Genomic DNA, 69941 nt, shown 5'->3' on the forward strand with positions numbered 1-69941 from the left:
AAGATACGTGCTGTGTAGTTTCTGTAATAACGTGGTGTCATTTCTCAGGATGTTTTATGGGGAAAGAGACCCTGAGCGTGTGTGTGGCTGGAGTGTGGAGGGGTAAGGAAGCAGGAAGATGTCAAGGGCGAGGCATTTGGGGTTGATCCTGAGGTTGGATCTGTAATGCAATTAGGAAGGACATTTGGGTCAGGAATTCCACCTGCAAACACCATATACTTTTTTTTTTTTAACATTGGGAGATAATCCAATAATGCTGGGATGATGGGATGTATTCCTTCAACACCGTGTGGCAAAGGGACCTTTCTAAGTTGGCTGCACACCCCGTGAAGTGGGGCTCCCCCCACCCATGACATCAGCAATCTCTGCGGTCAGCCGAACTTCACCCCACTCATCCATGGGAAGCAGGTCCAAACTCATCCTTCAGGGAATCTTTCTGAATTCTGAAACCTCCCTGGGACTCTCTCTGTTTTTCAATACAAGGAAGGAGGAGTTGTGTATCCTTTTATGTCATCAAAGTGAAATACAAGGGTATCTATATTAATTTACTATAATAAAGCCAGGAGGGAAGATCTATGGTGTTACATTAGACGTTGCATAACTAGTTTTTAAAATTTTTTATAGGGGTATAATTCATTTACAATGTTGTGTTAGTTTCAGGTGTACAGCAAAGTGAATCTGTTATAAAAAAACATATATCCACTCCTTTTTAGATTCTTTAAAAAAATAAAATAGAACTTGTATAACTAACGCAACATTGTCAATCAACTATACTCCAATATAAAATAAAAACAAAAACATAAAAGCATAAAAAAAGAAGCTGTATAAAGTTTGTGGTATTTTCCAAGTACGTGGGGCAACAAGTGGAAAAAATGATTCTTTCTAGTTATAGTTGCCATTTTCTAAGACTTTCACATCAGTTGTGCTTTTCCAAAGTTGTTTTCTTCCCCTGTTGTGGGCTTCACCTTTATTGCCTTGTTGCTGCCTCTGCTTCAGTTTTTCTTAATCACTTTTCTTCTAATTGTAAAAAGAACGCCCGCTGGAGAAAATTGGCGGTAGGAATGGAGATAAACTTCCCTGGTGGCGCAGTAGTTGAGAGTCCGCCTGCCGATGCAGGGGACACGGGTTCGTGCCCCGGTCCGGGAAGATCCCACATGCCGCGGAGCGGCTGGGCCCGTGAGCCATGGCCGCTGAGCCTGCGCGTCCGGAGCCTGTGCTCCACAACGGGAGAGGCCACAACAGTGAGAGGCCCGCGTACCGCAAAAACAAAAAACAAAACAAAAAACAAAACAAACAAACAAAAAAAAACAGTCTGGGCTCCTAGAATGGAACATCTTTGCATTTACTGTTAAAAGTATTATTACTTTGCCTCATGCCCTCTATTTCTCATGCTACACGTGCTTGAATTATTTTCAGGAATTATTATTTCAGTGTTTTGCAAATATCAACCTTTCCCTGCTGACAGTTGCATTTGCAGTGAGAAGTAACTGTATGGAATCCTGTTTTTAAAAAAATTATTATTATCATGAAAATCGGACCCCAGTCCACTCTGGACCCCAGTCTGTGGGATGAGAATACAGTCGGGTATTCCAGAGCTAGATCCTATATTTCTTGAAACATTTTACATCTTTTATTTCAAAGTCAGTGTTTTCTATATTGTACTTTAAAAATACATTGTGTTCTAAATTAGGAGTTTGGGATTAACAGATACACACTACTATATATACTATATATAAGATAGACAACGAGGACCTACTGTATAGCACAGGGAACTATATTTTATATATATATATATATAAAATATATATATATATAATATATATAAATATATATATAAAATATGTATATATATTTATATATATATATAAACTGAATGACTTTACTGTACACCAGAAATGAACACAGCATTGTAAATTAACTATACTTCAAATTTAAAAAGGTTAAAAATATATAATGTTCATATTAGTTCATAACAACTAATATGTATAATATTACTCCATTACCATTAATTATTAATTACAATGTAATTATGCCAACACATTGTGTATTTTTATATATTACACATTTAAAATGTTTTTTATTAAACTCTTTATTTTTTATGGCAAACTGCCAATTATTTTGTACCAGAGCTTTTCCACTCTAAAATTTTAGATTTCACTTCCTCTCTTCTTTGGCCAGAGTTAGTTTTATGAGATTTTTTTTTTTTTTTCCAAAAAGGGAACATGAGGAGCATGTTTTGAATCATGCCTGCAATTTTATGCTTCCAAGATGACACCTTTTCCAGCATAGGATTTTGGGGTGGAAAACCTTTCCCTGTCAAAACTAGATAGACAGGGGCTTCCCTGGTGGCGCAGTGGTTGGGAGTCCGCCTGCCGATGCAGGGGACGCGGGCTCGTGCCCCGGTCCGGGAAGATCCCACATGCCGCGGAGCGGCTGGGCCCGTGAGCCATGGCCGCTGAGCCTGCGCGTCCGGAGCCTGTGCTCCGCAACGGGAGAGGCCGCAACAGTGGGAGGCCCTACCGCAAAAAAAAAAAAAAAAAAAAAAAAAAAACTAGATAGACAGGCCCTGCCCCCGGCCCCCCCCCCATAAAAAACTGGAGAAACCTGGTGCTTCAGATGTTTGGGTATTTGGTTCTGGGGATGACTGAGGATTTGTTTCTGTAAAGAATCTGTTTATTTTTCTTGGGTTCTAGACGATGTTCTTTATCTTCAGTATTTAAGAAAAATTACCAAGAGGAATTTCTGGGTCTCTTTTCCCTTGGGGGAGGGGTGCTTTGCTTTGCACAGCTGTATTCAGTACAGGGATATTTTTGTTTATTTTTTTTTGATTATTGTTTCTGCTTTATTGGTTTTCTTCATGGAATTTATGTTGCAAATATACTATGTGTAGAGATATGAAACAATAAATATGACATGCACATATATAATGTAATCTATGTATACACCATATGTGTGTATATACACAAACACCATATATATATTATATTCATATACTTTATATATATTCCTGTAACTCATACATATGTTATATCACATTCATGTAATAATATATTCAGTATTAAATTATCTTTTAATCCTTTTACCTCACTATTCCGCCGGAGTTTGACCCTTCCTGATGGATTTAATGATGGATGACCTCCCATCTTTACTGCCCTGGCTCTTGACTTTAATTTGCCTGTTAAGAATTCTCCATGCTGTCCTTCCTACTCATAACTTTTCTGATCACTCCAGTCCCAAGGACACCCTTCCCCTGGCACTTAGATAAGAGGCGGGGATCTCTGACCACCTGTCCCCCATCTTTGTGCTGGACCTACCGAAGGAGCAGCTGCTGTGGGGTCTACCGTGTTTCTGAACAATCAGCAGTCGTCCTGAAGGGCTTCCCCGGTTCTCTGGGTTCCCTGTGTGTCTGCATCTTTCAGGAAGGGTCTCTGCTCACAAGCAGGTAGGGGGTGGGATTAGGGTGTGGGGGGCAAGCAGAGGATGCTGCCCTGCTCACCGGGGTGACACCAAGGATTGGCCCCCACCTCCCAGATCAGGAACAGTCAGGGCTGTCCTGTCATCTCCCGACAGTGCTTTCCAGGATCCTGCCCCTGGAAAGGGGGCAGGACCTCTGGCTAGACCTACCGATGGCATCAGGGCAGACGCTGAAGTGAGACACGTGACTTGACCTGGGCCAATCAGATGTATAGGTATGGAGAGAGATTCATTTTAAGGAATTGGCTCACGCAATTGTCGGGGTGCAAGTCTCAGATATTCAGGCTGAAGACCCCAGGGAAGAGCTGAGGTTGCAGTTGAAGCCCAGAGACCATCCGCTGGCAGAATTCCTTTTTGGCTCAGGGAAGATGGGTTTTCATTCGCTTGAGGGCTTCAACTGATTAGATGAGGCCCGCCCACACTGGGGAGGGCAGTCTGCTTCACTCAAAGTCCACTGATGTAAATGTTCATCTCACTCACAAAATAGCTTCGGAGAAACATCCAGGATAATATATGGCCCCATATCTGGGCACTGTGGCCCAGCCACGTGGGTACATAACAGTAACCGTCACAAATAGATAACCTTGTATGCTGAGAGGTGGAGGGATTGCCTCTTTGCTCCACATGGAGAATGGAGAATACCTGTCTGCAGGGAGCAGATCACAGCAGGACCCTAGAGAAAAGCAGAGATGCAAAGCAAAGCACAAACGCTATCTGGTCCCTAAAATTTCCCCAGCTCCCATCCCTAAGCAGGGCCCTTTCTCTTTTGGGTGGTTAGAGGGATAGCTCTGAAACCCGTGGTAGTCCCCAGTGATAGTTAACGCACTGGGCAGGTTTCTACACCTGGAAAGATTGGACCATCCTGCCCCACAGGTCCACGGGCCCATGCTAGTTGAAAGTGTGTAGGCAGATGCTCTCTGCTCTGACCTGTTCCCAGAACATCTACTGAAAACAAACCCAGTTTAAAAAACCAGCAGAATGCCCTGCTGCTCTCTTTAGAGTACAAATAACTGGCTTTCTTTCCTTGGGGTGAAAACTCAGCCATGAAAAGGACTGAAGCTCTGACACAGGCTACAACATGGATGAAATTTGAACACAGGATGCTGCGTGAGAGAAGCAGACACAGAAGGACACACAGTGTGGGATTCCACTGTTAAGAAGTTTCTAGAACAGGCAAACCCACAGAGTTGGAAAGTGGGTTCCTGGTTACCAGGGGCTGGGGCAGTGGGATGGGGAGTGACAGCTCATGGGGACAGAGCCTCCTTTAGGGGGATGAGAAGGTTCTGGAACCAGAGAGAAGTGGTGGTTACACAACATTGTGAATGTGCTGAACGCCCCTGAGTTGTACGTTTTAAATGGTGAGTTACATGTTCTGTGCTTCACCGCAGTGAAGAAAAATACCTGGTTTTAAATTAAGCTTCTTAGGGACCAGGGTGGGGAAGGAGGGCCGTTGTTTGCACTCCTAATACGCCTTGGGCAGCCGTCCAGCGCTTCTGCAAATGGTCACTGCGCCAGTGAACGTCGCAAGACCATGCAGGTGGTCCATGTGATAGAACCACCGGGAATGAGCCTGCGAATATTTACAAAAATCCAGCAGGTCCTGTGACCAGCTCGTGTGGCGTGCTGTGCCCTGAGTCCGTGTTCTTCCTTCCCACGTCGCATCCGAAACGCAGACCCAGAAGTGGCGGCCATTCGGTCAGCCACCGTGAGTGAATCCACAGCCTTATGAGGTGGAGTCTTGTCTGTTTTTATCTACTGGCGTCGGCTGGTTTGCGTAGACACTGATGGAATGCAACGGGTTCAGGTGACAAACTGCGGTGGGGTCCAGGCTTGGTCACAGGGGGGACATCTGTCCCACAGACAGGCTGTTGTCTGGGATGCGGACCCTGTGGTGTTTGTCCGGGGACGCAGTCACCCCTGGAAGGTGTCAGGGAAACACGATGATGACGTTTGCTAAAACGGGTCATTGGACCAGGGCAGGTGGCTGAGTTCTTGCTGCTGCCTTTGTGGAGAGGCAGGCAGGCTTGGGGCTGCTGTCTGTTTCATACCCAGGCTGGTAGGTGTTCATTACCGAAAAGGCTCGCTCTTCTGAGCTTCAGGGAGGTGCTAACTTTCCGTGGACAAGTCTTCCAGTGAGAAGGTGGTGCTCAGCTTTTGGTTTGCCGACAAGAAGATTGAGCAGATACCACCGTTCCTGCGTCCAGGCTAATCTTACCCTCACAGCTTTCCGTGTGCAAGGAAGAAAATCATAAAGCCAGCTTGCGTTTCTGCAGCTGCCTGGGACCAGAGGGTGGTACAGTGAATGCTAGGGAACTGGCTGGTTTATGGAGAGAGCCAGGCGTGGTGGTCCTGGCCACAGTGGGTAGAGGGAGAAGGGGAACGCGGCGGGTAACACTTTCTCCAGCTCTAAACATCCCTGGAATTCTGCATGTTAGTCATGTCCACAGGATGTCCAGTGAGCAATGAGGTGCAAATGGAACAGAAAAAAGGCAGGAAATGAAGAGCCGGCCCGAGCTATCCCCTTACCTTGGGGAGCCCCACCTCTGAGCAAACCTGGGTGACTGAACAGGGCTGGCAACCCAGCTGTGGGGGGGAAAACCCAGCACTACTGGTGAGAGTTTCCCTGGGTATGTTGATTGCACGTCCTGGGGGGGGGGGAATAAAATAAAACTACTGTGCCCCAAATTCAGTCTTCAGCGTAACGATGCTCATGTCATGTGATCACTGACAACAATAAAAATTGATGCAAAAATCCACAAGGAACAAAACATTAGTGTTTTAAATAAGGATGGGACCCATGAGGTGAAGTGAAACATTATGAGAGGTTGATGGTCCCTTGGTCAAGAGAATTTTGTCAAGTGGGGCAATTCTCCCAACCTAAGATGAGATGGGTGAAGAAGGAGACTTTGAGAATATTTTTGATGAGCATTCATCCATCGAAGTTGGGCCAGCAGAAATGTAGGAAGGATGGGTGGGTGGGTGGGTGGATGGATGGAGAGGACAAAGGTGGCCAGTGCTCTAACACTGGACCCTAGTTCAGTTCACTGGTCGCTGGGATTCTTGCAACCGTGAATGAAAAATACTGCCTGCCCTTTCAGTAAATAAAGGATGTTGCGGCCATGAGGCCACGACAGCCACTCCCAACGGTGCACCCTGGGGGGACTCAGGATGGAGAAAAACAGGATGCTGGCCCCGGACAGCTAAGGTGCACATCAAAGGAATGATTTCGATGAGCCCAGACTCTTGCATCTCCCCATACATAGAAACACGCTAAATTCATGCACTTGAAATGCCTGGTTTTCTTTAATTAACTGTGACCTTTTAATGTTCTGACCACCTGGTCTTTGTTGCAAAAACCCCTAGATACCCTGGCCCCTCCCTGACCTCTTGCAAGCAGTGCCTCAGAGCCTTCTGAGACGCTGCCTCCCGGACTTAAGTCCTCAGCAAGTCCACCAAATAAAACATAATTCTCAACTTTTAGGTTCTGCATTTTTTTCAGTCCACACAACGCTTACCCACTCCCCCCGTCGCCCTCAGGGTCCAGCTACAGGAGGCGAGAGCCCAGTCCCCGAGGATGAGTCCTTCTCTCGCCGACCTCTCAGGACTGGGCCCTGTCTGTGAGTCTGTCTGGCAGCCCTCACTTGTTGGGGGCCTCGTGATGTGGACCACAGTCCTGGGCCTCCCCCACCCCCAGCTGTCACCTGCCACTGGAAACTTCCAGTTGACCATCGCTACACAGTTGGCTCTGGAGCCCATGCTTTTTCCTGGTTCTGTTCATCCCGGACAAACACCTTCCACTCTGTTCTGAATTACACCCCAGTTACCCTAAAGAGAAAAGGGAAGGCCCGCACGTTGGTGACAGACCTGAGGACGTCAAGTCTGTGAAAGGAGGGACTCTCCTTTATCTCAGTTTTGTACCTTTATCTCCTGCTCCGAGACTGCCCTCTGCTCTGATCTTCACAACATCTGATTTTCTCCTCCTCACACAGGAAATAAGACCCCCCCATAGCATATAAGACCCCACCCCCCCATAGCATATCTCCTTAAAATATCACTTGCACATCAACATCTAATGAATTCCCGGACTCTGCAACACAGGAAGCAGCATTTTCTCATCAGGCTATGTTGTCAGTGAAATCTCCCCACTCCCCCCGTTCCTAAGCAACCTTAGATAACCTGCCGTGGTACCCTGGGTCCTTTCTCATGGAGCGTATTTGATTCTTGTGATCTCATCATTAACAGGGCTAGACATGGATCATCTCTCCTGGTGACCTCACCTCCAGACCGCTTCCAGTGACTGGGGTGGTGTCTGTCTCCTGTCGACCACCCCTTAGGTCTCTGTATCTGCAAACCCAAGCTCAGAGATGATTGACGTGTCGTAGTACAGTCGGGAGAAGAGAAAGGGACGGTGGGAGAAAGTCTCCGAGAGAACCACACACATAATACCTTTCCTTCCAAAGACTTGGAGAGGTGAGGCTGGTACCGTTTACTAAAAAAAAGGAAAAAAAATTCCAGCTCTAATTATGCAGATCTGGGGAGGAAATAATGTAGAGATTTAAGGAACGTTCTTGAGAAATAATGGGGAAGGCGCCAAATCATGAAGACACTTTACTCATGTCTACAGACTGGGAACAACCACCCTGAAAATATAGTCCATCTTTGCACAGAGTGAGGAGGGAGGGCCCTTGCTAAACCGACCTTCTGCTCCAGGAAACACTGTGTGTCTCTCTGCGATCGTATGATGGACCACACAGGGGAGGGGAAGTGGGAGATGAAATCGATCTTAACGCAGCAAGATATAACCGCAGCCTCCACTTGGGTGTTGACGGCTGGTGTACGGTTCAGCCTCTCCTGGACCCGCCAGGATCTCGTTGTCCTGGGGACCCCACCGGAGGGCTCTCTGATCTCCCCCAGGGAAAGTCCCATAAGGACATTTGGCCACTCCTGTCTGGGCTTGTGCAGAGGATGCCTCTTTGCACCAGGAGGCCACGTTCCCTTCAACTACCTTCCACAAGCCCTGCTGTACTGCCCTTAAAGCTCTCGCCCTGTTCTCATGAGGGGACCCCACCCTCGCCTTCCCCAGGCTTTATGTCACCCTTTCTCATCTTCCTTCAAAGCACTGCCATAAATTGTAGCACTCCTGTGCTTTGCTTGTGCGTGGTGAAGACTTAACCTGACCCGGAGACAGGCCTGTCTTTGCCCTCTACTCCCGAGGGGTGACCTCCAGGCCCCTGCAGTGTCCTGCTTCATAGGCGTGTCTTTGTCTGCTTGGGGACGTTGGCTGCTGGACCCTTTAACGATGCGATTTATGATGGGGACTTTGGGATATGCCATATAAGTTCCAAACTCCAGGAGAAGATGGAGACTACAAACATTAGTATCCTGAACGTCTGGAGGGGGCTGGAGACTAAAGGACAGCCACGTGGTTGAGTACCAATAGTACCGGATGCTGAGGCTCAGGTGAGTTTCCCTAGTGGACAATATTCTGTGCATATTGTCACACATTGATGCGTGCATGCATGGATGGGTGGCTGGCTTGCTGGCTGGCTGGATGATGGATGGGTGATGGATGGGTGATGGACGGATGACGGATGGATGGATGGGTGGATGGATGGATGGATGGATGGATGGGTGGCTGGATGGATGATGGATGGCTGATGGATGGATGACGGATGGATGGATGATGGATGGATGGATGGATGGATGGATGAATTGGGGGGTGGATGGTTGAATTGTGCCCAGTATCTTCTCCTGTACCGGGGATGCACCTCCAACATCATGGTTTTTCCTGCTCTAGACTCACCCGGGGCTCCTGAGTTTACAGGACAGCTCCCTTAAGGCTGCAGGCACCTCCAAGCTAAGTCAACCCTCCTGGACCCACCTGCCTCCTTCCTCTTCCAAACTGCACCTTCTTCTGTTGGTTTCCCCTCAGTGCATGTCATTGACCTCACCCGGTGGCCAGAGCCTGGGACCTCAGAGTCATTCTTATCCCACCACCCCTGACCCTTGTAACCCAACCAGACACCCTTGATCAATCCCTGAGTCCTTTATCCCAACCTAATCCCCTTTCTCCATCTTCGACAGTGATGCAGTCACTCACCCCAAACTACTACTGGGTGACAGTCTGACGTCACCGTTGAGTACCACCGTATCATCACAACAGCAGGGGCGTGTAACACATCTGCAGCATGAGGTCTTCATGTAACACTCAGAGAGTGAGTGGGTGAGTATATCTGTGCCTGACTCAGCATAGAGGTTGCTGTCACGGCTTACCCAGCGTCCTGTGTGTGTGCATTAGGGCTGTTTCCAATGTCAGGTCTTCTAACGCAGCCAGAAGTATTAATTGCACATATGCAATTAATACCTTTTATACCTACAGGGACTACATATATATACACACACACACATATATATGTATATACACACATATGTACATTATGTACGCATACTATATGTGTGTGTGGCCACACGCGCACGCATGCAGAACTTACACATATGCTTATGTATATCTGTGGGGAATAATTCTATAGTCTGAATTACCAACACTAAGGCTGGAGACTCAGAGAATGTGAGCACTTTAAACATGGTACTTGAGGGATTTTGTGGAATTTACTTTTGAACATCAGGCTAATTTGTACCGCCAGCACCAGCAGAGGTGAGAGTGCATTTCTGCAGAGTCTTCAATTGTGGGGTGCCTTTTTCTTTCTATTGTGCTGCTTACGGCATGATACATTGCGTAGAAAGTTCTGGAATAAATAAGAAATGATCTAATAGGAGACTGAGTGGCAGAAGGTGGACTCCGTAAATAGGGGAATGTTCATGGGAAATGACTGGACTGATACTTTGCTGAGGATGGATGACCCCTCAGACCTTGGCTTCACATCCAAACCAGAGGATTAATATGGTGGAGCTCTTGCCAGTGTTCATTAAGGAGGTGGGTGCGCCACCTGGTGGAAAGGGGTTGTTTTGAATAAAGTCTTGAGAGGCATGGATCTGTGACGTGGATGGAGAGAGGGATGGCTGGATGGGTAGGTGGATCGATGGGCAGATGGACAGGTGGGTGAGCGGGTGGATGGAAGGATGGGTGAATGGATGGGTGAGTGGACAGATAGGCTGATGAGTGGGTGGGTGGGTAGACCAACGGATGAGTGGATAGATGGATGAATGGATGGATGGATGGATGAAGAGACAGACAGATGGAGTGTAGAGGATGAATGGACAGATGAATGGACACACAGGAGGTTGAATGGATGGATAGCCAGACAAATGGTTGTATGGATGGATGGATGGATGGATTGTTGGATGAAAGGACAGATAGGTCAATGGATGGATGGATAGATGCGTAGATGAATGGATGGATGGGTGGGTGGGTACATGGATGGATGGGTGATGGACAGACGCATGGGTGGATGGGTGGAGGGTGAATGGACACACAGATGGATAGGTGGATGGATGGATGGATGGATGGATGGGTTGTTGGATGAGTGGCTGGATGGGTCAATGGATGGATGGATAGATGGGTAGATGAATGGATGGATGGGTGGGTGGATGGATGGATGAACAGATAGATAGATTTATGCATACATATATACATACATTTATAGATGTTCATACTAACACCAGGCACTTTTCTCGAAGGAATGGGTTAACAGGGTCCCTCGATATGGCTCAAAGTGAAAGGAATGCTGATACAGAGGGGGGAAGGTGTCTAACCTGGAGGGAAGTATCTGAATCTAGATGGAAGCCAGAATTGGAGTAGCTCTGGGTTCAGAAACAGGTGTCCAGCTTACTGTTCTCAATTCTCGCAGTACCTCATTGAATGCCTACATCCAGCATGAACCTGAGTACCTCTGCATTAGCTGTAATTAGTTACATGAAGATGAGGGCACAGCGGAGGAGGGTGGGTCTAATCTAATGTGTACGAGGCCCTTATGAGAAAAAGACGGAGACACACACACAGAGGGAGGACGATCCTTTGAGGATAGAGGCAGAGATGGCAGTGAGGCTGCCACAGCCCAAGGGACACTGGAGATTGCCAGCAAACCACCCAAAGCCAGGAGACAGACCTGGGACAGATCTTTCCTTGGAGCCCTCAGAAGGAACCCACCCAGCCCACACCTTGATTTCAGGCTTCTGGTCTGAAGGGGGTACGTTTCTGTGCTGTCTGGGGTAATGTGTTACAGCAGTCCTAAAAACTGAATCGAGTGATGATAAGAAAATCACTGCTTATTTAAGCACGAGAGGAGGTCATTTTCTGCGTGGGGTAAAGAGGCATGTTTTTCTGTGATTAAGGAGGGCTGAGGATCCATATGTTGATTCCAGATGTAGTAGTCATATATGGCTGGGTAACAAAGGGCTCCAAACGTAGAGGCTGTAAACAACACATGTTTACCATCTCCCAGTTTCCCTAAGTCAGGCGTCCAGGCGCGGGCTAATGGCGTCCTCTGCTCAAGGGTTCACCGGGCTGAAATCAAGGTGTCAGCCGGGGCTAGGGGTCTCACTGGGGGCTTGGGGCTCTCTTCAAAGCTCAGTGCTTGTTGGAAGAATTTCAGTTTCTTGTGTTGGGGCATTAAGACCGTCATCTCCCAGAAGCCACCTGCCAATCCCTGCCAAGTGGTATTTTTCCACCAGGAAGTTTGCTCCCTCGAGGCAACCAGGCAGTTCCTCTGCTGTTTCAAAGCTCTCCGACGTCTTAGCCCTGACTCCGACACCTGATTAGGTCAGGCCCATCCAGAATAATCTCTCCTTCCATTAGCTTGAATCAGTGGATTATAGACTTAAATTACAACCACAGAATTCCTTCACCATTGCCATATAATCCTGGGAGCGATATCTCATCCTATTCCCAGGTCCCCGTCATGCCCAACGAGAGGGATTTATATACCCACGCATATATCACGCCAGGACAAAGGATTCGGGCTACAGGTAATTGGGAACTTTGTTTTTCTGTTTCTGGGGTACATCCCCTGGAGGAACATTTTGCTCAAAACTGTAAAAGGATTTTCCTTGAACATTTCCCAAATTATTACAATCATCTCTTAGTCTTGCCGCTCCCGAAGAAGTGAATACCTCATTTCTTAATTCACTTTGCAAATTGCTTGGTAGAACACAGCGGAAAAGCAGTTTCCAAATTTAACTGTTCTCCAGGGAAATAAGCAAGCCATCCACATGCAAGCAGCCTTTGGGAGAACGGCTTTCAAGGGAACACCAAACACCTTTACGTTCTCCAGAAGAAGAAGACAAAAGAAAGCAGAAAAGATACATACCCCAATGAGAAGCCTGCCTGTGTTCAAAGAGGGACCCCCCTACCTGGGGGACCCTGGAGCCTCCGTTTCCTCCTTGTCAGGTGGATGTCATGATTATATTTGACTATATGGGTAGCATTTAATTCGACTACATATCTCACCCATAGCAGACACCCAGCAAATACCCAGGAGCCTCTTTTCAAAACTCCACCTGACATAGGGTGGAGTTACCCACTCTCGCCCCTTCTGAAGCAAATGCTTTGGCACTTTCCGTGTTGAAAAACAGAGGGTCTGTGCTCTTGTTCTCTGACCCTGGGTTGTTTATTTTTTAATAAACTTATTTATTTTTATTTTTGGCTGTGTTGGGTCTTCGTTGCTGTGCACTGGCTCTAGGCGTGTGGACTTCAGTAGTTGTAGCACGCGGGCTCAGTAATTGCGGCTCATGGGCTCTAGAGCGCAGGCTCAGTAGCTGTGGCGCACGGGCTTAGTTGCTCTGCCGCATGTGGGATCTTCCCAGGCCAGGACTCGAACCCGTTTCCCTTGCATTAGGCAGGCGGATTCTTAACCACTGCACCATCAGGGAAGCCCCCAATCCTGGATTTTCAATGTGGGGACTTGTGACATATTTGGGGCATCAGAATCACATGCCTTGTGCAGCGCCTGGCACAAAGTGGGAGCTTAATAAATTGTCATTTGTTAATTTATATCATAAAATTATATGTATATTATTATGCATAAAATATATGTAACATGTAGTTATGCAAAAGTTCATTACATATGAAATACGTTGCATATAACGCCTAAAGCATATTATTACTTATTTACATTTAAATTTTAGATATTATTAGGCTTCACCTTAAAATGATAAAATACATAAAGTATATGTCAAGTAAGTAAAAATAATCGATATGTAATTTGTGTCATTTTCAGATATTAAAAATAAATATTATAGAAAAATAAATGTTAAAATGTAAAACATTCAAAATGTAAAAATACTATATGTTTACACTAACATTGTATTACATATGTAGATGTAATTACCTTATAATATAATAACGTTATGCAATGAATCAATTCCTATAGTAAATAAAATAATCAATATGTAATTAGGTAATAGTTTATAACGAAATTATATTACATATTATGTGCGATGCATAATTATAATAGAAATTTAGGCCCGAACACCTGGTCCCGGTCCTAAGGCAGGTGGCTTCACACTCCTGCCCCAAGTGTGGCCTCCGCCTGGACCTGAACACAGGTAGCGGCCTGGGGGCGGGGTGGGCTCGCGCATGAGCAGTGCAAAGCCCGGGGGGGGGAGGGGAGGCCCCGGCCTGCACCACCCCGTCGTCTCCGGAAGTCCCGCCTCTGAGGGCGGGACCAGGGCCTGGAGGAGAAACAGGGAGCCGCCGCGCGGCCGCTTCCGCGGGCCCCGGCGCCGGAAGCGGATATGCGTCACAGGGGCGGGCGGCGGCGGCGGCGGCGGCGGCGGGTCGCGTTGGGGTTGCCTCCGGTGGACGGTCGCGACGCTGGGCGGGGAGGCCGCGCCTGCCAGGGTCGTCGGGGGCCCGCGGAGAGCTGGGGCCAGGGCGGCGGCGGCCTGGGACGCAGGCGGAACCCCGCTCCGGTGAGCGCCGCCCGCAGCCGCCTCCGCCCGCGAGCCGGGCGGGGGTCTGGGAGCGGGGACCCAGTGGCCGTGGTATCAGAGGGCCGGGGTCTGCGGGGCTCTCGGGAACAGGGACCCAGGGGCGGAGGACCCAGAGGTCGGGAGTCTGCGGGCGGCCTGGGGGCGGGGGTCGTAGGCCTGGGGACCTGGAGTCTGGGAATCGAGGGCCTAGGTCTGTGAGGAGCCGGGGGAGGGGGACCTGGGGTGACGAGGTAGCAGGAGCCGAGGTCTGCGGGGATCTTGGGGCCGAGGACACTGGGGGCTGGGAGAAGAGCCAAAGGCGTCCGGGGAGACGGGGGTTCCCAGGAGGCCACTGGTACCGGGGGGGGCGGTGCGGGGGGTGAGGGCAGGGCCGGTGACAGAGAGGGAAGGAGGCGGGGCCGGGAGCTGGGGGTTCAGAGGTTAATGGGGTTGGCGGGGGTTACAGGCAGCGGCCCGGGACAGGGAAGGCGGGAACTGAGGGGCGGGGGGGACAGTTAGAGGGGCTGGAGGTACTGGGCACCGCGTAGGGTTAGCTGGGGGTATCCGGGCAGCGAAGGGGCTGGGGGTCGCGCCCAGGATGCAGGAGAAGCCAAGCAACAGGGAAGCTGGGAGTACCAGGGCTCCCGGCAGGCAGGCGGGGGAGGGGGTAGGGTGTCCGGGGCTCTGGTTCGGGCCCTCCCTGCGGCCTTTGGGGTCCTGTGGAGCGGGGAGTCACAGGTCTCAAACCAGGCCAGAGCTCCTCTGCAGTGCCCCTGACCCTGCCACGTGGCTTTCCTCCAGCTGGGACGCCCGCACCCCTGGGGTTCCTCCTGGATCTGGGGCGGGAGCTCCGAGAGCTAGCGGGTGGGCGGGCAGACCGGCTGAGGCCGCCACCTGTAGGGCTTGGTGTCCGTGGGTCAGGCTTTCTGGAAGCAGGCACGTCTCCCAGCAGGTGGGAAGAGCTGGGGGAGGAGGGTAGGAGGGGCTCCCTCCCCTCCCCCGGTTTCCGAAAGGTCACTTTTTATGCTTTATCTGGGAACAGAGAGGGTGCCTCTGCCCACAGTGGGGAAGTTGAAGTCGATGGCCCTTGGCTGTTTTTTCCAGCCTGAAACTTCTTTCCTGTTTCTTCCGTGGAAACACAGGGCCACCTCCTCCACAGACCCTCCCAGATGCCTGTCCTGGGCCGTCCCTTCCCTCCCCCGTGAGGTGTGTGCACCCTCTGGTGGAGGTGGCGGGTGGAGCCGGCCTGCCCCGTCCCGACCCCGCCGAGCTGGGCTCCCACTGCCCTGGCCCCGGGAGAGCTGCCTCTGGGTACTGGGGGCAGGTCAGCGCTGCTGGAGGAGTCGGGCTGCCAGCTGTGCCTAAACGTTTTGTCGGCCCGTTTTCTCCCCTGCTTTAGTGTAATCTCATTAAAAGCACCAACGTCTCGGGCCGAGGGCCTTTCCCTCTGTAGAGGCCCGTGTGCCTGACGTACAGAGAGCGAGCAGGCTTGCCTCCCTGCTCCGGGCCCGCGGCACCGGCCAGCCTGGGACACCTCGGCCCGGTGCCCGGCCCTGACCCGTCGCGCACGCGTGTTTTTCAGGCCCGAGGTCCCGGCTATGGCTGCGGCTACCATCGTGCACGACACGTCCGAGGCGGTGGAGCTGTGCCCTCCCTACGGCCTGTACCTGAAGCCCATCACGAAGATGACCATCAGCGTGGCGCTCCCGCAGCTGAAGCAGCCGGGCAAGTCCATCTCCAACTGGGAGGTGATGGAGCGCCTGAAGGGCATGGTGCGCGACCACCAGTTCTCCGCGCTGCGCATCTCCAAGAGCACCATGGACTTTATCCGCTTCGAGGGCGAGGTGGAGAACAAGAGCCTGGTCAGGGCCTTCCTGGCCTGCCTGGACGGCAAGACCATCAAGCTCAGCGGCTTCTCCGACATCCTCAAGGTGCGCGCCGCCGAGTTCAAGATCGACTTCCCCACCCGCCACGACTGGGACTCCTTCTTCCGGGACGCCAAGGACATGAACGAGACGCTGCCGGGCGAGCGGCCCGACACCATCCACCTGGAGGGGCTGCCCTGCAAGTGGTTCGCCCTGAAGGAGTCGGGCTCCGAGAAGCCCAGCGAGGAGGTGCTGGTCCGGGTGTTTGAGCGCTTCGGGGAGATCCGCAACGTGGACATCCCCATGCTGGACCCCTACCGCGAGGAGATGACGGGCCGCAACTTCCACACCTTCAGCTTCGGGGGCCACCTGAACTTCGAGGCCTACGTGCAGTACCGCGAGTACGCGGGCTTCATCCAGGCCATGAGCGCCCTGCGCGGCATGAAGCTCATGTACAAGGGCGAGGACGGCAAGGCCGTGGCCTGCAACATCAAGGTGAGGGAGGGGCCCCTGCAGCGCGGGCAGGGCCCCGTGGAGAAGGTCCCCGCGGCAGGCCGCGCCCTGCAGGACGGCAGCCGCGGGCAGGGGAGCAGGCGGCCCCGTGCTTCTCTCACAGAGCCTGCGTCTTCAGGGCGCGCGAGGGAGCCGAACGTCCTCCCGTGGCTGCCAGGGTGACGGTGGCCCTGGGAGGAGCTCCAGCCGGGCCCCCAAACGTCCCTTGAAACGAGGCGACGGTTCTTTTACGGCCGCGCACTGTGCCCCGTGCCGCCTGGGCGGGGGAGGCGCGGCAGCCGGCCTCGGGGCCCCGGGGCCCTGTGGCAGGAGGGGAGAGGGGCGCGTTTCCCGCCGGTACCGGGGCAGGGCGTCGGGCCTCCGGGTACGCTCGTGCTCCCGGCGCTGTCCCTGTGGTTCGTGGTCCCCTTCCCCTCTCGGGAGAAGTGGGGTCCTGAGCGCTGACCGTGAGGCTCGGGGCCCGTGGCCACGCAGGGGAGGGCGTCCACGGAGCCCCTTCCCTGCGCTGAGTCTGGGGGAGCCGGCCTCGCGCGGGCGGGGCTGTCGCCCTCAGGGAGGCTCTCCGGTCGCCCGACCCGCCCCAACCTGCCCCGTTCTCCCTCTGAAGGTTTCTTTCGATTCGACCAAACACTTGAGCGACGCCTCCATCAGGAAACGGCAGCTCGAGCGGCAGAAGCTTCAGGAGCTGGAGCAGCAGCGGGAGGAGCAGAAGCGCCGGGAGAAGGAGGCGGAGGAGAGGCAGAGGGCCGAGGAGAGGTGCGTGCGGCCCGGGCCGCTCGGGGCTCCCGCCTGGGCCCCGTGCGCGCACCCGTGTGCGCATGTGCGGGCGGCGGCGGGGCCAAGTCCCCTACCCGCGTGGCCCTGCCCAGTGCCCTGGACGGGCCTTCCCCCTCCGAGCCTCCCTGAGTGCCATGCGCGGGTCCTGCTGACACAGGCACGGAGTCTTGGCTGTTTTGCAGGTTTTTGCGTTCAGGCTGAAGCTGCTTTTAAGTGAAGTAGAGAACTGATGACGTTGGCAGGTTTTTGCAAAAACGCCTCATTTAGGTCTGTAAAGTAACTGAGGTTCACGTGTCTATGGCAAACTCGGGGGACGACCTTTCCCCCTTTTATCTTTTGCTTTGTGAGTTATAAGAGCAACCTGACTAACGATACTACCTGGATTTTAGAAAACAAGGAAAGATTCTTCTTGGTCCATCACGGCTGCTGTGCGCTTGGTGTTTCTTTCCCGCGCGCGCGCGCGCGCGTGTGTGTGTGTGTGTGTGTGTGTGTGTGAGAGACAGTGTGTGTGTGTGTGTGTGTGTTACAGTCAAGGTGTCGTGTGTTTTGCAGAGTGTTGTTCAGTCTTAGGTGTGCGTGATCTGGGCAGTTCATTGTTCACCAGTCTGTTTATCTGTTGCCTGAATTGACTTATCTCTTGCCCTGGCTGTCGGGTTCCTGTTTTGTTTTCCCTTCTTCACCGACAGCACTAACACAGATGCGGAGATATCTCGGCGGGTAGCAGTTCCTTTGTCTGCACCGGAACCCAGTTCCAGGGTAGTGCGTCCAGACCATGCCGCTGTTCTCTGCTCAGCCCCACGTGGCTCCCGCGGGGAGGCGGGGATGCCTGGGCTGCAGACGAGGGTGTGGCCGTTGGTCGGGGGCCAGGAGCCCCGGAGTAAGGCCGTGGGTGCAGAGAGAGGAACGGGCGTCCGGGGAGTGTAGGCTGTGCTCGCTGCGTGGCTGCCCTCAGGAGGCGGCCCTTGGCGGGGACGGTTGGGATCGTGCAGTGAACCGGGCCGCAGCGTCAGCACGGCCCCCTCAGGCAGAACCGGGAAGCGCAAGTGGCGTGCGGACCACCCACCCGCCCTTGTCCCAAACGGGCCTTGTCCTCCCTCTTCGAGGTGGGCCGTGACCACAAGCCCCCGAGCTGGGGGGTGTAGAAGTTCCCCACGGCCTTCCTAAAGCAGCTCTGAGGTCTCGTTAAAGGCAATTTGCTTGACCTTATGGCAGGAAAAGCGGGTGGGGAAACGGGACTGAGAGTGGCCCTCGAGGACACAGAGCAGGACACGTCCTGGTGAGGACCCGGCCTCGCAGCCCCAGGGCGGCGCCTCGGCTGTGGCCACGGAGCGTGGCAGGGCTGGCCTGGCACGAGCGGTGGGCCTGGGAGGCGCCCAGGGTGAGCAGTGGTGGCCAGGGCTGTGGGGCGGAGCCTCGGCGTCTGTGCCGCATCACGGGCGCGCGTCTCTGGGTCCTTCGGTGTTCATAGGAACAGAGTGCAACTGCCCAGTAGCGGTCGCGTTCCTGGTCGTGGCACGCCGTGGGCCATGAGCTCCACAGTTGAGAGCTGTGGGCACTTGAGGCCCGTGAGGCAGCTAGGACCCGCAGCTCTTGACGGACACCTGCTGCGGGAGGCCTTCAGGTGTGTGTGGCCTCCTGGACGCCGGCACCCTCGAGCTGTCCTGCTTCCCCGCGTTAGCTCGGCCTCGGTGCCCAGCCCGCCCCCTCCTCTGCGTCCGGATGAGCTTGGGTCCTCCCGCCGCCTCCTCCGGGCCTGGCACCCTGGGAGTGATGTCGGCTCTTCTGCAGACAGTCCGCCTTCTGGCCTCAGGGGTCTCCTCTGTGTCTGGTCCTTCCCGCAGCGACCTCGCCTCTCTGCTGTGCCGGCCCCACCGGCAACTCAGCGAACAAAAGCTCGCAGGAGATGCGGGTGTGCCGGGTGGACACATCCGTTGGTCTTCAGACCTTCCCTGGGGGTCTGGAGCCATCCTGCTTTCGGTGGCATCCTCATTTCCGAACGAGGAAGGATGTTGTTAGGGTCTAGGCTGGCGGGTGTGGTGCGGGGGTGCTTATGGAACAGTCGCTGTCTCCAGGGAGTGTGTACGCAGTGATCTCGCAGGGTTTCCCCAGGCAGTGCGTCCTCTCGGGACCCCTTGATCAGGGTACACCCCAAGGCAGACCGGGTCGGGTTTGCGTCCCCGTGCCTTTGTCGTTTCCACTACTTCCTATGAAAGGCCATGCGGTACAGTCTCTCGTGTTTGGTCTTGCCCTTAGCTCGCTGCTTCCGGAACCTTCCTGCGGCTGTGTACGTTGCCGATTCCCTCCCGCTCAGGGCCCGCGGGTTCCCAGGGTGTGAAAGCCCGGGCCGGGTGTCTCCGCTGCCGCTGGGGCTGGGGACGGTGCAGCACGCTGGCTCTAAGTTCAGGGTGCGTGCGGCCAGCGGAGGGGCCTCGTCGCTCTGCGTCGCAGCGCTTTCCCCGTCCGTCCGTCGTCGCCCCTCCGCCATCCGGGTGCCTCTTGTTCAAAACTCAGCGGCCGCTGCGTCCTCCCTGGCCATCCATCCCTTTCTTCACGATTCCGGGCTGGGGTCGCACTCAGCGAGACTCTCCCGCGGATGACGCCGGAAAGTCGCAGCCCCTGAGCGCCGCGCTCCTCGGGGTCCCCGGATGCGACTGAGGTTTCTCCGGGGAGGAAGCGCCGCGATGCCGAGCCCCGCGGCCGCCACCCGGGTGCTCTGTGGATGGCGCGCCCTCGCGCATGCGGCCCGCGGCCTCACGGAGCCCGTGTCTCGCTCGCGCAGGAAGCAGAAGGAGCTGGAGGAGCAGGAGCGCGAGAGGCGGCGGGAGGAGAAGCTGCGCAGGCGCGCGCAGAGGCAGCGGGAGCGCGAGCTGCGGCGCGGCCAGCGGAAGCTGGAGAGGCTGCAGGCGGAGGAGCAGCGGAAGCTGCAGGAGAAGATCCGGCTGGAGGAGCGCAAGCTGCTGCTGGCGCAGCGCAACCTGCAGTCCATCCGGCTCATCGCCGAGCTGCTGAGCCGCGCCAAGGTACCACCTGCCGCGCCTGCGGGACACGGCGCCCGGCCCGCGGGTGGGGCTCGTTGCGCGGGACGACGCTTCTGGCGTCCCCGGGTCGGAGCTGTGGGTCGGCCTCCCCACGTCCAGGCCTCGCAAGGGCCGGCCTGACGGGGGGGGGGGGGGGGGTTGGGGGGGGGAAGTGGGGGTGGGCAGAGCCCGCCAAGGGCCGCCCGCCCACCCCCGGGGCTCACTGGGGCCGCGCTGCTCAGGCCCCGTCAGGTCAGCCGCCCTGGGCCGGGGCCTGCCGGGGGTCGGGGCGGAGGCCGGAAGATGCGCGGTCCTCGCCGTGGCCCCGGGAAGCCAGGCGCCTGGAGCCGGGCCGCGCCTCCTCGGTCCGCAGCTGTAGAGCTGACAGGTCTCAGCTGCGCTGTGCGGACGGCCCTCCCGGTTCCCGCACCTGCTTCTCCTGGAGGCCAGGCCGGTAACTGCCGCGAGCCGGGCCGGGGGCGTGGACGGACCTTGCTGGGCGCGCCTGGTGCTCAGGCGGGCCGCGGAGTCAGGCGCGGGGCGACCCTAACCTGTTGTCTGGTTACAGTTGTGATCAGTCCGCGGGAAGGAGCGTGGCGGGCGCGCTGAGACCTGTGGCAGCGTGTTCTTGTTTCATGGTGAATATTGAAGACCCTGAGCAGGCCCGGCCCCGCGCCTCCGCGCCGTAATCTCAGTTCCCCGTGGCCGGCGACCTTCGCACCGACAGCAGGCGCAGAAGGCCCGCCCCGGGGCTGCGGCGAGGAGCTTTGCCAGGGCTTTCCTCCGCCGGCTGGGCAGGACGCCCGGGCGCGGGCAGGTGCGGCGGGCCGGGCTCCAGCCGGCCGCCCGCCCGCCCGCCCACCCGCCGGGTCCCCCAGGCCGGCGTCTGCAGAGCCGCGCGCCGCGGAGCGTCCGTGCGGGTTCAGAGCCCAGCTCAGGCGCGGCCCCCTCTGTCCCGCAGGCCGTGAAGCTGCGGCAGCAGGAGCAGCGGGAGGAGACGCTGCGGCTGCAGCAGCAGGAGGAGCGCCGGCGGCTGCAGGAGGCGGAGCTGCGGCGAGTGGAGGAGGAGAAGGAGCGCGCACTGGGCCTGCAGCGCCGGGAGCGCGAGCTGCGCGAGCGTCTGCTCAGCATCCTGCTCAGCAAGAAGGCGGACGGCGCCCGCGCGCCTGCGGGTCTGGGCGCCGCGCACGCGCACCTGCTGCAGCCGGTGCTGGACATCCTGCACACCGTGTCGGCCGGCTGCTCGGGCGCCGCCCCGCCCACGCCCACGCCCACGCCCGGCGCCCAGCGCGAGGACCAGCCCCGGCCGCCGGCCGCGGGTCCCGCCCAGAACATGAACGGCGGTGCCGCGGACGAGGCCCCGAGCAAGGAGGGGCAGGATCCTCGCCGTGTCGCCCCCGACGACGGCCCTTCCGAGAAGAGGTGCCCCGGCGTCCTCGCCTGCATCCCCGACAACAACCAGCAGCCCAAGGCCGCGCCTGCCGCCTGCGAGCAGAGCGCGCCCAGGAAGGACGCGCGCTCCGAGCAAGACAAGTGCAACCGTGAGCCCAGCGGGGGCCGCGGCCGGGCCAGCGGGGACCGGGGCAGCGATGACGGGCCCAAGCGGGAGCGCAGCCGGCCGCGGCGGGCGGGCAGCCGGGAGGACGTGAGGCTGCCCAAGGAGCGAAGGTCGCACAGGAAGCGCTCGCACCAGGACGGGAGCCCCCGCCGGCGCAGCGCCAGCCCCGAGCGCGAGCACGAGCACGAGCACGAGCGGTCGCGGAGGTCCCACAGCAGAGACCGGCATGGCCGGCGGGAGAGGAGCCGGGACCGGGACCGCAGGGGCAGCTCGGGCAGGAAGCGCAGCCGCCACCGACGCAGCGAGAGGTCGCGCTCGGGCTCCCCCAGCCGGCACCGCAGCACCTGGAACAGGTAATGCACGGAGGGCCCAGGCAGCAGCCGTCCCGGAGGACCAGTACGGGGGGAGGGGGGGCGCACGTCCTGCTGCTGCTCGCTGCCCCCCACGCCACCCCGCCACCCCCCGCAGCACACCCAGGGAGCTCCCTGGTGAGGAACGCACCGCCTCCAGCTTCCTCTCCCTCGTGGCCGTGGGTCTAGTTCACAGGCATCGTCCCCGGTGACGAGCTTTCGTTTCCCTTAAAACTGTTGATCCAATAGCTTTAACGTCAGCAGTCCTCTCTGAATCAGGAGGAACACGTAGGCCGCCAGCCGTGAGAATTGCAGACCACCCCACCCTGGGCACACAGGCTGGCAGCGCCGAATCCCTGCACCTGCTCGGAGACGCCTCTCATACTCACTTCACGGGAGCTGCCTGTCGCGTCACGGGGATGGACTGTCCGGTGTGGCGGCCACAGCCCCATGGGGCATGGAAAAGAGGAAGCCTCGCCCTGCGGGTGTTTTTTTGTTTTTTGGTTTCTTCCCTCTTTTGTAAGTTTAACAGACTGGGAACAAAGTTTGGGTGGGATGCCAAAGGAAAATGGCTCTGGTGCATTTAAGTCATCGGCGGGGAAGCTGTACGTTCTGCAACGCGGAAACTCAGACGTGCCGTCTTTTTAGGTGTGGGCAGGTGCGGAAGTGGTACGGAGGGTCCCAGAAGCTCACTTTTCTACAAATTCAAGTAATTCAGCGTAAAAAAAAAAAAAAGGTTGATTAAAGTTAGTTTTGGTTCCTAGTCAAGGTTAGCCTGTGTGGTTTTTTTAAGAAACCGTTTTGCTAAATTATTTTTACTTGGAGCGTTTCAGATTTAATGCTGCAAACATGTTAAATTTTATAATCGTTGGCTTCTCTGAGTGAAGCTCAGAAATACTTAAAAATAGCTGTTATCGTCCGCCTTAGGAGAGATGGTGTTTATTCCAGTTTGCATTTTTATGGTGAAATAAAATCCTTTTCCAATGAACTAATGTTTCCCATACTTAACGTGTGTTCTCGTTTTTAAGTTCTTTGGGCTACCTCACTGACCTGAGCGTAATTTGGCATATCTGAAATCGCTGGTTTCTAAAGATTCATTTCACATGCTGTGACTTTTGTAAAATAACTCCCTGGAGGAGAACACGGGTCCTGAGACTCATTCGTGTTTACCGGGAACATAAAAGTGTAGCAAGGTCACAGAAGCAGTCTTTTTAAAGCTACAGTGCCATTAAAAAAAAAAAAAAAAAAGACTTAAAGTGGTTCTCTCCTCACCTTGAGTTGAGGTAGCAGGTAAGTGTCAGTGCCCCTGCTGGGACCCCGAGCTGCAAGTGATCCCTCCGTCTGTCTGTGTTATAAGTCAAACGCAGATGTTCTCAGCACGTGGAGGGCAGTTATATGCTTTTTCCACCCTAGTCACATCATCGTCAAAATCTCAGGTCGGCACAATAGACTTGCACTTTCCTTCTCTGCGCTGGCATTGGTCTAGTTTGTCACCAGTCAAGGTGTGGGTGCAGGACGTGCTCAGATGCCCAGTGATTGGAGATGCCTCTCAGAGATGCACACGGGCAGCTGTGTCAGGATTCCTGCAGCCTGGCATTAAGTGTTTTCTGCCCCATCAGCAGCTCTGAGAAAGTCGGAGGACTGGGTGTCACTCTGGGTGCCCAGGATATGTTGCTGGATGAGACAGGCCCCCTGAAACATGGGAATCTTGAAGGAGCAAGTACAGGACTGAGGAGCAGGCCACGTGGCATCGCGTGTGTATGTAGGGGAGGTCTCTGAAGTCAAGGGAGATCTCCGTGAGGTCAGAGGAGGTTTCTCTGAAGTGAGGGAGAGTCAGATCAGCAGACATCTCTGAGGTCAGGGGAGGTATCGCTGTGGACGAGAGTCAGGCATCTGAATTCTAAACCTGTTCCACTGATCATGCGTGTTCCACCTCCAGAACCACTGAGCTACGCAGCAGAAGGTGGAGGCGTAATCAGTGCTGCCCAGGCCAATCCTCCCTTACCGACTGGTCCTCCGCCTGCTGGGTCTGTCAGTTCTGAGACAGGTGGCATTGACATCTCCAGCCGTAGTAGCAGATGCATCTTTTTCTCTTCAAAGGCCTAACAGTTTGTGCCTTTTGTGTTTGACACTGTGTTATTAGTTGCGTACAAGTTAAGGATTGTCGCGTCTCCTTGGAGAACTGGCTCCTTGGCCATTTGCAGTGCCCTTCTGTACCTTGATAATTTTCCTTGTCCTGAAGTCTGTTTGGTGGTAAATGGGGAGGAAAGGAATTTGATGGAAAGAGATGTCCGTTACGTGTATGTGTCTCCTAGACACACACACAGCATCCGAGGGTGTCAGGGGAAAAGAAGGTTTTGGCGTAAGCCATGATTGTTCTCTGTTTTCAAGCCAAGCCCCGCAGAGGAGAGGACAGTAGTTTTTTGTTGCGACACAGCAGATACTTCTAGAGGCAACGTGCCTAAGAATGAGGATTTGGGAGCCTGGCTTAGAACCGTTTCACCCAACAGCCCCTCTTCTGTGAGGCTGACGGCAGTGATGTGCATGGGGACCAGGTGAAGAGCACCCATACAGCCCGTGTGGGATCCTGCTGGTTTGGACTCATCTTGGGTTTAAGACACTTGTCGTCCTTATGACTTAGGGTGGGATTTCCCAGGTTACCAGTGCAACCAACCCTTATCCACGGGTTCCACATCCACGGGTTCAGTGAACCGCAGATTGAATGCTACGTTTACCACGCGCGCTTGGTTGAAGCCGTGTGTGCGGAACCATGGATACGGGAGGTGGACTCTGGGCCTTCAGCATCGGCGAATTTTGGTACCGGCGGTGAGTCCTGGAACGGATCCCCGTAGATACCGAGGGACAATTGTGCTTTCATTTATTTTCTATAAGTTCTCTTGTTTTCTGTAGGAGTTGTTAGCGATAAAAAAGAGATTAATTGAAACACGTCTGTTAACTGCTTAGATTTCATCTTCACAAACCAGGATTTTTCTTAGTTCTGAGGTGACTAGATTGTAACCAAGGGCGCTGTGAGTAAGGAACACGTTCACTGAGGAAATGGAAGGTTTCCACCCTAGAAGCGTTGTCCTGCCAACTTCTGGGGTGAATGAATGGGAGGTTTGCTTCTCCTTTTCTGTCTGTCTCACAGCATTTTGTCCTGAGCCTCTTTCTAGCCGAGTGGGCTCATTATCTCATTGTAGGTAAATAAAAACCACGCCCAATTTATCCGTTTCACCCGGCGGAGATGTTCTCCAGACCTGAGGGCCTGGGGGTCACCAGGTGTTCTGGGATTTGGGACTTGACTGTGGCTCTTGTGTCCTCTGGAACCTAGCGACCTGCATTCGAGGAGAGATTGGGACATGAGAAAAGGCGCAGAGCTCTCAGGGAGGGCTCCAGGGAAGAACGAGGCTAACGTGGCGTCGGGCAGTTGACTCACCCCTTTCACTGCCATCTTCACTCCTGCAAACCCTGCATCTGACAGGCGACTATCGATGCAAAGGGATGTTTGACCTGCTTCCGTTTTGTAGTTGCTTTTACTTATCTGGATTTTTAAAGTTCTGCCAAAGAGGAGGGTGTCACCACTGTAACCGTGCCTCGCTCCTCCAGGCACCTGTGCTTTTCCTCACCATGCATATCCCTGCTCAACACACACGGCGGAAACCCCGCCGACTCACCTGAGTCACCTAGGCTGCTGTCTTGCCAGCTAGAGTCCCCACTTCCTGTCTTTGCCCTGTGATCTCCCACGTGGGGCTTCATGCCAGCTCACGGGGTCCTTGATGCACACACGGTTTGAAGGGGGTCGGGTCCATTTCTCAGTCCTCGGCTTCGCTCTAAACTTGTTCTTGTAACTGATCGTCCTGGGAATGTGCCTGGCTCCAGCGTCCCCCTTCTCCTCCCTCTCGCGGCCCCCGTGGAGGCACCGTGCCTCCTCCTTCCTCATACTTGGGCTCTGCTCCCCAAGGTGACACGGCTTCTAGGGTCCCAGAGTCACCTGGAGAGGTGGGTCTGGGAGCGACACGGTGACAGCGGAACGGAAGAAGGGCCTCCTGGAGGTGTGTGCTGGGAGATTGTTAAAAAGGAAGTGACACCCTTCTGTCCATGTTTCTGCTCCCACCAAGTACATGAACCAGGTTCCCCCAGACCCCAGGAAAACCGGGAGAAAGTTCACTCTGAGCCATCATGAGAGGAAGCCCTGTCCACCTCGTTTAGAGGACGCATTTCCAGTCGAACATCAGTTATTAACATTTGCAAAGTTTTCATTTATACACCTGCTCACGATGAGTCAGAGCACAGAAAACACATAAAACCTTCTGTTAACAGTAAAAAACCCAAAAAACGTAAATTCTCGTACAATTTCAATTTATATATTCTATTTTTTCTAGTTTTATTGAGATATAATTGACATATTGGTTTGAAATTTGTGTATACTGCAAAACGATCACCACGGAAAGGCTAGTTAACCTCCGTCACCTCGTGTATAGACATCTTACTTCACAAGTATGATGGGATGACCAGGTACATTTCTAAGCACAAAACATAGAGCCCAGAATCCTGGCGGGGAGAAAAGTGAGTTGTAGAACGTGGATAGAACTAGAAAAGGAAACCGCATGACATTATTATTTTAAACACACTGTCTTGTGGGGTTTTAAGTGGATGGATATAGTTATTAAATCGCTAGGGTGTTCAGGGTCTATCAGACACTCTAAAGACTGCAGCAAATTGGAAAAACGTCTATTATATGCCAAGCATTGCACCGTTTGCTTTTGCATTTAGATGATATTAAAACAAAAAAAGCGTAGCGGGTACCTGAAAGACCCCTCCCCCGGGATGGCTGTCTGGTTTCAGACTTCCAGGTGTTCTGGGCTCACCTCGGGGTGAGAGGAAAAGGCAGGATTCCACGCGGCAGGTGTGTTGGGGGGGGGGCGGAGCTCCTGTAACAGGTGTTTTCCAGGTGATGCTCGTGCTCTGTCGGAGGAGGGGGTGCACTTCGTGGAGCGTCCCTTCCAGCCCCTCCCACCTGCCCCACTGCCCACTCGCACATGGCGTGCCCGAGGCCCAGCCCCCTCCTCCGGGCAGGCCCTTCCCGGGTGCTATACGTACCCGCCTCTCTCATCAGGCCCCTCCAATCAGCGCACAGACAGGCTGACGTCTCCATCCCCGAGCTGTGGACGTGTCTCCCCACACCCGCTTCAGCCTGAGTCCCCCCATCTCTGCTCTCGTCCATAAAACCCCTGCAGGAGGGTCTTCTCTCCTGCCCTGCAACTCAGGCGCTGCCCTCACACTCCCACCACCCTCACCGCCCCGTTAGAACGCTCGCACCCAGGCGCTGTAGACGGAACGTTCGCGTCCCCCCAAATTCAGACGTGTTGTGGGGGGCCCCTTACCCCCAAGGCGATGGTGTCAGGAGGTGGGGCCTCTGGGAGGTGATGAGGTCATGAGGGTGGAGCCCCCGTGGATGGGATTAGTGTCCTTAGAAAAGAGACCCCAGGGAGCTCCCTCACCGCTTCCTCCGTGTGAGGACACAGTGAGAAGACGTCCATCTAGGAACCAGGAGGAGGGTCCTCACCAGATGCTAAATCTGCCCTCGCCGGGATCTCGGACGTCCAGCCTCCGGGACCGTGAGGAATAAGTGTGTGTTGCTTATAAGCCCCCAGTCTGAGGTATTACAGGAGCTGCAAGTAGCGAATACCAGGTGGTCTCCAAGTACGTCTGAACTCGCCCTCTCCAATCAGGTTCCCTCTTCCTTTAGGGCAGCAAGTTAAATCATCCTGCGGCCCCAGGCTCCACACTAAAAAGCAAACAATTTGCTCAATTAAAAAAGCCAAAACCCACTAGAACGGCAGTACTACTACTGCTACTAATCACCATCACTGATAGTAATAATAAAAGGGAAATAAACACTGACAAGGATGTGGAGAAACTGGGTCGCTGTGCACAGTTGGTGGGAATGTAAATAGGGCAGCTGCTGTGGGAAGCAGTATAGCAGTTTCCTAAAAAGTTAAACATAGACGTACCGTGGGACCCAGTCATCCCACTGCCAAGTGTACACCCAGAGGAACTGAAAACAGTCATCTAAGAAAAACTTGTACAGGGATATTCATAACAGCAGTATTTACAACGGCGACAAATGTGGAAACAACCCAAGTGTCCATGGATGGATGGATACACAGAACGGGGTCCATGCACATAGTAGAATATGACTCAGCCGTGAAAAGGAGCGAAGCCCTGACACAGGCTACAGCGTGGATGGACCTTGAACACACGATGCTCAGTGAGAGAAGCAGACACAGAAGGACACACAGTGTGTGATTCCATTGGTAGGAAACGTCCAGAACAGGCAAATCCACAGAGACAAGAAAGGAGATCCATGGTTGTCGGGGGTGGGGGAGGGGGAGTGACTTTTCATGGGGACGGGGTCTCCTGGGGGGGGGATGAGAAGGTTTGATAGAGGTGATGTTTGCACAACACTGTGAAAGTCCTAAACGCTTCTGAGCTGTTTACCTGAAATAGTTAAAATGGTCAGTTTTATGTTACGTGCATTTTACACGAATGAAAACCTAAGGATATGGTGTTTTGGCTTTTCCTTTGATTTCTCCTTTCCCGGCTTCTTGGTCTAACTCTGTAACGGAGCCAAACTCGGGTCCTGTGTGCAGTGAAGCCAGTCTCCTTCACCCCTGTGGCGAAGGAAAGTGCAGCCTTACTGCAGGGCCCAGCAAGGAGAACAGGGCTGGTGCTCAAAAACCCGACCTCCCCGAAGGGCTTCGGCAAAAGGCGAAGCACGGTAGGCGTGTCCCAGGATGTGCGATCAGCTCCTGCACAGTTCTCTGATTGCCTGACGGTGAGGGACCAGGACAGGGTCACAGGGGTTCACGTCATCAGTCCTCAGCTGCCAGGAGGTCTGGGGGCTATGTGTTCATGATCATCAGGTAGTTAATTTCTTCCACTTGGTGGTGGTTTTAGCCTCTGCAGAGCAACTCCGGAAACGTGCACCGGATACTGTTATCTAAGTACTTTAGGGAGGAGCTACGGCAGAGGGCATGGGGGAGGGGTCTGTCCCGGAAGGCCCCAGAGGCTCCTACTCGGTTACAGTTCCCTGGGCGCCTCGATCTTTGAAAAGGTTTAGAAGGCTGGTTTGGTTCAGGGACTGGAGGGTGTACAGCTCCCCAGACATCGGCCAGCCCCGCCCTCCTGGGCCGCGGGGGCGGGGGAGCAGAGGATGGTGTGGCCGCCGCCCACCCGCCATGCTTCAGTCTCTCCAGGCTTAGGCCCACGCGGCTCACAGCCCGGGCGTCTCTCCTGCTCCTGCGTCGTCCTTACACCAGCTCAGTATCTCCTCAGCCTTGGACCCCACCCGCTGCAAGGCGCAGAGTGAGGGGTGCACCTCTGAAACAGGAACGCTGTTGTCCAACACTGATCCGTGACTCGCCGCTACTGGTGAGAAATCTGTATGGGTTTCCTGGGGCGTCTGTGACAGATGGACACAAGCTGGGGGCTTAAAATAACAAACAGTCATCCTTCCCCAATCCTGGAGGCCAGGCATGTGAGGGTCAAGGTGTCCCAGGGCCGAGGTCCCTCCAGAGGCTCCAGGGGAGGGTCCTTCCCGCCTCTTCCAGCTTCTGGGGGCTCCAGGCGTCCCTGGGCTTGTGGCCGCATCCCTCCCGTCTCTGCCTCTGTCTTCCCGGGGCTTCTCCTCTGTGTCTGGGTCTCTCCTCTTCTGTGTCTTAGAAGGACCCTGTCATTGGATATAGGGCCACCCTCCTCCAGGAGGACCTCGTCTCAGACCCTTCACTGCATCACACCCGCAAAGACTGCATTTCCAAATAAGGTCTTTTCTGCGGTTCCAGGAATTTTAGGGGGACAGTCTTCAACCCAGTGCAACATCCCAATTTCAGAGATGTTAAGTGTTTGGGTTTTTTAAATGTACATTTTGGAATTGATACAACCATTTCTCACCTAGTGACTAGATCATGTTGAATCTCTGATTTAACATCCTCCTTGCACGTCAGCCCTGGGAGTATTTAAAAAGCTGGAAGCTTTTTACATTTGTGCTTACGTTTAAGTTACAGATTTAAAAAAAAATTTATTTTATTGAGGCAGAGTTGATTTACAATGAGTTAATTTCTGCTACACAGCAAAGTGTTTCAGTTATACGTATATATGTATTTTTTTTCATATTCTTTTCCATGATGGTTTATCCCAGGATATTGAATATAGTCCCCTGTGCTCTACAGTAAGACCTTGTTGTTGATCCATCCTAAATGTAATAGTTTGCATGTACTAACCCCAGACTCCCACTCCATCCCTCCCCCACCCCCCTCCCCCTTGGCTACCACAAGTCTTCTCTACCTCTGTGAGTCTGTTTCTGTTTCATAGGTGTTTGTGTCATATTTTAGATTCCATGTATAAGTGATATCATATGACATTTCTCTTTCTCTGGATGACTTACTTCACTCAGTATGATCATCTCTAGGTCCACCATGTTGCTGCAAATGGCATGATTTCAGTCTTTTTTATAGCTGAGTAATATTCCATTGTGTATGTGTGCCACATCTTCTTTATCCAGTCCTCTGCTGATGGACACTTAGGTGGCTTCCGTGTCTTTGTTACTGTGCATAGTGCTGCTACGAACGTTGGGGTGCATGGATCTTTACCAGTCAGTGTGTTACTGGACCATATGATTGAGAGATGGCTTTAGAACGCGTATGGTTGTTTGCAGTGAAAGCAGAAGAGGCTGTTTGCAAGCTCGTGTACTGAGAAGCAGAGGAGCAGTGGGGATAGCCGTCTCTGCCCTGCACGTGTGTGTCTTCAACACTGATGTGTAGGGACCCCTGGAGACAGCGGCAGGGCAGCCACGCAGCCCAGAACAGGCCGTGCATTTTCATCCGGCCTGTACGTGCGATCACCTGAGGCTACTTTGGTGTTCTGGTTCTTCCTAAGTTTCCACGGATGGGCAGACCTTGTTTCGTCATGCTTTGCTTTGCTGCATTTTACAGATGGTGGATTTTTTAGAAATGGAAGGTTTGGGGCCCCCCTGTGTCGAGCAAGTCCGTTGGCGCCATTTTTCCAACATCATTTGCTCACCTTGTGTCTCGGTGTCACATTTGGGTCATTCTCGCAGCATTTCAAACCTTTAAATTATTTGTTATGGTGTCTGTGGTTTTTGATGTTATTACCATGACTCACAATATTTGTTTTATTGGGGTGGCCTGGAACCGAACCCGCAACCTCTCCAGCGGATATCTGTGTGCTTTTTTCTTTTATTTTCTTTGGCCTTGCTGCACAGCATGTGGGATCTTAGTTCCCCAACTGGGGATCGAACCCACACCCCCTGCCGTGGAAGCGCGGAGTCTTCTTAACCACTGCACTGCCAGGGAAGCCCCTAGGCTCATTTTTAAAGAACACTCGTCCACATAAATTCTTTTCTGGCCGATGAGAATAGCCTTCTGTCAGGATACCGTCTTCCTTCTTCCGGTATAAATGGGGACCGTTGAGGGCCTGGCTGTGCAGGGCAGATGCTGATCCAATGAACAGCTCAGCACGGCCAGGCACCTTGGGGCTCTCGTGGCCTCTAAGTCCTTTTGAGACAGGCTGGGACCTGGGACCCTTTGCTGCAGGGCTTGCACCTGGACACACCTCTCCTGGAGCAGCAAAATACAAAGAAACTATAAGGGACTAAAAATAACTGCGTGCATGCGCAGTTGGGGCAAATTCTGGACAAAAGATACAAAGAGACCAAAAACCCACCTGTGACCTCTGAAGAGCCGGGAGCAAAAGCGGGTACTGCGCACGCCCGCTGCGCTCACACCACCAAAGGGGTGGGCAGACCCCCTAAGCCTCCCCTCCGGCCCGACCCCTGGACACACCCGTACCCTCACTCCGTAGAAGGAACCAGCTCCCCCCTCCTCGGGGAGGGGGGCAAGGGCACCTGTTACTTGTTCTCGCCCCCCCCCCCCCCCCCGCTGCAGCAGGGACCCCAGTAAAGCTTTGCCTGAATTTCTTGTCTGGCCTCTGATCAATTTCTATCGATTAAGGAGGCCAGGAACCCCGGTCGGTAACACTTTCTGCCCCTGGAAGAGTAAATCCAAGCCCCGACCTTGAATTTCATAGGTCCTTCTCGGCACTCAATCTCGTTACTACACTAATCACCTTAAGTGAAGATGCCGGATCGATCCTGCAGCCGAGGGGGATCTGGCTGAGAAAGGGCTGCTTGCGTTTTAATCGAGCAAATGGTCTCCAAGGCCAGTCCCTCTGGCCTCCTGTGGGTCCCTCCCAGGGGTCCCCCGTCGCGCTCGCCTTCAGGCTGTGTCCACCGTGGCATGGTCAGCTGACACTGAGGTCCTGCTTGCCGGGGTCCAGGGTGGAAAAAGGAGGGCCACCACGGCGGGGGCAGGTGCTGGGGGGAGCTGCAGCCCCCATCTGGGCTCTGAGGGTTTAAACCTGAGCGTCAGAAATGGCTGGAAAACGGGGGAGCAGCTCCCCAGCAGGGCTGGGCCATGGCAGGACCCGGTTCAGGGAGGGTTCTGGGCTTCCTCTGGGATTAGCATGGCTCACCATGGTTCATTGGTGATTGAAACGCCTTCAGTGGAAATAATTGATCACCCTGGTGTAGCGGATTAAATGATGGCCCCCCCAAAACATATGTCCTTGTCGTAACCCCCAGAACCCAGGAACGGGACCTTATTTGGAAAAGGGGTGTTTGCAGATGTGATGTAGTGAAGGGTCTGAGATGAGGTCCTCCTGGAGGAGGGTGGCCCTACATCCAATGGCAGGGTCCTTCTAAGACACAGAAGAGGAGAGACACAGACATAGAGGAGAAGCCCCAAGACAAAGGCAGAGATGGGAGGGATGCGGCCACGAGCCCAGGGACGCCTGGAGCCCCCAGAAGCTGGAAGAGGCAGGAAGGACCCTCCCCTGGAGCCTCTGGAGGGAGCGCAGCCCTGGGACACCTTGAACTCAGACGTCTAGTCTCCAGGACTGGGGGAGGATGAATGTTTGTGGTTTACAGCCCCCCAGTTTGTGGTCATTTGTTACAGCTGCACCAGAAAATTGATACACCCCCCTCTCTCCCCATATGAAGGGCCCAGAGCCTGTTCAATCCATCCAATGGGTTATCAACGCCAGGGATTAGTGGGCATATGGGTTTGGGACCAGTTCCACAGCTGATGGTGCAAGGGCGGGCAGGGGCTGGGGGTGCAGGTGATTTTAGGGCTGTGTGCTCATCAGGGACAGAAGGAGTGAGTGGATACCCCGGGGGTCCCCATAAGCTTTGTCATCCCCTTAATCAGGCTGATGGAATTTTCTAGAATAATCCATCTTGGGCTCACTCCCGGGCCTCCAGCAAAGAGCTTGAGGCATCAGCACTGAGCCCCTGGCTGTCCCCTCAGCTTGCTCAGAGACCCGTGATTCCCGAAGCCAGGACGTTGGGGTCCTCCAAGCCAGGCTGGCCTGGAGGGAAGACGGGTTCCCCCTGGGGAGGAGAACTGCGGTCTCCTGGAGGAATATTCCAGCGCCTTCGTGGTCGCCCAGGTGGGGGGCTCTGAGAGCTAGCGGCCAGGCGCGTAGACAGCCTGAGGCTGTCACCTGCACTGTCTGCTCTCCTCTGGGGGGATGAGAATGTCCGGGAACTCTGGACAAGACTGTGTGCTGAAGCTTGGCCATCGGGGCCTGGGGTCCTTCTGGGGATCTGTTGACCCCCGTGGACTCCATCTCAGAATGCTGTTCATGCAAGCTTAACCTGAACTAGATAAGATTACAAAGGAAGTGATGGTTATTGGAATACAGGTGTCAACTTATTTCAAACACTTGGTGATCGAGGAATACGGGTGCTCGTCTGCTGCACCCCAAGGGGATGCGTTTAAAATCGAGGCAGCTTTGAAAGGTTCACCCAGGAGGTAGGAGACGTAAGTGGTTCATCCCTTCTCGTGGCTGAATATTACGTGCAGTGAAAGTGCCAGACACAGAAGGTCCCAGGGTGTGTGACTCTGTTTATGGGAAACGTCCAGGACAGGCAAGTCCGACGGGCAGAAAGGGGGCTTGTGGCGCCAGGGGGACAGGCAAGTCCGACGGGCAGAAAGTGGGCTTGTGGCGCCAGGGGGACAGGCAAGTCCGACGGGCAGAAAGTGGGCTTGTGGCACCAGGGGGTGGGGAGGGGGATGGGGGGGTGACGGCTCGTGGGGACGGGGTGTCCTCTGGGGGGGTGAGAAGGTTCTGGAACCAGATAGAGGTGGCGGTTACACAACGTTGTGGATGTGCTAAACGCCGCTGAGCTGTTTAGTCTAAAATGGTTAAAAGTGATTCTTGTGTTACTTGCATTTTTGCTTCAATGAAAACTGGAGGGAAGTTGGAGTTGGATTTTGTGTTGTAGAGAGACAGGGGTGGCAGGTGTGTTGAATGAGGCTGTGAGCGGTGGGTGCAGCCCTTCGGCCGGATTCACCGGGAATCCAGTCCGTCCTCGCGTTGGGGCCCAAGTGGTGCAGCTCGCAGGGCGCAGTCGCTCAGAAGCAGGTAGGGGCAGGCCAGTCTCCGCTTGCTCGAGGGCGAGGCTGGGCCTGTCTCTCTGAAGAGCACGAGCCCTCCAGGCTTTCTCGAGTGAGGCTCCGCCGTTGAGAACACACAGCCTCACCACGTGGCAGCTGACTGTCCTTGAGGCCTAGAGATGCCTCAAGCTTGGCCACGCTGGCGGGAGGGGAGGGGCGTGTGGGTCTGTGGCAGCAAGACGGGGTGCTGTCTGCAGCTGGTGGTCCATCCAGACCCCCGGCTTCAGGGAGGGCACTGCCCGCCGGCAGGGTCCCACGGTCTCCGCGGCTGCTGTCGTGCCCCTGAGGACAGTGTAGCACCTCCTGGCCACGTGGTCACACGTGCATGGTCTGGGCGGACTTCGTCCTCGAGGGCGGTGCTTAGATTCAGGAAGGGTGGACCGAAAAGGGGAGTGAAGCATCTTCCCCATCCAAGGTCCGGATCCCCCGAACGCTACCCGGGGACCCCCCTGGGCTACGACGCCTATCTTAGCGCCACTGAGATATAGGGAAGAGGACCTTACAGAAAACAGAGTAACTTGCTGCCTTCCCCTGGCTTGAAAACGTGACCCGGCTGTGCTCCCATCCCGTCCCCAGCCGGCTGGGGCTGCCCGCTCTTTACTCAGTGCCAGCTGCGTGCTCACAGGGCGTGCGGTGGCTTATAACTCTTGGGAGGAAAGTCGCTTTGGTACACGCAATTTCATGCCATGTACTGTCCCCTGTAACAGAATCAGAGCAGATGCAATTTTAGTTTTAGAATAAAACTTAACACAGCCTGAACAGAACGAGAGGGTTAATAAAATCTCCGTAGAAGAAAGCTGAATGCAACCTTAAAAGAATAAGTCAGTAACCTCTCAATAGAAGAGTGATTACAGCTCTACTATAATAAGAGTTAATACAACCTCACTACATAAAAGCGAATACCGTCTTAACCAGATAATACAACCTTAATAGGACAAGAGTTAATAGAATCTCAATACAAGAGGTTCATCCAACGTTAAGAGCATAAAACTTACTACAACCACATAGAATAAGAGTTCGTAAAATCTTCACACACAAAGAGTGAGTACAGCCTTAATACAGGAGCTCATACAATCATGACAGGGTAAGAGGTAATGCAAACTTCACAGAGCAAGAGTCAACACAACCTTAACAGAAGAACTAGTACCATCTTTAGAGAATATACCTTAACATATCCTTAATAGAACGAGACTTAATAAAACCTTAATAGAAAAAATCTGAATACAACCTTCATGGAATGAGAGTTGATAACATCTCAGTAGAACAAGAGTGATCGCCATTTACTATACCAAGAATTAATACAACCTCACTGCAAGAGCTAATACCATCTCAATAGGATAAAGCTTAGCACCTTAATACGGTAAGAGTTCATGCGACCTTAATAGGATAACAACCAATAGTACCTTTGGAAGAGTAGATTCAATCTTAATAAAATAAGAGTTAATGCAATCTTAAGGGAATAGGAATGGATACAATCTTAACAAGAGTTCATATAAAATATAATCTTAGTAGAGTGAGAGTTGATGGAACTTTAATATAATGGTTCTCAAGTGGGGACTGTGCCCCCGGGGGCACACTTGTCAGTGTCTGGGGACATGTTTGCTTGTCACAGCTGGGGAGGGGGGAGGGGAGCTCCTGACATCCGGTGGGTGGAGACCAGGGCTGCTGCTGCACACCCCACAGTGCCCAGGACGCCCCACATCAGAGGTTGATCCAGCCCCAAACATTGGTAGCGCCGCTGCCTTAATAGAATAACAGTTACTAGAACCTTAATTGCAGAATTAGGAATTAACACAATAGTATTACACTCCCCTCTCCCACATGCATTTGGAGGGCTTTCCAGTGTAATCGTGGGTCGGGAAGCAGCAACTTCCCTGGTTAACATAGACACAGGTCTTATTTTTATGCTGTTAAAACAAGCCTAATCGTAAGTGTGGGAAACACATTGTCTCAAGAAACCATCTCTCCACTGCACACCTGAAACTTAAGACAACACTGTAAACCAACTACACGCCAGTAAAATTTTTTTTAATTTTTAAAAATGAAAAAGAATAGATAAACAATAAGGACCTACTGTGTAGCGCAGGGAACTATACTCAATATTTTGTAATCTATATGGGAGAAGAATCTGAAAAAGAATGTACACGTGTATTCTTTTATATATAACTGAGTCACTTTGCTGTACACCTGAAACTAACACGACATTGTAACTCAACTCTACTTCAAAAACATAAAAATAAAAATTGTACCCGAAATCTAGGGTACAATTCTGGAAAAAAGAAAAATAACTGTCTCTCCTTGTGGGGCGTTAATGGATCCACCTCTCATGGCCAATGTTATCCCGAACCTTGTGTGCGAGGGAGAAAAATGCATTGATGGTTTATTCATTATTTTTACCCTTTTTGTATTATTTGGAGGCACCCTATTCACTTCTTTAGATGGAGAGAGAAAAAGAGAAAATAAACCGTCTTAAGACTCTTGACACCAGCAGGTAGGGAACACCACTGACACCTTAAGGAAAAAAAAAAAAGGACTGCGTATATTTCCTTGTTTGGAAAATGCAAACAATGCAGAAGGAAGGGTGTAGAATGAAAACGCAGAAGGCCCTGTCTGTCCCCCATCCCCCGAATTTCTGCTCCCAGGTGACCAGTGTGACCAGCGAGAGAGGATTATAGGATTTTGAAAACTCACGCGTGGCTTCCCGTGGTTGCATGTGCCCCTCGATATCCCTCGGGCGTCCCCTTTGGAGACCTCAGAGTCCCTCACGGGGGGTGTGCATTTCCCAGGACAGGTTCTTGCTGTTCCGGGCAGGTTCCGTGAAGAGCTTCTGTGGACGGACAGGGCGGGGGCAGCTGCTGCAGACGCCTGGACCTACCAGGCTCCCACACCTTTGCTCCTGCCCGGCTGGCCAGCCCATGAATGACCCCCTTGGCCCCTGCCCCTAGGGGGACAGCCCCCACCGGGCCCTGGCGCCCACCCTCCCTGGGGACCGATCCATCCGCTCCCGTGGGGCAGGGTTAGGGCTGGAACAGCAGGAGCAGTCTCTTCGTGGGTGCAAGGTGGAGCGTCATTTAAAAACTGTTTTTATTGTGGTAAAATAGACGTACTATAAAATTTACCATTTTTAAGGGCACAGTTCATTGGCATCAAGTCCATTTATTGCTGGGCAACCATCCCCACCGTCATGTCCAGAACTCTCCCATCTTCCCAAACTTCGTCCCCATTAAACACTGACTCCCCCTCCCCCAGCCCCTGGACCCACCATCTACTCTCTGTGAATGTGACTCTTCTAGGGAACCCCGGTACGTGTCCTTCTGTGTCTGGCTTCTCTCACTCGGCATCATGTCCTCAAGGTTCATCCACATTGTACCTGGATCAGAATTCCCGTCTTTTCTAAGACTGAGTCATGTTCCATTGTTTTTACACGGTATTTTGTGTATCCATCCATCCATCAGTGGATGCCTCGGTGGCATCCACCTTTCGGCCATTTTGAAGAATGCTTCACGTGAACACACGGGTGTCCACGCTATCTGTCCGGCTCCCTACTTCTGGTTCTTTGGGGTCTACAGCCAGCAGTGGAATTGCTGGATCCTGTGGTCATGCTACGCTGAATTTTGTGAGGAACTGCCCTGTTTCCCTGAGCACTTGCAGATGCACGCTCCCTCCCCATTGCGTGTGCGTCTCTCGTTCTTAAGAGAATTGAAGCTGAGTCTGGTTTCTGCCGTTGCCCCGAGGTTCTCTTCGCCGCCTGTGAGCTGGGAGCCTTTGACCTTCTGGCCGAGGTCCCGGAGGCCCTGGGCTCGGCTGCAGTGGCTGCACGTCTGGGCGTCAGCTCCCGGGGGACAGAGCTACTGCTGGATGCCTGTGTGTCCCTGAAGCTGCTTCAAGTGGAAGTGAGGAGAGAAAAAGGTAAGCATCCTGGCTATTTTGAAGGAGGCATTTTAAAGGTGCACCCTCAGCACTTTTTTTTTTTTTTTCTGTAAAGGGCCAGAGAGTAAGTATTCTTAGCCTTGTGGGCTGGCCGTGTGGTCTCTGCAGCTGCCACCCATCTCTGCCCTTGGCGCACCCAAGCAGCTGGAGACAAACAAATGGGAGGGGCTGAGTGCCAATAAAACTTTATTGACAAGACAGGTGGTAGGCCAGGGTTTCAATAAAACTTTATTAACAGAAGAGGTGGTGGAACGGGGTTCTAGTAAAACTTTATTGACAAAATTGGGGGTGGGCTAGGGTTCTAATAAAAGTTTATTGATAAAACAGGTGGTGGGCCAGGGTTCCAATAAAACTTTATTGACAAAAACAGGCAGAGGGCCAAAATCAGAGAGCAAACGCAGGATGTCATTTACCAGCTCCGGATCTAGAGGTTTCCTCAGGCTGGTGTATGCACTGGAACCCCGATGAAGTATCCAAGGAACAAGATAAAAATGTGAAAAAAAGAAATCTCAAGGGAGTAATTTTCCATCAAGCTGAACTGATTCAGTTCAGGGGTTGCCGTTTATGATGAGAGTATATTATTTTGGTGTTGAAGCTGCTTTTCTCTTATGGAAGATGGTGATGGTAGGGTTTTTTTTTTTTCTTTTTTTTAATGTCCTTCCTTTGCAAGATTCAAAACTGTCAACCCTATGTCGGTCATCCAGATGGTTTTTTAGAGTTTTGTCAATCCGAGAAATTGCAAAGTGTAGGGACTATGGCTTGATAGAACAGGAGTGGGTGGACCAGAGGTGGGGGGGTGGGTAGCTGGTGGGCTTTTTTCTTGCAGCCAAAGGACTCGTGTACCTGTTGGATTTCTGGGGTGCGGCCGAGTTAACTTGAACAGGAAGACATCATCTGAGGGGTTGGTGGTGCTCAGATAGCCCGGCTTGGAAATCAAGCAGGTACCAGCCACACCACGGGAACAAGCTTTGCAGGTCCCCCTCCCGGCCCCCACTGGCAGCACTGCTCCTGAATGCCCAGCCCATGCTGAGACCCAGCCAGGACACACCTGTGGAGGATGCTGGATGTTCTATGGGAAGCACGTGGGGGTGGGAGGAGCCTGTGGTTCCCGCTGACATGCGGCCCAGGCAGGTGAGGATTTGGGCAAGCGCACAGGCTGGGAAGCCCCGTGACGGCAGCGTCCACTCCGGCTGTGCCTCTGGGGTCCCCGTGGAGACCCACAAACATTGGGCAGGTACGCATTGTGCAGGAGAAATGAAAGGCTAGATCCTTCCTCCTCGTGAGCGGGACAAGCCGCTCCTGTCCTGGGAGGGATGCCATGACCAAGAACAGGACCATGCCGGACCCCAAGCACCACAGCTGGGCCCCCAGGACAGGCCCAGGCACCGGATGAGCCGTTCGGACATGTGGCCCGGAGATGCCCAGGGCTGTCCCCCCTTGTCGGGGGCTGGAGGGCTGGAGTGGCTTAGGGCGCAGCCGGGGAGCACGGTGCCGTCTGCCCCGGGGGGCTGTGGGCGTCCTGCACCTTGTGGAGATGATGGCCCCACCAGGCTCGGGTCCCTGCTGCACAGCTGAGCTCACCCAAAAAGCGCCCCTTTCTCCCCTGATCTTTGTTTCCTCTGCACGAGTCGGGCTGTTGCCCCCATATGTCCATTTTAAAATCAGGTGTTGCTTGAAGGTCCGCAGACTGTAATATACGTTTCCCTCGGGCTCGTTGGCTATTCACTGCTCCGCCGGATCTTCCCATGGGATTTGCCGAAGCTGAACCCAGCAGGTGCGCCTGCTGCCCACAGGTCAGCCGGCCCTTCAGGACGAGGGTCCAGCTGTTGGGACTTCCGTGGTCCCAGGCAGGAATCGCGTTTCCATCAGGGTGTTCCCAGTGCTGGTGTCGGCATGTCGGTGATGCCGTGGTATCTAATGCGTTTTGGGGTTTTTTTTCCTCTGTTCTGTGTGTTTTCAGCTGTGTATGAAAACACAGAGCTCGCCAGCACCTACCTGGCCAGAGCCAGCCCCAAGTCCCAGCAGGACATGCTGCTGTACGCGGCCAGGACCACCTACCTGGGCTGGGGCCACCTGGCCGCGCGGCTGTCAGGTGGGTGCGGTGTCGGGGGCGCTCCTGAGTCCCAGGGCTGCCTGGGGGCTGGTTTTCAGGGCATCCGAGGAATCGAAATGCCGGGTTTCTTGTAGAACCAAACGCGACATCATTAGATTTGGGAATCCGGAGCAGATGTGTGAGGTCACCTGGTGTCGACCGACGGGATTACTCTAATGATGTCGTGATGCGAATCCTTGTGCTTCAGGAGTCTCCAGGGGAAGCGGGGGCGCCCCAGGGCAAAGCAGGAAGATAATCTGGGACAGATGGTGGAAAACCCTGCGTGCTGCTCTCTGCGTGTGTGATGGCTGTGCCGCACACCGGGCTTCTCAGCCTCACCCCACTGGCATCTGGGGCTGGGTGACCCTCTGATGTGGGGCGTCCTGGGCCCTGTCGGGGGCGGAGCAGCTTCCCTGGTCTCCACCCGCCAGGTGCCAGGAGCACCCCCTCCCCCCAGTGCGACAACCAACAATGTCCCCAGACATTGACAGGTGTCTCCTGGGGGCAAAATCAGTTGTAACTGGGAATCACTACGGTAGAGACAGATGGATAGAGCTATAGATAAGTGATAGATATTGATAGATCGATGTTATTAGATAAATACTGATAGATAAGTAATGATACATTACAGATGATAGATGATTGATAGACAATATGGACAGTTTGATAGGTGATTGATAGATATAGATAGATATTGATAAAATGACAGCTATTGTTAGGTATGGATAGATAACAGGTAGATAGGTGGATATATAGACACGTGAGTCTATAGGTAGATGTTATTGATAAATATTGTTAGATAAATGCTGGTAGATGAGTACCGATAGTGATCAACAGATGATAGATATTGACAGATGATTGATAGGTAATATGCGTAGTTTGAGAGATAGATGATGATGGATGGACATTATTGGTAAATACTGATAGAAGATGATAAATATTGATGGATGGGTCTAGATAGATGATAGAGAGAGAGATGAATACAGCAGTCCCCAACCTTTTTGACACCAAGGCCCGGTTTCATGGAAGACAGTTTCTCCACGGACGGGGCGAGGGGCTAGTAGGATAATTCAGGCAGTAACGCAAGCGACGGCGGGATGGTTCAGACGGTAATGCGAGCCGTGGGGAGCAGCAGATGAGGCTTCGCTCGTCTGCCCCCTGCTGTGTGGCCCGGCTCCTGACAGGCCGTGGACCGGTACTGGTCCGCGGCCCAGGGGTTGGGGAACCCTGGCTGAATAGATAGATAGATAGACGGTAAGTGATAGCTGGTGGAATTATAATAGGTGACTGATAGAGAGAATCTCTGATGCTAGGTCAGGGTTTCTCAGCACGACTGACATCGGGGCTGGGTGACCCTCTGATGTGGGCGTCCCGGGCCCTGTGGGCTGTGCAGCAGCTTCCCTGGTCCCCATCCACCGGGTGCCAGGAGCTCCCCTCCCCCAGTTGTGACAACCGACTGAAGACATTGACATTGTTGAGAACCGTGGCTCTCCATTTTCTTTCTTAATTATTTTAACTTAAACCCCATCTTGAGCCTCCAGTAGCTTAGCCGTGAGAACCCGAGGACCCAGTTATGCCGCTGGTTTTGGAAAAGGTACAGCTCATCAGATTCACGCTTATCGTCACTGTTTGCTTTCACGTTTCTCTTCCAAAATCACACCCACGTGAGACTCACCGCGCACGTGGCGTCGATGCTGTTCTGAGCGTCTCCAGGTGGCCCAGGGCCGGTGCGCAAAGTGCGTCAGGGTCGGGCCCACAGCTTGGAGCCAAGGGGACTCTCAGTAGGTCTCTGAGGGAGACCAAAGCGTCAGGGGTCTCGTGTCACAACCAGACAAGAGGGCACAGTAGGGGCAGTGGCACGGCAGAGCGTGGACGCCCGTCTAAGGGGCCAGCCCCCCGTCAGCTCCCACAAGTTGTGTCCACGCGACCGTGGGGTGACAGCCGCCCCAGCTTCCGAGCTTTGTGTTTTATGAGAAGCAGGATGTCGCGATTTCAAGGGGACGCCCCCTGAGGTTTTGACCTTGGGGCCCATTCAGTTAAAGAAGGAAGCCGTGAGGAGCTGGACACAGCCCAGTGGAGTCCACCCGAGGGTGCGAGTAACCAGCGGCGCCGCCACATCTCCGCAGCCCTTGCTGGACCCTCTGGAGTCGGTCCGAGGGACTTCAGTGCTTTGTCCCACGTGCAAAAGGAGCCTCTGTTTTCGGAGCAACGGAGAGTAACAGGCTTCTTCCTCCTGCCTCGTGCTGGTGTATCTGGGTCCCACGCAGAGGCACGCATTTCTGCTGCTGTGTATTTTTCATCAGTGTCTCCCGAAGGTCAGGTGGGAAAGAGATGCCTCACCTGACCGAAGGCTGGGTCACCTCATATCCATGAAAGGAGCAGGGGGCTGACTGCGGCCAGACTAGATCCAGGATGGAAGGAGGACACACCACGGGGAGCCAGCTCACCTGTACATCAGGCAGCGGGGCCCAGGAGGACCCAGAAATCCCCCCCCACCGGCCTCAGGGGAGTAGCAGGAAGCTGTGGGTAGGCCCGCTGGCCCTCCAGCTACAAGGACGGCCCCATCCCCAGGTGCCAGGGGCTGAGTCCTCCTGGACCGAGGCATCGCCTCATCTCGCGGCATCGTTACACCGTCTTTAGACTGTCCTTCGTTTCTTCTTTCCTCACATCAGAGAGGCCTGCAAGACGGGTAACGTGCAGCTCTGAACGTGCAGTTATTTTTTGCAAACTAGAAAGGAATTCGTGAGTGTCTTGGGTTACTTGTTTCCTGTTTGTTCTGTCTGCGATGTAAGGATAGGGTCTGTGAGCACCAGTGTGCGGTACCTAATGTGCGGTAAAGTCTCAGAACCCGAGTGATGCCCGCCCCCGATTTCCGAGACAGGAGGAACCGGTATCTGAAGGCCTTTGGGGTTCCCTCCGAGGAGCTCTTCACTGCCATCTACAGGTAACGCCAAGCACCTGCTTTTTTTTTTTTTTTTTTTTTTTGGCCTCGCTGCGGGCTCTTAGCTCCCCAGCCAGGGGTTGAACCCGAGCCCCTGCAGTAGAAGTGCAGGACTCTTAACCACGGGACCGCCAGGCAGGTCCCAAGCACCTGCTCTGATAGGGTTATGCTTATATTTTAAAATTTTATTGGAGTGTAGTTGATTGACAGTGTTGTGTTACCATCTGCTGTACAGCAAACCGACTCAGTTATACACATTTATACAATCTTTAATATTCTTTTCCATGATGGTTTATGCCAGGGTATTGCATGTAGTTCCCTGTGCTCTGCAGTAGGACCTTGCTGTGTATCCATCCTATATATACGAGGCTGCATCTGCTAATCCTGACCTTCCCTCCCCCACCCCCTCCCCCTTGGCAACCACTAGTCTGTTCTCTGTGTCTGTGAGTCTGTTTCTGTTTCATACATAAGTTCATTTATGTCGTATTTTAGATTCCACGTAGAAGTGATATCATATGGTATTTGTCTTTCTCTGACTTACTTCACTTAGTATGATCATCTCCAGGTCCATGCATGTTGCTGCAAATGGCAGCATTTCATTCTTTTTCTGGCTGAGTAATATTCCACTGTATATATGCACCACATCGTCTTTATCCATTCCTCTGTCAGTGGACATTTAGGTTGCTGCCATGTCCTACGTGGAAACAGTGCTGCAGTGAACATTGGGGTGCATCTTGGGATCTTTTCAGATTATGGTTTTCTCTGGATACATGCCCAAGAGTGGAATTGCAAGTTCATACGGCAACTATATTTTGTAGTTTTCTGAGGAACCTGCGTACTGTTCTCAATAGTGGCTGCGTCAATTTACATCTCCACCATCAGTGCACAAGGACACCCTGGTTTTAATAGTTCCCGGTGACCCAGCGAAGGAAGAAGATGGATATCCCAGTAGGACAGTGGGGAGCATCTTTCTGTCACTTCCCAAAGGCTGTTGTGGTGCTAGCTCCTTTCACTGCAGCCAACTAGCACCGGCTCCAAGGACGAGGGCGTGGGACACAGATGTGGTTCTCCGTGTAGACAGCAGTGAGAATCCTCTGGGCGGGGTTGCAGGCTGGTCTGCTGAAACTCCGAGAGCAGAGTCTTCTCACGCTGCCTTCCTGGTGGAGGAAAACACCGTGTGAGCCTGCAAGGATCAGGAGAGTTTACTGGGGTCCTGGGGGGCAGATGTCACTCCTCCGTTGTGATGCTAGCGGGGATGAGAAGGAAGGCCGGCCACGCCTGTGCGTTGGACACTGGGAAGCTCCCAGAACAGACGCAGGACTGGGTGGGTGGTCGTTCTCCCTGTCTTACGGGATAAGGGGGTGGGGCTCGGTTGAGGGCAAAATGGCAGCGGTGAGCACCAACCCTCGGTCTGGTTTCAGGAGACCCCGCAGCTCCCTCCTGACCCAGCACTGCCTTCCCATAGAGGAGGGACGGAAAGCACGGGTCGCCCTTCGGGTAGGGATGTGAGGCTTCAGAAAATGATCTCTGGTGCACAAGGGGTGTCTTTGCCATGTTCGCTGGTAGCAGGCTCCTCTAAGCAAGAGCAGACTTGCAATTGCTCTGCCCTGGGGCCAGCTGGGCGTGAAAACACAAGACAGGAGGGTCTCCAGGACCTGGGACGTGCATGCCGTTGGCTGGGAGGGCCCCCCTTGTTTCTCACTGGGGCGTCCCCTGGAAATGTCCCCCACAGGGACCCACGGGCACATCTCACTCCAGCATTTGCCCAGGGCTTCCTCTGCTTGGCTGTTGTCTTCGGGTGGACAAATGCCCTGGCACGAGAGGACACAGTCAGGTCAGAGTCTGTGTGGAAGGTTGGCATGCGGGTTGGCCCAACCAGGAAGACCCCCTAGATTCCAGGGCCTGTAGGTGAACCTGTAACTATGGAGACCAGAGTGTGGGTACCACCCAGGTCCCCACCCTGTCACGTCCTGTGTCCGCTTGCAGGTGGTTCCGGGCCTGTGGCCAAGGTGTGCATGTCTCTGTACCCGGGGTCTCAGGTCACCGTGTTTGACATCCCGGACGTGGTCCAGATGGCAAAGAGGCACTTCTCATTCCCGGAGGATGAACGGATCGGCCTCTGTGAAGGTGGGTTTCCAAGTGCTGTCTGTGTCCACGGGGAAACATGCGTCCCGGGGGGGCGTGGGAGAAGGCGGCAGTGGATGGTCAGAGTGGGTTCCTTCACCCTCCAAATATACTTCCCCTCAACCTAGAACTGTGAGTCATGACAGATGGAAAACTCTGGGAGGGTATATTGTTTTCTTACAATTAATTCTTTCTTGAGTATTGTACTGGGTTCAACAGTGTCCCGTCAAAATTCATGTCCACCTAGAATATGTGAATGGGACCTTATTAGGAAATAGGGTGCTTGCAGATGTGATGAAGTGAAGGGTCTGAGATGAGGTCCTCCTGGAGGAGGGTGACCCTACATCCAATGACAGGGTCCTTCTAAGAGACAGAAGAGGAGAAACACAGACACAGAGGAGAAGCCCCGAGAAGACAGAGGCACAGAGGGGAGGGATGCGGCCACAAGCCAAGGGACGCCTGGAGCCCCCCAGGAGCTGGAGGAGGAAGGAATAACCCTCCCCTGGGGCCTCTGGAGGGAGCGCGGCCCTGGGACACCTTGACCTCACATGTCTGGTCTCCAGGATGGGGGAGGGTGGATTTCCTGGTCTGTGGCCATTTCTTACGGCCACCGCAGGGCACCCACACAGGCATCTAAATCCAGGTCACTTATGAATGACAGTAAATGACGTGGGTTGAAGGTAGGGTCAGGGGTCAGTTCCTGACTCAGAAGCTTGAGAAGCTTCTCGGGCTTTCCAAGGCTCAGAGACCACAGCAGCTTTGCCGAGAGCTGGAAGGGACTTCCTCTTGCTTTGGAAATGCGGGGTGTGGCTCCCAGAGATGCTGTCCCAGGAACTAAGGTCTTACCAGCAGACGCCCTGTACCTCCATTTATGGAGGAAACTGGCCTTTCGTGGTTCTATTTTTCTGCTCGCTCAGAAGAAAAACACCAGGTGGGGATATCATTTCCATCCACTCTTAGATCTGCTGTAAATTCACTATGATGATTATTATTATTTTTGGCCACACCATACGGCTTGTGGGATCTTAGCTCCCCAGCCAGGGATTGAACCTGTGCCGCCTGCAGTGGAAGCGTGCAGTCTTAACCACTGGACCGCCAGGGAAGTCCCTCGCTATTACGTTTTTTTTAAAAAAAATCACCTGCACGGGACTTCCCTGGCGGTCCCGTGGTTAAGCTTTCATCTTCCAATGCAGAGGGTGCGGGTTCGATCCCTGGTCGGGGAGCTAAGATCCCACATGCCTCATGGCCAAAACACCAAAACATAAAACCGAATCAATATTGTAACAAATTCAATAAAATGATCTACAGCAAAAGATCTTTAAAAAAAAAAATCACCGCCAAGTTCATGGCATCTCATGGGACAGGCCATCAGCGTTGCATCTGGGGCCAGATGTGGGGTAGACACTCCCGAAATGTTGACTGATCCAGACGAAGGATCATCTCCTTTTGAATAGCTCTGGATCCGATAGGCTGATTTCAAGGTGACAAGAATGTGCTGAATCGTGTCCTTGAAGGGCTGGATACCATCTTTATTGAAAATTCTGAAATTTGGGGATGTCCCTGGTGGTCCAGTGGCTAAGACTCCACACTCCCAATGCAGGGGGCCCAGGTTCGATCCCTGGTCGGGGAACTAGACCCCGCAGTTAGACTAGCTGCAACTAAAAAGTCTGCACGCCGCAACTAAAGATGCTGCGTGCTGCAACTAAGACCCGGTACAGCCTAAATGAATACATAAATAAAAATAAAGATTTAAAATTCTGAAATTTTGACCATCAGGAATTTGTTGGGGGGTGTGGGGGGCTTAATGCTGATTTTTAAAAAATTCTTTTTAATTTTTATTTATTTTTGGCAGTGCTGGGTCTTCGTTGCTGCGCGCGGGCTTTCTCTAGTTGTGGTGAGCGGAGGCTACTCTGCGTTGAGGTGTGCGGGCTTCTCATTGCGGTGGCTTCTCTTGTTGCGGAGCATGGGCTCTAGGCACGTGGGCTTCAGTAGTTGTGGCTCGCAGGCTCAGTCGTTGTGGCTCGCGGGCTCTAGAGAGCAGGCTCAGAAGTTATGGCGCACGGGCTTAGTTGTTCCCTGGCATGTGGGATCTTCCCGGCTCAGGGCTCGAACCCGTGTCCCCTGCATTGGCAGGTGGATTCTTAACCACTGTGCCACCAGGGAAGTCCCTAATGTTGATTTCTAAAGCCATTGTATTAAAATACATTGAATCTCAATGACTAAGTTTTGGGGCCCCTTAAATTTTGTGCGCAGAGGCAGTGCCTCACCCTGATCTTAACCCTAATCCCACCCCTGGGGAGTCTTCCTCCTACTCCTTGGAGATACACGATCAGTGTTACTTCGGTGCCTCATTTGGAAAATGGGGTGAAGAAGCAGACTTTGGAGGTTGGGGGAATTAAGTGAAATACTACTTTATTATGTGCTGTTACCCCGTTGAGGTTGGGTGTCTGCGATTGGTCCCCAAGGGCAGCTGGTAGAAGGTGCAGGCATGTCGACCTTCATTCCTGGGTCTGCATTCTCTCCAGGCTGTAGGCAAACAGACGCCTGACCGAATTTGGCCCTTGGGCCGTAGTTTTCTAAGAAAAACCCCTGTCTTTCTTCACTGAGTGGAAGAAAACCCATTTGGAGGAACCTCCTTCTCCGTGCCCTGTCTCATGGGGGAATATTCTGGGGTCCCTGTTTCCTGGGATACTCAGCACAAGAAAGAGATCCAGGGGGTAGCATCTATGTCACCCGAGACATCCTCCCCAATTCCCATGAATTTGCAGAGTATGACCACAGGTCAGCTGAGGTAACCCTGTACGGCTCAGGGCTATCCAAGCTCTCTTCCCACATTGATACTTCTTGCAGGAAAAATGGTAGGAGAGTTGAGTGCTGGCCATCACCTACAGGTAAGAGTCTCTCGTGGGCATCTTTATGCAGTCAGGGAAACACGTATGGACCTTGTTGGTCCAGTTAGACTCATCGGCATGGAGCTGTTGATCCATTGCCAGGGACCTCCTGAAATCCATGGCTTAAAGGATGCTGTCTGTTTACACGGGACCTTCGGAAACAAAATAAAAATAAAACCATTGTCCAGATCTGATGGAGGGAAAGGGGCCCCCAAACATCGTCTTCACTGAGATTTCTTTTTGTTCAGGGGCTGGTTGAAAGGTCACCAGCTGGGAAGATCTGGGAAAGCTCGGTCCATACAGGTGGCCTTTCCCTGCTGGGTGTTGGTGTGGTCCAACGGGATTGAGATGCAGGCTGACCCCAGGGCACTCGCCCTGGGTTACAGGAGATTTCTTTAAAGACTGCCTTCCAGAGCCGGATCTGTGCATCCTGGCCAGGGCCCTGCATGACTGGACGGATGAGAAGTGTTCACACTTGCTGGTGAGAACCTATCAAGCCTGCAAGACAGATACGTGGTAGGGCTGGGTGTCGCTGTGCTGTCAACTCGGGGCAGGGTTGGCAGACTCTCCTTGGGGTGCCGGGGACTGAGTTCATGTCACAGGTAAGGGGAGTCATCCAACCAAATGGCTCTCCTTCCACAGCAGTAATTAAAACCGACCAAAAAAATGGCATTGATAACCATTCTGCAGCGTATCCCAACGGAAGATGGAGGTAGCCGCTGTGTGTGATGGGGACAGTATCCTGTGAGGTCACGATGCGGAGGGTCCACGAGGGCGTGGGCACAGCCTCTGTGTGTGATGAGGTCACAGTCACAGCCGACCGCTGAAGGTTTCCTTGCTTTCGGGACGTCACCATGTCTCAGGCTTTTGCATTGCTTCTCCCTCTCCAGAATCGTCCATTTTCCCCAGAAACTGTGGTTCTGTTGGTGGAGAATCATTTTCAGAGGCGGAGTTGCCCTTGCTGGGAGGGCAGTGTTTCTAGACCCCTTCCGTGGAGAGAGCTAGGAAATGGATTGAACACGCTGAATTATTTACATTTCCATCCATAGGGACGTTACCGGGCAGCTACTCAGTGTTTCTAACGCCGTCCTTGTGTGGTGTCCTACGCCCGGAGCCTTGCTCCTAAGATCATCAATAGTACTTGTTTGCCTGTCCTGATCTGTACATGACGTCATCCCAAAGGAGCAAAACCAAGGTTACTGCAAACAAGAGAACTGCCAGGCGGTGCTGTGGCTTGTCTGCAGTTCTTCTGTTTAGAATATCCACGAATTGGTGCGTCCACGGTCACAGAAACTGCGGTTGTCGCCCGGAGGTGATGTCGCCAATCGGCTCGGGGTCTTTGGTTTGCTTCCAGTGTTTAGGCCTTGCCTCTGCTTTTTATGTGTTAATTTTTGGAGGACTAACACATTTGCATGATTCGAAAACCAAATGCTGATGAAAGGTCCACGCAGAGAAGTCCAGCTTGTAATCTGACCCCCTCACACATATTTCTCCCCAGCTCTTGTAGGAGAGCTGATTTATGCTCTTTTAAAAAAAAAAAAATTACAAAAATAAATAAATAAAGCCGCCGTGTTTCCTGGGTGAAGCCACGCCCGGGAGGGACCTAGCACCGGGGCCGCTGCCCACAGCAACCACGGTCACCTTGCCGCTCACCCCGCTTGTGTCTGAGATGCAAACACAGCGCCTGCCGGTTTGCATATATCTCTGGATGTGGCCGGAACTCTGCAAGGGAAGCCGTCGATGGTGCTGAAGCCAGGGGCAGCCCTCGGAAGCGGAGGAGCACGGCTTTGCAGGTCCGGAATTTCTAGCCAGCAGGAAGCTGACCTCGGGCACGTCACCTACCTTCTCTGCACCCTCACCCTTCAAATTTAACAGACGGGACTGGGTAATCTCTAAAGTTCGTCTTAAATGCCCTGCGATTCTTTCACTGCGTCCAACCCTTCTCAGCTGGGGTGATTTTGCCCCCCGCCCCCTGCTGGGGACACACCTGGCAGTGTCTGGAGGCGTCTTGGGCTGTCACGCTGGATTGGAGGACGCTGCTGGCAGCTGGTAACTGGGTACCAGGGATGCTGCCCGACACCCCACAGTGCACAGGGTACCCCACATCAGAGAGTGGCCCAGCAGCCCCCAGTGCCGACAGTGCCGGGCTAGGGAGACTGGGTTAGGATGTGGTCACACTGCAGCTTCCCCGATACTCGTGGCAGTAACGACAGGACTGGCTCTTAGGGGTGCGTAGATTTCTTAAGAGTCCTCCTGAGCTGAGGGCTCTGGGAGGGTCACGCTGTCTCCTTGGGGGTAGGAAGAGAAACAGATATTGGAAAGACCTTCAGAAGATGATGGAAAGCCAGCTGCTGGTCCCAGACTGTGCTCCCCAGCGTTGGTCCAGCTCCGTCGCCTGGGGAGGGACCGGGTGGACCCAGCAGGAAGGACCCTCCAGGGCGCCGGGAATCACCTGCTCTGGCTTCTTCCCAAATACCTCTCTGGACAGCCTGGAGCCTTGGACGGAGGCATCCCCCCGTTGCCACGGCGACGCTGGATCACTTGGGGCAGGACCGGGATGCCTGTCTGCCAGCAGATGGCGCCGTTGGGTGGTTTAATGGACGTTGGCTCCACGGACCAGGCAGTCACCAACCAGAGGAGGCTGGGGTAGCCGTAAACGGAGAAGACACACACACTTTATGCCTTTGCCCCCGAAAATGTTAGGTTTCACGAAAACAAGTACCTTTTCATCATTTTCCCCCGTGAAGGGCGATTACAAAGTAAGAATAAAAGGCATCATTCTCCAGGTTCTAAGTAAGGGAGGGGACACTGACCCCCACCAACACCCTGTCCCGTGGAGAGACACCCTGGGCCTGGTGTACAGTAGGGCCGGCTGCATCTCTCGCAGCAGGGCCCTGGAGCCATTGCCGGAAACACCACCTCTTTCTGGAGGGTTTCTGCCCCAATAAAGAATTTGCGTGGTCCGAGGTGATATGGAAGCCCCCGGTCAGCTTGTTTAGAAGAAAAGCTGCTGAAACACATAGCACGGCATGAACCCTTTGGATTAAAAAACACACACACGCACACACAGTTCTTATACAAGGTTGTCACAGAAAATGAAAACCCCTCTCTTGTTTCTCTGACGTATTAGCTTCCACGGGGGACGACGATGTACGCTGAACTGATGAACATTTCCCAAAGAACGTGTTTGCCGCTGCCTGGGTCATTGCAATGCCTCCTGCATCCTCCACGTGGGGCCCCAAGTCTGCACAAAGTGGAACCCCTTTATGTGCAAGGGCCGAATGCATCCAGCCATGTAAGTTAACGGCTCCTTACAGCAGAAACTAACACAGCATTGTAAAGTAACCACACTCCAATAAAAAGTCATTTTAAAAATTTAAAAAAGGGACTTCCCTGGCGGTCCAGCGGTTTAGACTCTGGGCTCCCAATGCAGGGGGCTCGGGTTCGATCTCTGGTCAGGGAACTGGATCCCACACGCCGCAGTGACGATCCCGCCTGCCGCAAGCTAAGACCCAGCGCGGCCACATAAATAAATATTTTTTTAAAATTAAAACAAAAGTTTGCATTTATGGCTTTCATCACTCCTGCAGAACGACCGTGTCTATGGGAAGAGCATCTAAGGGAAATATGGTATTGAAGGGAGATGGCAGTAAGCACACCCCAAACCCTCCTCTTTTACAGAGCTTTCACGCCTAGCATCTCATGGGACCCCTGGGGCTGAGTGTGCAAAAATGGACTTGCCGGGCTTGTGCAAATGCAGGGAGACGTTTGCTAAGCAGCGGAGTCTGTCCTGTTTGGAACGATGCAAATGCATGCAGGGAGACGTTTGCTAAGCAGCGGAGTCTGTCCTGTTTGGAACGATGCACCAGGGTGGGACTGTCACCCCCAACCCCTGCCCTGTGGAGATGCTGGTGATGAAACTGTGCTGGAGAAGGCTTACGGGGTCCTCCAGGTCGACTGTGGTTTATCTCTGGGCTGCCCTGTGCCCATGTGACGGACACCTGCCTGGCTCTCTAACTGCCTGATTTCGGGGAGGGGGCGTCGGCCAATGGGTGAGAAGGGGCTGCTGCCTAGCAGGTTTCTCCTGGGTTCTTCTCCCCAAACTGAGCAGCTCTTTCCTTTGGTCTTCGAGACCTGGGGTGGGGGGGTGCATCCCCCTCCCTTGGGGATTCCCCTCGGCCGAGCCCACGCTGTAGGAGTGTCTCATCTATGATCTCCAAGACGCTGACCCAGACAGGAAGGAAGCAAGTGGCTTCTTCAGTGCCAGGCTGTACAAACGGGTATTATTCGGACGTTATCAGAATTTCAAAGGGCCACCCTCAGCTAGACAATACCTTGGCACCGTTTATTTTAAATTTTCTAATGTGATTCTTTAACAAATGTAAATCCGTATAGCAGGGTTTTTTTAAAAAAATATTTATTTATTTATGTATTTGGCTGTGCCGGGTCTTAGTTGGGGCACACGGGATCTTTAGTTGCGGCATGCAGGATCTAGTTCCCCGACCAGGGATCGAACCCCGGGCTGCCTGCACTGGGAGTGCAGAGTCGTAACCGCTGGACCTCCAGAGAAGTCCCCGTGCCATATTTTAGATTCCACAGATAAGCGACATCATATGATATTTTTCTTTGTCTGACTGACTTCACCTCATATGACGGTCTTTAGCTCCATCCATGTTGCTGCAAATGGCATGATTTTATTTTGTTTATGGCTGAGTCATATTCCATATGTACCACATCTTCTTTATCTCTTCCTCTATCGATGGGCATTTAGGTTGCTTCCATGTCCTGGCTATTGTAAATAGTGCAGCTATGAACATTATTTTACTTTTTAGAATAATAAGTGATCTTCATGATGCTTATAGATGGACATGGCTACAAAATGGTTAGCTTTGGAAAAGTAGAAATTGCTTTAAAAATTTGTCCTTAATAGTAAAGCCATCCTCCAGATACCTGACCCGCCACCCAAGTCATCAAGCTAGCAGCAAATCAAAACCTAATTAGTATAGGAGACTTCAGTTGGGAAAATAGATTCTAAAATTAATCATAAACAGGTTTACATCTCTCAGGATGGCTACTATCAAAAGAGACTCCAGAAAATAACAAGTGTTGGCGAGGATGTAGAGAAACGTGAATGCTTGTGCGGTGTTGGTGGGAATGTACAATGGTGTGTCTGCTGCAGAGAACAGAATGGAGGTTTCTCAAATAGTTAAACACCGAACTACCATAGGATGCAGGCTTTGAGTATTTACCCAAAAGAATCAGAAACTCGGAGAGGTCTTTGCACACCCACGTTCACTGCAGCGTTATTCACAACGGCCAAAATATGGACTGTAAACGTCCATAAACGTAAATGTTCATGCATGGGTGATGGACACACAGAATGGGGTCCATGCACACAGTGGAATATTACTCAGTCCTAAAAAGGGAGGGAAATTCTGACGCAGGCCACGACGTGGATGGACCTTGAGGACATGAGGCTCAGTGACACAAGGCAGTCACAGAAGGACAAATCCTGCAGGCTTCCACTTATATGAGGTCCCTAGGGGAGTCAAATCCATAGAGACAGAGAGAAGGAGGGTGGGTGCCTGGGGCTGGGGAGTGGGTGTTTAATGGGGACAGTTTCAGTCTGGGCAGATGAAAGAGTTCTGGAGGTGACGCTGGAGATGGTTGTACAACGTGAATATGCTCAAGACCACTGAGCTGTACACTTAAAAATGGTCAATTTGATGTTGCGTCTTTTTTCCATCATTAAAACAAATCCCCTATAAAGAACTGTAGGCACATTCCCCTCAGCGCAGACGCGATGACCCAGGCCGCAGAAGGAATCTGCTGGCTTTGGAGGACAGGTTCCTGCTACCTGCCTCGGGAGAAGCAGCAGGAGGGTGAGGAACCTGCATTGGTAGGGGTGGCAGGGAGCTGGAGGACACAGGTGTCCTATCCGGGAAGCCGCATTCCAGGTGGGAGCGAGCAGGTGTCCCGACGGACAGCAGGGGGCGCTCCTGCCTCATCATCCCGTCCAGCTGCTCTGTCGACCCAGTCGTCTCTAGAAATTCATCACGGAGGGAAGGCTTCGATGAGTGTTTGCAAACAGATGTTCCCTTGATGAGGCCTGCCGTGTCGACAGCCTCCCCGTCCCCTTTAAAACGTCTGTGCCGAGATGGTACAACCCCAGTTAGCCAGAGGGATGCTTCCCTGTGTCCCCGCCCCTGTCTTTCCTTTCCTCTCCACTGAGCTGTTTACCTGAGATTTTCGAGCGTGACAATTTCCGGACAATTCGTTCGGTGGCGTCGAGAATTGGGCCACAAAGCACAACACGGATTCCTTTTATTTGTTTTTCTTCTCTGATTGCTGTGGCTAAAACTTCCAAAACTATTTTGAATAAGCGTGGTGAGAGGGGGCAACCTTGTCTTGTTCCTGATCTTAGTGGAAATGGTTTCAGTTTTTCACCATTGAGGACGATGTTGGCTGTGGGTTTATCATATATGGCCTTTATTATGTTGAGGAAAGTTCCCTCTATGCCTACTTTCTGCAGGATTTTTATCATAAATGGGTGTTGAATTTTGTCAAAAGCTTTCTCTGCATCTATTGAGACGATCATATGGTTTTTCTCCTTCAATTTGTTAATATGGTGTATCACGTTGATTGCAATAGCCAGGACATGGAAGCAACCTAAGTGTCCATCAACAGATGAATGGATAAAGCAGATGTGGCACATGTATACAATGGAATATTGCTCAGCCATAAAAAGAAAGGAAATTGAGTTATTTGTAGTGAGGTGGATGGACCTAGAGTCTGTCATACAGAGTGAAGTAAGTCAGAAAGAGAAAAACAAATACTGTATGCTAACACAGATACATGGAATCTAAGAAGAAAAAAAAAAGGTCATGAAGAACCTAGGGGTGAGATGGGAATAAAGATGCAGACGTAGAGGATGGACTTGAGGGCACGGGGAGGGGGAAGGGTAAGCTGGGACAAAGTGAGAGAGTGGCATGGACATATATACACTACCAAACGTAAAATAGATAGCTAGTGGGAAGCAGCCGCATAGCACAGGGAGATCAGCTCGGTGCACTGTGACCACCTAGAGGGGTGGGATAGGCAGGGTGGGAGGGAGGGAGACGCAAGAGGGAAGAGATATGGGAACATATGTATATGTATAACTGATTCACTTTGTTATATATTCACTTTGTGGTCTGTCCCGAAGAAAGATGCCTGGTGGTGGCGCTCGGGGCGTTCGCTTTGCCGGGGATTCTGGGTCGGAAGTGGCTTCCCATCTACTCGTGTCTGACTTATGACTTCTAGTAATTGTCCTGCTGTTTTACGTGGAGACTGGACCAGTGTATGACTACATGTATTACTTCTGTAATTGTACAGCATCTGTTTATACCTGGTTCTATAATATATAGTCCAAGGATGGCGCCTGTCCGTAGATATCTCCGGGTCTGTATTTATGACCCTGCGTGTGTGTCTACACCCGTGTGTGTCCGGGATGATAAGACTATGTCCGTGTCTTTAATCCCCGGTCACACTGCTTGTCTCTGTATAATCTGAAAGCTTATTCTGTGGTCTGTCTATAAGTATAGGCAACTTATGTGTTCCAAACACTTTTGTTTTTTACAACGTTACAATTTATTCAAATACTTGGCATCTCTGTGCATTATTTTTACAACTACAGAGACACCTCATTTATTCCAGGTGGCCATGGAAAGAGGTATTCCGCACAACTGAATTAAAGTCTGAATAAAAGAAAAATTTTGAGTATAAATCTTCCTGTATTGGGTATGAATTTCCCCTACATTCTCCAATGGAGTTTGCCAATCCTGACTCAACTTTCTCTTTTTTTCTTTTTCTTCTTCCTTCCTTCCTTCCTTCCCTCCCCTCTCTCCCTGTTCTGTTTATTTCTCTCTTCTTGCTTTCTTGCTTTGTTTTGGCTTTTAATAACACAGGGTTCAAAACACCTGATATACTTCTTTATATTCTTTTCCATGGTTTATCACAGGGTATTGAGTAGAGTTCCATGGGCTCTACAGTAGGACCTCGTTGCTGATCCAGCCTATATATAATTGTTTGCATCTGCTAACCCCAAACCCCCAATGCTTCCCTCCCCACCACACCTGCCTTGGCAACCACCAGTCTGTTCTCTATGTCCACAAGTCTGTTCTCTATGTCCACAAGTCTGTTCTCTATGTCTGGCTAAACACACACTGAGATATGTAATCTCAGGAAGCCATTTTCTCCCTTGTGTTTATAGAATTATTGTAATAATGATTAATAATGATCATAATATTTTTTTAAAGTGCTAACAGCCATATGGCATGCAGTCTGTGCGGGGCACCATCCTGCATGCTTTCCGCATTTCGTTCATTATTTTCATTATCAACCTTCCCCCAAGGCAGGCATTCTTATACTCACTTTCTGGATGGGGAAACGGAGGCACAGACCATCACTGACTTTCTGGAAGTGGGCATCAGCACGGAGCTTTGAGCCCGGGAGTGCTGGTGCTGGGGCTGGGGTCTGATGGTCATTGGATGACTAGAAGTCACTTTGTTGCTACGTGGAAGAGGGATGATGTGTGGACTGTTTTAAGGGACATGTCACAGTCCTTTGTTTTTCCAAATCAAGCCAGCCTGGGCTCTGTGTCCCCATTTGAGCTTAGGTGGAAGGGGTAATGAAAATTCTGTCGCGGGGATACCGGGGTCCTGCGACTAAGACAGACAACTCCAGCTTTTATTTAAAGTCTACGGCCCCCAAACCTAATGTCAAGTGTGTATGGAAAGGAGATAAAAGGCTGTGGACAGAGGGATTCAACTTCCGGTTTCCATGGAGTTGGTCCAGCATCAGAGGGACGGCTTGTGAACAGGTACTATGTAATCCTGGGGAATATTTTGGCCCTTTGGATGGGAAGGCACTAGTAGAAATGTTTTGTTGAAAGCGTGGTTTTCCAGGAAGGAAATAAACATCACTGCTCCCCTGGAGAGACAATAAATGAGGTGTGGACACAAGGTCCACCCTCAACGCCCCCCCAGTCTCAGAAAATCAGGTCCTCCTGGCTCATTACGTGGGGGGAAGCTGAGTCCCCCGCTGCTTCTAGGTGGAATGCGTGAGGAGGGAGGGCCTCGAGAGCACGTGGCCTTGGTGTAGACAGGAAGAAACATTTCCGGCCGGGAAGTCGTCTGGCGTGGCTGAAGTCACGGATGAGGGGGGAAGAGAACTTGTGAGGGGGGAAGAGAACTTATAAGTGGGGAGAACAGGAAACAGAGCCTCAGACGGGACAGCTGACATAGCAATGGAGCCAGACATGGGGGAGCGGGGTGCAGGGCACACCCACCCAGGCTGCCTGCTGACTGGCCCACCTGTGCCCCCCCGGGGACAGGACATGCGGAGATGTCAAGGCCAGTTCTTGTATAACGTAGGCATCAGATACATTTCAGTTACTTAATGCAAGAAACTACAAAACCGCTTTGAAAGTGCATGGTTTTTTCCTTTATAATTTAACACAAAACTTGAGGATTTTCAATAAGAGTTAGGAAAAAGATAGTATGCTTAAAAGTTGCACGTCCTGGTGATATAACCGCTAGTTATGATTGGTGTATTTCTTTGCTAGGCACCAAACATTTAAAAATAGACTGATCACGTCTGTCTACTGTTTCATTAGGGTCTTTCCTCCACATTCTGGAAGTTTCCTTAACCATGTGGTTTCTGATGGCTGCGTAAATACATTGAATGGCTTCTGTTTTGGAAGGACGTTTAGGTCATTTCTGACTGTTTTCACTGTAGGTAACCTATGGATGTCCTCACTCATTGAATCATTAATGGACGGATTGATTCATTCAGCAAACGGGTTCCAAGCCAGACCCCAGACTGGGCCCCCGGAGGGGATGTGGGACCCTCAGGTGTGGTCCCTGGGGATGACTCAGGGATTAGACTTTTCATCCCACAGGCAGACGATAAATCCCACAGCGTGTGCTGGTCCCAGAAAGCCACCGACAGTGACCCTGGTTTGATCCATATGGGGTCGAGAAATAACTGTAAAATACTGATTTCCGACTCAGATCTGAGGACCCAAGACTCATGTATGTGGGCAGACTTCCACCCAGAAAGACTGTGCCGGTCCAGTCGGAGGGACCGTTCCACCGAAGAGTGCACCTTAGTCTTTATGACACGTGGACTCATTTGCGTTTCTGCCGTAACTAGGAGACTTAGCTTTTTACAGGATTATCGACCCCAGGTATCTGTTTCCTCAGATGAATCCCCAGTTCCTCGGCTTTGCTTTGGCTTCCGTCGGATGCGTTGGCCGCTTCTGCTTAATTTGTCCCGTGAAAAGAATCAACTCCCTTTCGGCTTTTATCGCTTTTTATGCTTTTTGAAGGAAAAGGTGACAGGTCATTTGTATGATGATAAACGTGACCCTGCTTATCCTAAGGACTTTGGGAAACCGGGAGGATTTGTAAAAATAATAGGAGTTGGATCCCTTCCGCCCAGAACACACTCCCGATGCCTTTTTTGTGAGATGCTTTCATCACCCCCGTGTGGCTTGTTGGTGCCGACGCTGGCTTTTGGGTTAAGTGCTGCTTCCCGAGAGGGGGTCCTCTCCCCATGCCAGCTGAGTAGGGCTGCCCGCCCGACCCCCATGCCCCGCCCCCTCCTCTTTATCTGCATCATTTAGGCCCCGGGCTGCTTGCAGCCTTGCTGGACTTTTCCCTGTCGAGTACCGGAGACCAGGCTGCACCAAGAGGAAACCACAGGGACTTCCCTGGTGGCGCAGTGGTTAAGAATCCGCCTGCCAGTGCAGGGGACACGGGTTCGAGCCCTAGTCCGGGAAGATCCCACATGCCGCAGAGCAACTAAGCCCGTGTGCCACAACTACTGAGCCTGCGCTCTAGAGCCCGCGAGCCACAACTACTGAAGCCCACGTGCCACAACTACTGAAGCCCACGCACCTAGAGCCTGTGCTCCGCAACAAGAGAATCCCCGCTCGCCGCAACTAGAGAAAGCCAGCGCGCAGCAGTGAAGACCCAACGCAGCCAAAAATAAATAAATAAATAGATTAATTAATTAATTAAAAAAGAAAGCGGAAACCACAGCCTTGGACCGCCGGCCGCTGCTAGCAGTCACCTTTCCCCAGGTGCATTTTCACGTGCAGAGACATCCCACTCCAATCCCGGCTGCCCACCTCCCGAGCTGATGCAACACACAGAGCTCTTGATACTCCGGAAACCGTCCAAATTGTGCCCGGAGGAGAGTGGCTGGACATGACAGCCAGGTCCCCAGGGCCGCCTGAGAACAGAGTCTCCGTTGACAAGAAACGAGGCTCTCACGGAAATAACACAAGTGGCTTCAAACAGCAAAATTGAAGACAGTCCCTGTGGAAAACAGCAGGATGTAGAGAAAGGAAGAAAGGATCGGAAAAGTGTCAGTTACCCTCCTCGCAGGGCTAATTACTGTGTGTTTCTGAGGCACTTTTCCTATTGATAAATACTTGAAGGGGGGGGGGGTTTCAGCTGGAAAAATATGAGTCCTGGCCTGCGTGCAAAGCGTGATGACTTTGTGCAAAAAGCCCGTTTGCCTGCTTTGCCCGTTTCCAATCAGTTTGTAATTTGCCACTTAAGTTTTTTTAACCTTTTGAAAATTAATTAATTAATTAATTAATGGCTGTGCTGGGTCTTCGTTGCTGCGTGCAGGCTTTCTCTAGTTGCGGCGAGCGGGGGCTACTCTTCCTTGTGGTGCGCGGGCTTCTCATTGCGGTGGCTTCTCTTGTTGCAGAGCACGGGCTCTAGGCGCCGGGGCTTCAGTAGTTGTGGCACGTGGGCTCAGTAGTTGTGGCTCCCGGGCTCTAGAGCACAGGCTCAGTAGCTGTGGCACACGGGCTTAGTTGCTCCAAGGCATGTGGGATCTTCCCAGGCCAGGGCTCGAACCCGTGTCCCCTGCATTGGCAGGCGGATTCTTAACCACTGTGCCACCAGGGAAGTCCCTAACTTATTTAAAAAAATTTTTTATTGGAGTAGAGTTGATTTACAGTGTTGTGTTAGTTTCAGGTGTACAGCAAAGTCAATCAGTTATACATATACATGTATTCACTCTTTTTTTAGGTTCTTTTCCCATATAGGTCATTACAGAGCACCGAGTAGAGTTCTCCATGCTATACAGTAGGTTCTTATTAGTTATCTGTGTTATATATAGTCCTGTGTCTATGTCACTCTTAATCTCCCAATTTATCCCTCCCGCTTAAGTTACTTTGATTTGCCATTTTTAATTTGATAGGAAAACAAATCATCCAGTCTCTGTTCACCGTGTCCACCTCTGTCTGTCGTGTTTTGAAAGGCATTCCTTTATAAAAGCATACACGTAGCTTCCAATCTCTTTTTTAGGTCAGGATTTTATTTTTTACGGTTGAAAATGTGTGGGATTAACTGTGTGGCATTGATTGGGGGGGGGATGTATTCTAGGGATCTACCTCTTTGATTCATTGAAATGGGCCGTTCAAGAAAAAAGAAATCAAAAGCAAAAAAAAAAAAAAAAGAAGCCTGGCACGGAAGTGTCAGAAGGAGAAAGGTGAAGGAATCTCCAAATAACGATGCAGAGTAAAAGCAGCTAGAACCCCAAAGAACACACGGTGTCCTTCCATTTCTAGGAAAATGTAAACGTCTGGAAATCCCCTGCTTAGAACGTTCTAAGCGGTGCGATCAATGCCATAGTGACGGGAAGCAGGTCAGTGGCTGCCTGGGGCTGGGGGTGGGGGCGCGCAGGGTGGAGGAGGGGATTCAGGGAGCGATGCTCAGGGCATCTTCTTGCTTGGCCCTTTGTGTGTCATTCCCTGGGGGACGGCCACACGGGGTCCACGGAGGGCAGGTCCTGCGCTTTTCAAAGGCCGTGACGTTTGCTGACCACGAAGGGCCAGGTGAAAGGGGAGGAGAAGGTCGTGTATGTCTAACTGCGCAGGCTGGTTTTGATCCCCTCCCGGGCTCAGTTGACAGCCCTGGGTTCCCCACAGCCTGTGTTTCCTGCCTCCTCAGCTGTGGCTTCTGTTGCCTGTGGCTCACGCCCCCCGTGTTCGTTTTCAGCAACTTTAACGAGGCTTCCTGAGCCGGTGAGGCTGGACCAGGTGAGCCCCGGCTTCCCCGTGACACGTCACAGACCAACATCTCAGCTGCACCGGGAGGCGCCCTGCATCCTCGCTTCCTGCTTTGAATTAATACACGAATCCATGCCGCCCGCTTCCCGGCGTGGTTGCTCCCCTGAGCCTTCCGTTCTGTTCCTCGCTCTTCTCCTGGCCTTTCCGTGTCCGAGTTGTAAACCGTCCGTCTTCCTCCTGAAGTCAGCCATCCTCTTCCAATTTCACATTCCCACCCACCTCTGCGTTTTCCCGTTAAAAGTCTTTTCCTGACAAGCCGGGCATGTGCGGCCTTTCAGGTGCCAGATGTCGTTGGTACCAAGTCTGGGAAAGACTGAGAGAAAAGAATGTTTTGAAAACTCATGGTGGTAGGACTTCCTTAGAGCAGTTTTAACGGCTGACATGTGGGGCTGGGTGACTCTCTGAGGCGGGGCTTCCCGGGCCCCGTGGGCTGTGCAGCAGCTTCCCTGGTCTCCACCCATCAGGTGCCAGGAGCACCCCCTCCCCCCAGTGTGACACCAAAAACGTCCGCAGACATTGTCATATGTCCTCCTGGGGGCAAAGTCATCTCTGGTTTAGAACCACAGCCATAGACAGATAAATGGATGGATGGATGGATAGATAGATAGATAGATAGTCTCTCATGCTAGACAGGGTGTCTCAGCCTCAGCACTGCTGACATCTGGGGCTGGATGACCCTCTGCTGTGGGGCGTCCTGTGTCCTGTGGGCTGTGGAGCAGATTCCCTGGTCTCCACCCGCCAGCAGCCAGTAGGATCCTCCCCAAAGTTGTAACAACCAAAAATGTCCCCAGACATTGTCAAGTGTCCTTCTGGGTGGCCAAGTCATCCCCAGTTATGAACCACTGAGATAGGTAGGTAGGTAGGTAGATAGATAGGTACGGATGGATGGATGGATGAATAGATAGATGGATAAATGGGTGCGGAGAGAGGTTATGGATGGATGGATAGATATATAGATACATAGACATGGATGGATGTATAGATAGATTATATATAGAGAGAGGATATATGGGTAGATAAGACAGGATGGATGGGTGGGTGGATAGATAGATACATGAGATGATAGATAGATGATAGATAGAAGTGATGGATGGATGGATAGATGATTGATAGATGATAGATAGATAGTCTCTCATGTTAGGTCACGGTTTCTCAGCCTCAGCACTACTGACATCGGGGCTGGGTGACGCTCTGATGCGGGGCGTCCCGAGCCCTGTGGGCTGTGCAGCAGCTTCCCTGGTCTCCACCCGCCACGTGCCAGGAGCATCCCCTCCCCAGTGGTGAAAACCAAAACTGTCCGCAGACATTGCCAAGTGTCCCCTGGGGGCACAGTCACAGTGTTTGAGCGCTACTGTATTCAGTTAAAATTCCCTGGCGACCACATTTCACACATGTGGTCACAGCTCGTTGCTTGAGGACTTCAGTGCATCCTGTGCGACTCCACAGGGACAGGCCCCTGGAAGCTTGCACCTGGTTCCCCCCAGGATCCACCCCACACAGCTTTCCCTTTGCTAATTTTGCTCTGTATCCGTTCACGGGACTAAACCACCACCATGAGTTCCACCTTGTAATGAGCCTGAGTCCTTCCAGACAGTTGTCAATCCTGGGGGGTCTTGGGAACCTTGATGCAGCGTCCAAACCCATATCCAATCCCTGGTTTACAGAGGAGACTGGTTGGTCCAGACAACCTTCCCCAGGTGAGGCAGGTGATGATGGAGTGGGGGACATCCCCTGCTTCCACCTGTGTTGGTTCATGATCCCCCCCCCACCCCGCCGCAGCGCAGGCGAGTGCTTCTTTTTCTCCCACGTGCTTATTTCCAGAGCAGACTGTTTCTTTTGTGACTGCACATGCGCTCTTTCAGGTTTTTTGCCCACAATTTGTAACCTTTGGAGTCTGCACATTTCATTTTCTTCTCCTTCGCTGTTTCTGTTTGAACGATCCCATCCACGCTGCTAGATTTACCCCTGAATAAGCAGGTTATTTATATACGGAGATGCTGAGGCATATTCTTTGGAAAAGGAAATCTATTACCTCCGACCTAGGTTCGGGAATTTATAAAAATAAGCAGAAAATGAGTGTCTCGCCGTACCTGCTTATACGGCGGTTTCGTGCAGTCACGAGCTTGTCACTTCCAGGAAGGTATCCGTTCAGGGGCAGCTGTGTTTCTGAGATTAATTTCCATTCTGGGTCTTTGCAGGGAGGGTTGTCCATCTTGTGTGCTGGCCGTTTGGGTTGCTGTGGACAACCCCCATTCATGGATTGATTATGTGGTTACAATATGGCAATACTAGCGTGGCCTGGGTTCAGTGGGGGTCCCCCCCAAATGTGCTCACATCCTTATCTCCAGAACCTGTGACTGTGACCGTGTTTGGAAACAGGGTCTCTGCACATGGGATGAATTGAAGGATCTCAGGATGACATCTTCCTGGATTACCCGGTTTGGGGTCACCGGGGGTAACTGCCGTCTTCACCTCAATCTTGCCTACAAACCTGGGTTGGATTTCAGAAACATCCGAGGACGAGCAAAGCGGAAGGAAGAGGACTGTTTGCATCAGATGTGCTTTACTGAGCGGGAAGAGCATCCTCCGTTCCCGTGTGAACACCAGGCAGCCAAGGTCGTCCCAATTCACCTGCAAATGCGACCCCTTGTTTATAGGAATTCTAAGGATTCTAAGGATTTCTGCGGAGTGCAGTAAATAGGAAGGGACCCCAGGAGCTGACCCTGAAGGTCTTTGTTTCCCTCGGCTGCATCTCTCCGAGGGCAAGGAGAATGATTTCTGTTGAATTCTGCCCGTTGATATAGTCGGGGTGAGCCCCCGCGAGGAAGACGGGTTCGCATCCAAGCGCCCAGATGAAACGGCTTCTTTCCTTCTGATGGGGATTTATACCGTCAGGCGTTTGGAACAGGCCACACGGAGAGAGGAACGACAGAGGTTTCCTCAGCTTCCTGCCAGCTTGGGACGATGTCTGTATGGGGGGCTCGCAGATTCTGTCGAGACAGGAGGGCGTGAGCGCCCTGACCTCTCCTTGCAGGCTGATGCTCCCAAGAAGAGCCCCAGAGCCGCGAGGCCTCTCCTGGCTGGCTTTGCAGAGAGACGTGGGGGGTCCACCCTGTTTCTCCCCCTCCGCATGGGTATTGATGCTGCTCCCCAGCCGTGATGGTTAATTCTGTGTCAGCTTAACTTTATAGATCCCAGGGCCCCAGACAGCTGGTCAGATGTGATTCTGGGCGTGTCTGGGAGGGTGTCTCTGGATGAGATGAGCATGTGAATCAGTGGACTGAGTGAAGCAGGTGGCCTTCCCCAGGGTGGGTGGGCCTCATCTAATCAGTTGAAGGTCTGAATAGAACAAAAGTGGAGGGAGGATATATCATGGCTATCTATCTATATGTATCTATATCTATATGCATCTATCATCTATCTATCTATCATCTCCATCTATCTCTATCATCTATTTATCTATGAATCTATCTATCATCTATCCATCTGTTATCTACCTATCTTCTTTCCATCCACACATCCCATTGGTTCTGCTTCTCTGGAGAGCCCCACGGATACAGCTGGGGAAGGGGCCTGGGAAAGAAGACAGGGGTGTGTGTGGATGGGGTGGGAGTCAGGACGCAGGGCCCGTCCGGCAGGAGTGCAGTGAGTGGTGGGGTTGCTGTCCTGGGCAGAGCTGGTTCTAGGATGAGTAGGGAAGGGCAGGTGGGGCTTTGGGAGGAATGGAGTCGGTAGGAGGAAGGAGGGGAGATGGGGGTCAGGGAATGGGCAGGGGTCTGGGGTCACAGGTCAGGGGCTGCCTGGGGGAGGAGAGAGGGGCCGTCCTTAGTCGGAGGAGCTGTTGCATGGAGCCCAGGGGCTGTGGCTCCCGGAGTCCACACTCCTTGCGACTGGGCACCCAGCGCGCAGCCTTCACCACCGCCGCGCTCACGTCCCAGGCATCGCATGAGGGACCGGAAGGTGCCTGGGGAGACGCCACCTTTCTTCCCCAGTTTTTGAATCCTATCCCCCGTCTTGCTGAAACCCCGTAGAGTCTGTTAAAGAAAATTATGCATTGGGGTCTCAAATAACATTTTTGCGTCTCCATTGTGCATGATATGTTAACTACATATTGTATAAGATTCATGAAAACATAAATGTAATGTATGATTTGTATATAAATTATATACATATAAGTATATAAAATATAATATTCATTGTATTATACTGTTATAGGTTGCACTCTATAATATATATTATACTGTATACAATGATATATATTATTACCTTATATATTGTACTGTATATGATTATATGTATTATAGTGTATATATTGTATGGCAATCATATTATATATTATGATAAATTTATAGTATATTAATTATAATTTATATATATAAATTACATATAAATTTACTATATATTGTAACATAATTATATACATGGAAATAATATATATTAATATCTTATTAATACAATTATAATATATAATATAATGTATATTATACATTATATGTATAATGTATAATATACATTTAATACATTTTATATTATATAAAGAACAAAATTAAATACATAGCATGAATATTAATTAATATATATTAAAATATAAATATAATATACCATATTATTTATAGCCATATAATCATATACCTTTTATAAATTATAATAGTCATCTTTAATCACCTATAATTATAGATATAAGTATAATTCCATATGATTATAACATACAGGTAACACTATATCTGTTTATATATAACATATATCATATAGTTTATAAATGTATATAATGTGTACAATCTATATATAATTGTATATGTGTCTCATATATTGTAATTTATGTATAATTAAAATTATAATCATATACAAAATTATATATAAACCATACTATACAATATTCTACGTATAAGGACGCTTATTATTGGATTTAGGGCGCATCCGAATGCACGGTGACCTCCTGGCTCCTGGCGCAGAGCTCCCGACACCCTAGGAGCTTCCTGAGTGACGCAGGCCAGAGGAGCATCCTGCGCCCCTCGGGACGAGCCGCGCCGCGCCCGAGTCTGCGCTGAGGCGTAGCCCTGCGAGGTGCGGGCCGGTTGCCCGGAGGAACCAACCACGTGACGCGAGGGTGGGCCCGTCCAGCCCCGCCCCCAGGCGCCATGGAGCGCAGAGGGGGCGGGGCTCGAGCGGCTCCAGGTGCGCGCGGCTTCCGACGGTCGTGCCTGGCGGCAGACCCGTAAACTCTCTACGTGGAGGGGTTCCGAGATCTTCCGGGTCCGCACGTTGGCAGAGTGACGCCCCCCAAGCTCCACGGAGACAGGAGCTCCGGCGCTCGGGGCGCCCCCGGGCCTCGCCCTCCACCGCTCTCTCTGGCTGTTCGTGCCTTTCTGATAAACGGGTGAGTCAGCGACGTGTTGCCTGCGTTCTCTGAGGAGGGCGTCACGGGGACCCTCCGTGTGTAGCCTTGTCGGACACAAGTGTGGGCGGCCTGGGGACCCAGTCCCTGCGCTTGGGGTTGACGTGGGAGCCGTCCTGGGGCACCGAGTCTACCCCGTGAGGTCTGCGCGCCCCCGGGCTCCTATCAGAGTTGAATTGAAGTGAACGGCACCCAGCTGGTGTCCCAGGAGAACTGGACACCTGCTCGGTGTGGAAGAGCCACACGTTGGGTGTCGGAAGTGCTGTGAGTAGACAGTTTTCTTTGAAGATTTGAAGTTTTCAAATTTACGCCTTTGGAGCAAACACCTCCTCCTGGCTGGCCTCTCTTGCCCTTCCTGTAAGCCATTCTCTGTCTAGTCGGAGAATTCTCTAAAATACCAATTAGATCATGTCCGTACCTGCAGCATCGCCCACCCCCGTGGCTTTCCAAGGTTGTTAGAATAAAGGACAAAGTCTTTCAGCTCTTCTGCTGCCCGACGAGGGGCAGCTGGTGAAGGGTGGTCCCAGATGTACTGAACATGCTTTGAGGCCTGTGGAAATGGTCTCCCACGGCGTACGTCTCGGGGTTTATACTCTGTGTTCTGTTGCTTCAAGACCTTCAAAATGTTTTCTTATTACTTATGTTTGACGTAGAAAAGCGATTAAAATATTTTAGGGCTAAACGTTTTGCCCTACCAAAGAGCGGACCCATTGAGTTTTGCAAGGCAGACCGTCATAGCATCTGTAAATACGTGGTGTGAGCCATGTGCCTGTTTGTCAAGACAAGCGTGTCTCTGAAATTTAATTTTGCATTTGTTGATTCTCACGTAAGTGCTGTAACCTGGGTGCTTTGCTTTCGTTGCACCGTAAATTGGTTTTCTGGGGTCGTTGTCATAAATGACCACAAATCAGGTGGGTTAAAACCACAGACCTCCATCCTCCCCCATCCTGGAGACCAGACGTCTGAGGTCAGGGTGTCCCAGGACTGCGCTCCCTCCAGAGCCTCCAGGGGAGGGTCCTTCCTGCCTCTTCCAGCTTCTGGGGGCTCCAGGCATCCCTGGGCTTGTGGCCGCGTCCCTCCCGTCTCTGCCTCTGTCTTCTCGGGGCTTCTCCTCTGTGTTTGTCTCTCTCCTGTGTCTTAGAAGGACCCTGTCATTGGATGTAGGGCCACCCTCCTCCAGGAGGACCTCATCTCTGACCCTTCACTTCATCTCATCTGCAAAGACCCCGTTTCCTAATAAGGTCCCATTTTGAGGTACCAGGCTAGGACGTCAAATTAACACTTTGGTCGTGGGACACAATTCCACCAAGAACGCCCTCCAGCAAGCAACATGTGATACACCTTTTATTTGGGTGAATTTCCACGATTTCCACGCTTGGAGTGAGTTAAAACACATGGAAACTTTCGTCCCTAAAGCCTTGGTTTTCCCTGTAAGGGAGTAGAGAGTATTTACGCATTTTCTGCGGTGCAGGTGAGACCCTCTCCCATTTCAAGTGGCCAGCCCCTCGCACCCAACACTGCGATTGGGCGTGTTTTGGGTAAAATCCATCGGGGATGGACTGAGGAAGCTCCCCTTGACTGGAAGGGTCTGCCTTTGAGAAGCAGCCCGTGCACCCTCGCCGGGATGCGGGTCCCCTTAACCACCATGGCCGTGACATGCAAAGGGCTGATAATTCAGGGTTGGGGACACTTGGACCCTGGAAAAAAGAGGCACGTTGTTCGCAGAAGGCTCTGGGCGTGTTCCTGGTGAAGCCAACGCCTTGTGCATTGGAGGAATCGAGAAAAAGTGGGGGGTAGGGGGTGTCCTGGGACTCAGGTCCTGGAGATTCTTGGACGTCCAGGAGAAAGTCAGGACCAGGTGCTATTCTTCACGCACCTCATTTGGCATCTTACATCCTTTTTCATGCGCCTCTCTGGGGAGGAGCTCCGTTTCTCCTACAGTAGGGAAGCCGTGAGGGCGTCTTGGGATGCGTGGCCGGTCAGCGTTTTACTTCCTTACCTCGGCGTTGCCTGGAATTTGCTCAGCCTCAGAGGAGCCGTGTCGTATTGTCTAATTAGTTCGCAAGCTTTGCTTCCAGCGGACACGGCGGTGGACCTTCTGTGTGCACGGTGCAGGCGTGGTTCCTGGAACACCAGGAAACTCAGGGCTACGTTTTCCTCCCGTGTGACGAAGTCGCTGTCGGGGGTGGGGATGCTGAGTGGCTTTGTCCCCTGCGTGTCACCCCAGACGGCAGGGAGAGTCCAGGCTTCTAAGCAAATGCTCTTCGAGGGATGAGGTCCTCCTACTTTGTTGTGAAAGCCTGTGTGGTCCCTGATGCTGTGTGTGCGTGTGCATGTGTGTATCCAGGTTTATGTGTGTCTGCATATGTGCACGTGTGTCCGTGTGTGTGTGTGTGTAGCTGTGTCTGTATAAGTTTACATGTATGCGCATCTTTGTTCCGCATCTGTGTGTGTCTCTGCAGTTGTATGTCTGTGTG

General features: G+C 52.4%; 2 protein-coding genes and 1 long non-coding RNA gene across 6 annotated transcripts in view; all 3 read left to right on the plus strand.

The window, feature by feature from the left end:
* The first annotated feature begins 14164 nt into the window (after nt 1–14164).
* AKAP17A (A-kinase anchoring protein 17A) lies at nt 14165–23411 on the plus strand. 3 transcript variants are annotated; one of them, XM_027095448.1, is made up of 6 exons: nt 14165–14343; nt 15926–16703; nt 17329–17477; nt 20278–20518; nt 21477–22426; nt 22673–23411. In XM_027095448.1, exons 2-6 carry the CDS (start codon nt 15942–15944, stop codon nt 22695–22697), a joined length of 2127 nt encoding a protein of 708 aa, XP_026951249.1. In that variant the 5' UTR covers nt 14165–14343; nt 15926–15941; the 3' UTR covers nt 22698–23411. The 3 variants fall into 3 exon arrangements, with proteins under 3 accessions (XP_026951249.1, XP_026951251.1, XP_026951252.1); XM_027095450.1 differs by having other exon boundaries at nt 22703–23411; XM_027095451.1 differs by having other exon boundaries at nt 21477–23411.
* A 1782-nt stretch (nt 23412–25193) lies between these two features.
* On the plus strand, nt 25194–52707 carry ASMT (acetylserotonin O-methyltransferase). The gene is made up of 6 exons (XM_027095498.1): nt 25194–25249; nt 38209–38261; nt 38602–38868; nt 40850–40981; nt 45909–46049; nt 52068–52707. Exons 1-6 carry the CDS (start codon nt 25194–25196, stop codon nt 52094–52096), a joined length of 678 nt encoding a protein of 225 aa, XP_026951299.1. The 3' UTR covers nt 52097–52707.
* A 14457-nt stretch (nt 52708–67164) lies between these two features.
* The window catches only part of LOC113614142 (uncharacterized), a 58785-nt gene continuing 56008 nt past the window's right edge, over nt 67165–69941 (plus strand). Inside the window, exon 1 of one of the 2 annotated variants that reach the window (XR_003430468.1) lies at nt 67165–67446. This is a non-coding gene — a long non-coding RNA (uncharacterized LOC113614142). The remainder of the gene's footprint in view (nt 67447–69941) is intronic. The other variant, XR_003430467.1, reaches the window with a different exon arrangement.

This window comes from Aethalodelphis obliquidens, unplaced genomic scaffold (assembly GCF_003676395.1).
Source record: "Aethalodelphis obliquidens isolate GAN/ISIS:26980383/991018 unplaced genomic scaffold, ASM367639v1 scaffold91, whole genome shotgun sequence".
In the NCBI taxonomy this organism is placed as follows: Eukaryota; Metazoa; Chordata; class Mammalia; order Artiodactyla; family Delphinidae; genus Aethalodelphis; species Aethalodelphis obliquidens.

What these genes read in the sequence shown, in the direction of transcription:
- ASMT (XM_027095498.1), top strand. Translation starts at nt 25,194, where the DNA reads ATGGATACGGGAGGTGGACTCTGGGCCTTCAGCATCGGCGAATTTTGG. An exon ending in GGCGAATTTTGGTACCGGCG is followed by an intron (nt 25,250 to 38,208) that starts GTGAGTCCTGGA and finishes CCCCTCCCCCAG; the next exon opens with CCCCTGGACCCACCATCTAC. An exon ending in CCTGGCCGCGCGGCTGTCAG is followed by an intron (nt 40,982 to 45,908) that starts GTGGGTGCGGTG and finishes GTCCGCTTGCAG; the next exon opens with GTGGTTCCGGGCCTGTGGCC.
- AKAP17A (XM_027095448.1), top strand. Translation starts at nt 15,942, where the DNA reads ATGGCTGCGGCTACCATCGTGCACGACACGTCCGAGGCGGTGGAGCTG. An exon ending in AGGCAGAGGGCCGAGGAGAG is followed by an intron (nt 17,478 to 20,277) that starts GTGCGTGCGGCC and finishes TCGCTCGCGCAG; the next exon opens with GAAGCAGAAGGAGCTGGAGG. An exon ending in AGCTGCTGAGCCGCGCCAAG is followed by an intron (nt 20,519 to 21,476) that starts GTACCACCTGCC and finishes TCTGTCCCGCAG; the next exon opens with GCCGTGAAGCTGCGGCAGCA.